At 41.5% G+C, this 60948-nt stretch overlaps 3 protein-coding genes across 9 annotated transcripts; 2 read left to right on the forward strand and 1 right to left on the reverse strand.

Annotated features, from left to right (window-relative positions):
- The first annotated feature begins 4640 nt into the window (after nt 1-4640).
- sybu (syntabulin (syntaxin-interacting)) lies at nt 4641-21030 on the forward strand. 5 transcript variants are annotated; one of them, XM_021596219.3, is made up of 8 exons: nt 4641-5227; nt 11350-11404; nt 11720-11906; nt 12897-13037; nt 16883-16982; nt 17324-17473; nt 18938-19093; nt 19231-21030. In XM_021596219.3, the coding sequence occupies exons 2-8, from the start codon at nt 11381-11383 to the stop codon at nt 20390-20392; spliced, it is 1920 nt and encodes a 639-aa protein (XP_021451894.2). In that variant the 5' UTR covers nt 4641-5227; nt 11350-11380; the 3' UTR covers nt 20393-21030. The 5 variants fall into 5 exon arrangements, with proteins under 5 accessions (XP_021451894.2, XP_021451910.2, XP_021451887.2 ...); XM_021596235.3 differs by having other exon boundaries at nt 4712-5227; nt 18941-19093; XM_021596212.3 differs by having other exon boundaries at nt 4722-5227; nt 12843-13037.
- A 3024-nt stretch (nt 21031-24054) lies between these two features.
- On the reverse strand, nt 24055-43112 carry LOC110518858 (receptor-binding cancer antigen expressed on SiSo cells). The gene is made up of 7 exons (XM_021596247.3): nt 42752-43112; nt 40648-40742; nt 40273-40351; nt 39921-40073; nt 39195-39302; nt 36446-36540; nt 24055-27892 (listed from the first exon to the last, which is right to left on the reverse strand). Exons 2-7 carry the CDS (start codon nt 40728-40730, stop codon nt 27775-27777), a joined length of 636 nt encoding a protein of 211 aa, XP_021451922.2. The 5' UTR covers nt 40731-40742; nt 42752-43112; the 3' UTR covers nt 24055-27774.
- Nucleotides 43113-43421: 309 nt separating this feature from the next.
- On the forward strand, nt 43422-54277 carry LOC110518846 (dual specificity protein kinase Ttk). Of its 3 annotated transcripts, none has more exons than XM_036973897.2 (25): nt 43422-43707; nt 44105-44197; nt 44350-44572; nt 45130-45236; nt 45530-45673; nt 45876-45987; nt 46121-46205; nt 46757-46866; nt 46958-47039; nt 47202-47310; nt 47498-47720; nt 47838-47944; nt 48041-48184; nt 48396-48562; nt 48787-48926; nt 50914-51046; nt 51232-51324; nt 51504-51661; nt 52228-52379; nt 52517-52641; nt 52751-52825; nt 52965-53141; nt 53248-53347; nt 53484-53569; nt 53658-54277. In XM_036973897.2, the coding sequence occupies exons 2-25, from the start codon at nt 44107-44109 to the stop codon at nt 53742-53744; spliced, it is 3030 nt and encodes a 1009-aa protein (XP_036829792.1). In that variant the 5' UTR covers nt 43422-43707; nt 44105-44106; the 3' UTR covers nt 53745-54277. The 3 variants fall into 3 exon arrangements, with proteins under 3 accessions (XP_036829792.1, XP_036829794.1, XP_036829793.1); XM_036973899.2 differs by having other exon boundaries at nt 43564-43707; nt 44066-44197; XM_036973898.2 differs by having other exon boundaries at nt 43568-43707; nt 44090-44197.
- Nucleotides 54278-60948: the final 6671 nt, after the last annotated feature.

Consider the following 60948-nt stretch of genomic DNA (forward strand, 5'->3'; position numbering starts at 1 on the left):
ACAGTGATTTATAATGCATGCAGGTGTTGGTGCATTCACTAATTGTGTGTCTGCCATAGTTTTTACTCTGTGTATGTTTAGGACTATAGCCAACCTCTATGCAGGCCCTATTTCTAATGACAGTTGGGTAAGATTGGATCCAGAAGATTCACCAACCAAATACTTGACCCGGTTTTGAAGAACTCCACAAAATCAATTTCGGATGCAGATTTTTTTTGTGGTATGTAAAGTTTTAGCTTTTATCCACACTACCCGTGAAAAGTTTAAGAACACCTACTCATTCAAGGGTTTTTCTTTATTTTTTTTATTATTTTCTACATTGTAGAATAATAATGAAGACATCAAAACTATGAAATAACACATATATGGAATCATGTAGTAACCAAAAAAGTGTTACACAAATTAAAATATATTTTATATTTGAGATTCTTCAAATAGCCAACCCTATGCCTTGATGACAACTTTGCACACTCTTAGCATTCTTTCAACCAGCTTCATCTGGAATGCTTTTCCAACAATCTTGAAGCAGTTCCCACGTATACTGAGCACTTGTTGGCTGTTTTTCCTTCACTCTGCGGTCCGACTCATCCCAAACCATCTCAATTTGGTTGAGGTCGGGGGATGGAGGCCAGGTCATCTGATGCAGCACTACATCACTCTCCTTCTTGGTAAAATAGCCCATACACAGGGTCATTGTCCTGTTGAAAAACAAATGATAGTCCCACTAAGCCCAAACTGGATGGGATGACGTATCGCTGCAGAATGCTGCGGTAGCCATGCTGGTTAAGTGTGCCTTGAATTCTAAATAAATCACTGACAGTGTCACCAGCAAAGCACCCCCACACCATAACACCTCCTCCAATTTGGACTCCAGACCAAAGGACAAATTTCCACCCGTCTAATGTCCTTTGCTCGTGTTTCTTGGCCCAAGCAAGTCTCTTCTTATTATTGGTGTCCTTTAGTAGTGGTATCTTTGCAGCAATTCGACCATGATGGCCTGATTCACACAGATGTGTCTGTTTCTTAAACTCTGTGAAGCAGGCTTTCTGAGGCTGGTAACTCTAATGAACTTATACTCTGCCGCAGAGATAACTCTGGGTCTTCCTTTACTTTGGTGGTCCTCATGAGAGCCAGTTTCATCATAGCGCTTGATTGTTTTTGCGACTGCACCTGAAGAAACCTTCAAAGTTCTTGAAATGTTCCGTATTGATTGACCTTCATGTCTTAAAGTAATGATGGACTGTCGTTTCTCTTTGCTTATTTGAGTTGTTCTTGCCATAATATGGACTTGTTTTTAAAAAAAAATAGGTCTATCTTCTGTAAACCACCCTACCTTTTCACAACACAACTGATTGGCTCAAAGACGAAGATTGGCATTAAGAAGGAAAGAAATTCTACAAATTAACCTTTAAGAAGGCTCACCTGTTAATTGAAATGCATCCCAGGTGACTACCTCATGAAGCTGGTTGAGAGAATGCCAAGAGTGTGCAAAGCTGTCATCAAGTCAAAGGGTGACTATTTGAAGAATCTCAAATATAAAATATTTTAAAAAAAATGTGGTTACTACATGATTCCATATGTGTTATTTCTTGTTTTGACGTCTTCACTAAAATAGTAAAAATAAAGAAAAACCCTTGAATGAGTAGGTGTTTTAAAACTTTTGTCCGGTAGTGTATATGGCATATTTGAGGTTTTAAATAAGGATTTAAAACCTTTAAATGCATTTATTACATGTATCTCAAACTTTAATGTGAATGATTATCTATTTGCATTTCTATAAATTGGTATGTGGAGAAATAAACATGATTTAATCAGTCCATAAAATAGCATGTGGTTGAAATAGCATGATTTACTATTCCATTGTGTTGCAGTACACTCCAGCAGAGGGCAGCATTTGTCTCCTGATACCTCCTGATATCTGTCGCTTTGACATGGAGCTTTCACTCTTTAAGTTTACTCTAAGACACATGGACAGGGTCAGTATTTTACTCCAAATGTTTCACATGAGAATAGGCCTTTGATGTCTCACACAATTAAGTAGCCATTGGTCACAGGGGTAGGCTACTTGAATGTTCTGGCCACAAGTGTGAAGCTACTCAGTATTCCCCACCTCTTTGATCTGTTTTTTTTTAACAGTCTCCGTCTGATGATCTCTGCAATCTCAACATTGAGTTTGGAGAGCTTTGGCAGTTACTTGTCCTCAAATAAATGTTGCTCTCAACGGGCCCTGCTGAATTACGTAATTCACTTCTTTCGTCAGTATGAGTCAGTATAGTTCTCAGAAGAGCACCTGATTAAATTGGTCGAATGGTTACTAAACATGCTGTAGAAGCAATTCTCACCATAAAGCAGATTTTTTTTAACACTTTTTTGGGGGATGATACAAATTGGATTGTGAAGTCTTGCGAAGGATGCGCTGCAGAGTCTACTCACAGACGCCAGGCGCGAAACTCATCTGCAGGTAAAGGTGATAAGCAGAGTAGTATGTGACGTCATTTCAAAGGAACGCTTACAATCCTTTGCAAAGTCAACGAGAATAACTAAAGACTTTCGTTTTCTATCAACTTGGCTTCAAGTGCTTCAAATTACCCTCAGATTTGACAATATTTTAATAGAAAGTCGGAGTACAGAAAATCTCTGTAAGATGATGGAAGGTTATCTGTGCTGTTGAAGGTTGTAAGAAATAAAACAAGGTTCATGTATTTATGCTTTACCATACATTATGGAAGAGTACAGTAAAAAAAAACACATTGAACTGACAATGAGATTGTAGAATTGTATTTGTATTAATTGTTTTAGAAAAAGCAATAATTTATTTTAACCATGCTTTGCTTCAAATCCATTGTTCAATGTTGGCAATTTTCGGCCTTTACTGTTACTTTAGACATAGAAGTATTAATTCTATTCAAATTCTAGTCAAAGACAGAATTGCTTTTCTATACTGACAATCTGGAGTATTTCTATGATTTGAAGACAGTCAGGGCTTAGCCCTAAACCAGTAGGTGGGTCTGAGGGCATTCTCCCCCAGCACAAAAAAAAGAAGCAATTTCAACAGCTATATGCATGAATTTGGTGCACTTTGAGATGAACTTTCACCTTCCCACCTGTCACAACAGACACTGCCAGTACTCAATTACAGTTGCTGCTGTGGGTCTCTCTACTATAGAACAATCTTTACTCTGGAATACATACATCTACCGTGTATTTCCCAAAACTCCACTGGCCTCCAATTCTCATCTGTCCTCCTTCTAGGCTCATCTGAAAGGTAGCAAGGTAGAGGTGCAACATGTCCTTAGTTAGTTTTAAGGAGACAGAACTTCCTGATTTGGCATCATTTTAGATTTGGTTAATTAAGAAATGCTAGCGGCCATGAATGAATTCAAACATGAGTTGGTTTTGGGGTGTAGTGTGATGTGGGTGTCTGGTGTGTTTGTTCGCAGATGGGAAGAGTAAGCCAAATTATTTTGCCAATTATCTACAGCAGTCTGTCTGACTTTGACAGACATTAAATTACACAATGTAAATGAGACAATATTTCCATGTTGCACACCTTTTAGTTTACTCATTAAATTCTTTCAATAATTGTATATGAATTTCTACAATTTATAGTGTGTTTGAGGTTTTTAAGTCATTGACATTCGGAGCTATTGGAATTTTAACATATAGTCCCATTTACATCCCTTAGGCCCGGGACGGGCAACTCCAGTCTTCAGGGGCTGGAGTGGTGCCACACTTTCCCCCCATTCCTAGCATACACAGCTGATTAAACTAAATGCATTCTGAGCTGAAGATCATGATTAGTTGATTATTGGAGTCGGGTTTGTGAACTGGGCCTGGGGCAAAAGTGTGACACCAATCAGGCCCCCGAGGACTGGAGTTGCCCATCCCTGTCCTAGGCAGTGCATTCAGACCCCCTCCCTTTATCCACATTTTGTTACGTTGCAGTCTTATTCTAAAATGGATTAAATAAAAAAAAAACTCATAAATCTACACACAATACCCCATAATGAAAAAGCAGAAACAAAACCCATCAAATACACTAGCTGAAAATGAACACTTTTCATCACGACTTACATCAATATCCTTTGCTTGCCCATTCACTAAATATACTGTTAAATAACTCTGACTGACACCCAATAGCTTAAGGATGCATAGCGCTAATTCTAGCTTCTTAGCATTAGCCAACCCTTATACCGAGATAGACAATTCAGTTAGCTACTACCAACCCTGCACAAACCTACAACTCTGCTGTTGCTGCACATTGACTTCATGGCTGTTCTGCAACATCTCTACCTCATTCACTGCTACCTCAACTTGCTCAACCTGCTTGCACTCTTTTGGAAGAGGTTCCGAATATCCAGATTCTGACTGAGTGACAGGCATTTTGCTGAGTGACGACATTGACATCTAACCGGTGCCGCTAGGGTGGTCAAGGGGTCAAGGGACGTGAGTGGTCCATTGCGATGTGAAATCTCGATCGATCACAGCAGGCACTGTGTCATTCTAGGGGCTCCTTTCAGTGCCTTCTGCCTAGCGCATTATATTGAATTGTTTATTTTTGTCACAAAAATGTGTCAGTAAAATGTTTTCTTATAAATACTGCATAGTGCAAGTGATGTGTGGTTATGGAAACTCATATCAGACTGAAATGTAAGAAGGTTGGGGGCTGGAGCAAAAAGCCCAGGTCTAATGACGCTACTGCTCAATTCCTGGACTCGCCCAGTGACTTCAGCACCATGGACAGGAAACCCATGCTGCGCCTCAATCGTACTGACATTGCCTGAGATGCAACTATATTGTTTCAAAATGTAGATATTTGTTGTTATTTCATGCATTTGTTGTTGTCACACATCCTGATCTTATTGTCTGTGTCATTTTGGGGGAACAAAATCTAATCTGAATCTCGCTACATAGGCTATGGGAGGCGGAAGAAGGCAATTTGAGGTCGGAACAATCATGCCTGCGTTATGTAACCCTACACTGCTGGAACATTGGTCATACTTGACTTCGAGCACGCGCTGTCACTGGTGGCGAGTGTTTAGCAGCTTCAACCTCGTCCAATCCTGTGTGCACAGTGTAATTTCCTCATATCAAAACACAGAGTGGGATGGGCTCCACAGTCAGACTCGTGAGGAACACTGGAGTAACGCGGGACTCGTTGTGGTGTCCGTGGTTTAGGCTACACGCGCATCCTTTGCGACTGGGGTAATCAACACCAAACATCCAAGCAAGTATAATTATATGTTTATGTAAATAGCTCGATGAAAAGATTTAGGAAAAAACAGGAATAGGAAAAACGATACGCATGTAATTCTGATTTCTAGCTGGCCTATGATGTTGTTTACTTTCCCATTTCGCACTAACCAAATGTTAAGGTGGGGCTGGTTGAAAAGATGGTCAGGTTAAGTTTGAACTCATGTTCAGCACCACGAGACAGTGGACAGCGCCACTGATTTCAACTGCGTATTACGATAATCCCATGGGCGACCATCCCCCCAATGCTTTGATATCTTTCTTCTGGGGTTACAAGAGCGACAATGCATGTTTTGGTAGCCATATTTCAGTACATTTATGGGTTAGACTATATGTTTTGCCTTCGTTGTTGGATTTTAGTAGAATGGTCTAAAATAATTTTCAAACCGTCAATATTAAGAATTTATACATGTGGCGGATAACTTTTGATATTAGGCCTACCTTTGATGTTAAAAAGGGGGAGACCTTCATCCAAGTCCATGAAGCACATCACATAATGTAATTTAAACATGGACAAACATGGTCAGCATTTGCAGAAACAGATATTATAAGGATATTAAGGAACGTTTTGCCGTCATAAATTGGTTGTCTGTATTCTCTCTGTACATAATGTGTGTATTTAGAGTGCACTGAATGGGATAACTGTTGATAACTGAATGTTATCAACCACCAAAAAGCAAATTAAAGCTTTTACACCTTGCCATTGCTTTTTTTTTATTTTATTTCACCTTTATTTAACCAGGTAGGCTAGTTGAGAACAAGTTCTCATTTGCAACTGCGACCTGGCCAAGATAAGGCATAGCAGTGTGAACAGACAACACAGAGTTACACATGGAGTAAACAATTAACAAGTCAATAACACAGTAGAAAAAAGGGGAGTCTATATATACATTGTGTGCAAAAGGCATGAGAAGGTAGGCAAATAATTACAATTATGCAGATTAACACTGTAGTGATAAATGATCAGATGGTTATGTACAGGTAGAGATATTGGTGTGCAAAAGAGCAGAAAAATAAATAAATAAAAACAGTATGGGGATGAGGTAGGTGAGAATGGGTGGGCTATTTACCAATAGACTATGTACAGCTGCAGCGATCGGTTAGCTGCTCAGATAGCAGATGTTTGAAGTTGGTGAGGGAGATAAAAGTCTCCAACTTCAGCGATTTTTGCAATTCGTTCCAGTCACAGGCAGCAGAGAACTGGAACGAAAGGCGGCCAAATGAGGTGTTGGCTTTAGGGATGATCAGTGAGATACACCTGCTGGAGCGCGTGCTACGGATGGGTGTTGCCATCGTAACCAGTGAACTGAGATAAGGCGGAGCTTTACCTAGCATGGACTTGTAGATGACCTGGAGCCAGTGGGTCTGGCGACGAATATGTAGCGAGGGCCAGCCGACTAGAGCATACAAGTCGCAGTGGTGGGTGGTATAAGGTGCTTTAGTGACAAAACGGATGGCACTGTGATAAACTGCATCCAGTTTGCTGAGTAGAGTGTTGGAAGCAATTTTGTAGATGACATCGCCGAAGTCGAGGATCGGTAGGATAGTCAGTTTTACTAGGGTAAGTTTGGCGGCGTGAGTGAAGGAGGCTTTGTTGCGGAATAGAAAGCCGACTCTTGATTTGATTTTCGATTGGAGATGTTTGATATGGGTCTGGAAGGAGAGTTTAGAGTCTAGCCAGACACCTAGGTACTTATAGATGTCCACATATTCAAGGTCGGAACCATCCAGGGTGGTGATGCTGGTCAGGCGTGCGGGTGCAGGCAGCGAACGGTTGAAAAGCATGCATTTGGTTTTACTATGGGTCTTTTATCTGTATTTTATGCACACCATAAGGTTCAGGATGATAAGGAAAATCTATGTTGGATTTGGGGGAAATCTATCAAAGCACTTTACAGAGCTGGACATTTTTAGATGTGGTTTCATTGGAGAAACTGTAATGTATTAGTTTGTGAACATCATCAAAAGACACCTAGACACCTTGAAACACATAGTTTCTATCATCCTGCTGAATGCTCACACACGTTTGCATGTTCTTACACACACGCACATATGCACACACACACACGCACACACGCACGCACGCACACACGCACGCACACACGCACACCCGCACGCACGCACACACACACACACACGCACGCACACACGCACACACACACACGCACGCACATACACACACATACACACACAAACACACACAAACCATACACAATACCTGCACATACACAACGTGTCCAATGAGCTTATGTTCTCTTTTTTAATATGGCTTTCAATAAATTATTATTATTATTATTGGACTATATAACAAAGCCAAGCAGGCAGACAATATACTGATTGAACAGAATGAGGATGCAGTATCATGAAGTAATTCCCAGCTCAGAAATAAAGTGTAGTGCAAATAACAAATAAAACAATAAGAAGTAAATGAAACCATCATACCCACTAAATTAGCTTTCATAACTAAATGAGTTATCTTGTTAAATATGAGCTTTCCATACCCTGCAGATCTGTGCAGCTATTTAAAGGCCCAGAGGTCTTATATATTTCCACACTATGAGGTTAGAAAAATACCGTGAAACTGTGAAAATTATGATAATGCCCTTTTAGTGTTAGAGCTGTTTGAATAGACCACCTAAAATGTCAGCCTGTTTTGGTGGGATGGCATTTTGGCCTGCCTGGTGACATCACCAGGTGGTAAATGTGTTAATAGACCAATAACAAAGAGTGTTCCAAACCTCTCTGCCAATGACAGCTAATTTCAGTTTTCCCCTTCCCACTCAGACCACTCCCAGACAGTCCTAGCAAAATTCTTCTTTGAGAAATTGCTCTTTGCTAAGAAGCTATTTTTGTTTCTTTTTGACCATTTTAATTTAAAACAGAAAATTACTGTTAACTCCCAGAGCTGAGGTCTATAGACTTTAGCTTGGTAAGCTAACATAGTCTTGTGCAAAACACCCAGGTTTGATGCCCAGTTGATTGCATAAGTTCCAGCCATAGGAACAAAGCCAGGAACACTGTGAACAACACAGCCAGGTCACCCATGATGCCAAATCAGTGGTAGACCTAAATCCATATCTGAGGACGTCAGGGGATTATGTGGAAACCATCCACAAGGGGCAACAGTGAGCGGTGTTAGTTTCAAGTAGGTTTATGTTTTTGATGTGGACAGGGATGGGTGTAAGGATCTGCTTCTGGTGCCAAAGGTTGCATGTTCAAATCCAGCTGTAGAAGTTGTTTTTTTAGATTTTTGTCCCTTAACTAAATCATTCAGAGTTAATGCCTAAGCATCTGCCTCTGGTGCCAGGTTGCAATTTTGAATCCAGCAATAGAAAGTTGTTTTTTTAGATTTTTCCCCCCAAACCTTAACCCTTACCATAGCCCATTCGGAGTTAATGCCTAACCTTAAGATTTTGGAGTTAATGCCTAAACCTGGCCCTAACCTTAAAAATTCAGAGTTAATGCCTTAACCTGGCACTAACCTTAAACATGTAGAGTTAATGCCCAAACCTGGCCCTAACCTTAAAAATTCAGAGTTAATGGCTGAACTTAACCTTAAACACTTCGACATTTGACATTGGGAACAAATGTAACCCTGGAGGTGCCTTGATAGATAGAGACCTGGGTGAAGGGTTGACAGCCTCAGATTCACAGAGAGGTGTTGACCAACGTGACCATCTCCACAGCGGCGTCTGGCGCTCTGGCTGTTGTCAGAATTAAACGTTTGTCCATGTTCGTCCATCTTTCTCAAGCGTCAAATTTCGATTGAGAAAGATGGACAAACATCTAATTCTAACGTGAGACCGTGAGAGCTTGTTGCAGCCATACGGCTCCCGCTGTGGAGATGCTCATGTTGTTTTGCATCTTATCTACTGAGAGCATGCTTGGGCAGGCTTAGATAAAAACATCTCTCTGTGAATCTGAGGCTGTCAACCCTCCACCCAGGTCTCTAAGGGACCACCAGGGTTACATTTACCTGCTTGGAAAATGAAATGTTTAAAAAAATATTTTGTAACAGAAAGCGAAAATATGTGCTTGTTATTTGACAAGTCCAGGTAGTCCTTCACCGTTTCAGTCCATTTCCTTTGACCTTTTCTTCTACCTGGGTCATTCCTCATGACCCAGGAGGAGGTTTACAAGCACTACCGAGATTCAATCAGCATTGAGACACTGTATGGACATGATACTATAACAACTATTGAGTATAGCAATGCACAAACTTGATAGCATTTTCCTGACATTGATTGCTGTTGAAGTGCACAAAGACAATGGCTCACGTGCACTTACTCATATGGGAGCACACCTGACCTTGTTCCAGTCTGTAACACTCCCCCCACACTGCCATAGGCCACTCCCAAAGTAAACAACATTGACATTTTTTATGTTGCAGGAGGAAAACCTTCCTATTGCACTCTCGGAAGATGCTGAACATAGAACTGTCTGCAAATTTAATTGACCCAATTTAGCCTGTCTTCCTTGCAGTAATTTTCCTCTGTTGCTAAGTCTGTTGCTAGGGCATTGTTTGGTGGGTAGCTCTGTGACTGTGCCTGCTGCCTAATCTGATTCCACTCTGAAGCTGTGTGCCAGCTATCCAGAGGCGGGTAGAAACAAAAGGAAAACATATCGAGGCATAAAATGCTGGCGTACTGCTGTTTTATTGTGATGCTCATGACACACTTCTCAGTTGCCTTAAGAGGTACAAAAAGCTGAACTAATTTCGGGGGAACATTTGGGGTGTTCTCATATCAGGGCTGGGGGACCTAGAAGACTAAAAGTGCATACAATCTGGTATAAAACCTGCCTTCAAGTATTATTTTTTGTGGTTTAACTGTTTAACTGATTTCTTTGCCCTTACTTGCTGAAAACGTACCTGTAGTGGAAGACATGATGGTCAGGCTACACAGTGTATTTCAAGAGGGGTGTTTGCTTGGTGACAGGGACAGCTGCTATATTTACCAACATCCTGGGTGCCATGCAGTCAAAATAAAGAGAGAGCAGCTGGACTGTAACGGGGGGGGGGGAAGAAGTCTGGATTCAGGAAAGCGATAACGACCTTAGGGGTCAATTACGTCATTCTTGATGTAAAAAAGGAGAAGGCTAAAGACGTACACACTTACATAACCAACTCCTTTAAGCGATGATGCTAAGCGGCACAACATTCAACAGGAGAGAGGGAATGGATAAAGAATGGAGGTATGTTATAATGTGCAGTCAGGCATTATGTGAACCTTGAATTATTCAGCCGTCAAACATCAATAAAACATACACTTTTGTGCATGTACTGGTGCCTGGAGGCCTTTGCATGTCTAAGTCAAAAATGGAGAGGGTGAATTGAACTACCTGTATAGGGAATGTGAAAATTGATATACAACCCAAACATTGTACACTATTATTCTGTAATTCTTATCTCAATATTCAGTGAGCGGTTTGCCGGTGTGTTACTCTCTGGTGTCATCTATTTGGCAGGAAAAAGGCTCTTTGGCACAGGATCCCAAAAGGAAGAAATGATGTCATATTTCTGTTTTTTTTATTTTTTATCTTGGCAGAATAACTCATGGCACTTAGTCAACCTCTTTCTTATAGATGTTTGAAGATGCTGCTGTCTGTTTTCCACCTGGTGGGACATCATTTAGAAATACATGAATAAATTAAGAGTTAGAACTGCACCCAGTTCCTATCTGCAGCGTCATTCACAACTAGATTTCATTTCAATTACATCGATACGTAATCGGATAATGCGTTTTTAGGTTGTTGCATTTTTCTGTGAAGGACAGTAAAGCTTTGGTTTTATTGGAAGTAAGAAACGGTCTCATGCCTTTGTTCCATGTTTGAGGAAATACATGCAAAATATTTTCAAGTATATTTTCCATCTGGTAGCCTATTTTTGATGTGGGTCTCACTGGTTTAATGACCAAGGTCCGGTCAGTGTCTGTGCCATCTGTGCCAGGCAGGGGTGGACGTGGGCGGGGGTGACATGATTTACATAACAGATTCCAGACAGAGTCGCCCCTTGTTCGTAAAGGGTTCAGTGCCAGTGTGCCACGTCATGATGCCTTGGACAGAAATACATCTCACCTAGTTTTACTTTTCTCACAGATCCAAAGGGGAAAAGGCAGCGTTAAGCACCATGGGACCATTCCAGGAATATGAGGTGCGTGTCATTGCAACACTTTCAAAGTCAATCATTCTTGCTATATTAGACTATCATTTTGAATCTTAACAATTCAGCTAATATTTTGGTTAAAATTTCACATCATGAGAATGATAGTTATCTAATCTAGACTGTCACAGTCACAATAGCAGACCATAATTAGTTCCTGACTGTGTTGCTGTGACAGAGCTAGTGAGACAAAAACAAAATGCGCAAAGTTGCATTTGTGCACACCGATTCTGATATGAATCTGATTTGTTCTTGTGGCAAAAATTCAAGTGGCGAGCATAGTTGTGATACTTGTATGGTGCTCAGGAAAAGAAGTCGCCAGGGAAGGAGAGCCCCCGCAGCCGCATCCCACGCTTGATCCTCCATCCTTTCCAGCCTAATGAGAAAGGGTCACCCCTGTCCGAATCACCCATTTCAGAGGAGGAGGGTAAGGACTGTGACATCAGCTCGGACAACTCCAAACGGACCATCAGCACCAACAGCTTTTGCTCAGGTATGTGGTTCCCATGTTTCAGATCAAGGTTAAGGTACATCCTAAAAGTCTAAAGTAGTTTCCTCTTCTAATCTCACTAAATGTAGCTGAAAACATCAAATTGATAGGAATTTGCTTTCACCTGTCACTATTGTCACATTTTTATGGCTGCCAGGGCAGTTCTGGCAATGGCAGATGGGCTGGTCTATCTAAATAGAATCTTTTGGGTGCAGAGTGAATGGCCGCGTGTGTTAGCAATGCCCAGGACGATTTCCGATACCAGTCCAACCCTGCAGCCAGCGTTCATCATATAAAAATGTCTGAAATCATGCTAACACACTTATGTCGGCTTTGTTATGCCATTCTGGCCAAGTAGGCCGAATCCACATCTTATCACATACTAGTCAGGGCGTTGGTTACATAATCATGCATTGGAGATTTTGTGAGTGTTGCCAAGTCAAACTGTGTAAAGAGAAGTCCTCATCATATCATATGAAAGCTTGTTGATTACTGTTGTTTCAAACAACTAGCATACTGTTGCAACAAATTTGAATTACACAAGGCTACTAACCTACCACAAACAACAAAGTTGGCAAGCATAAAAGTTTGCACAATAGTTGGCATTATTCCAAAAATGACCTAGCCGTCTGTAGTAGGCCTAGATTCTTTTCTCTATCAACATTATTTTGACAACAGTTACACCTAACCAAAATGAGGTTACAACATATTGACGTATATTGAATAACATTAAGTCATCATGGAAGTTCCTCGTCACCCCTTTCGCCTCCCTTCAGCTTCCACAACACAGTGCTGTGGCGTTGGTAACATGAACACGGTTGGTTGGATGAGTTACAGTATGAACAGATACGAGGGAGTGAACCTCGAGCTCTGTATGATTGATTGACTGCTGTGTGTTCCATGCTGCATGCGTATTCTTGGCTATACCTGTCTACATAGATGACACCGGCTGCCCCAGTAGTCAGTCTGTGTCCCCCTCCAAAACCCCATCAGGCTCAGACAACAGTCCGCATGGCTCCCCCACGCCCACCGCCGAGTGCAAGACCAAGGTGAAGAGGGTGAGGGTGATGGAAGAGTGGCACGCACCCCCGGCAAGGCACAAGAGGGAGCAGCGATCGTCCACATTGCCCAGAGGTAGGCTACTGCAGGGAATGGCTTCAGTTTTTTTTTGTAGGTGGGGTTAGGAGGATCATACATCCTAGTAGATCTTAGGCCAGGGCTGACCAACCTTCTTCCTGGAGATCTACCGTCCTGTGGGTTTTCAGTCCAACCCTAATTTAACACACCTGACTCTACTAATTAGCTGCTCAACAAGACCTTAACGAGCTGAATCAGATACGCTGAATTAGGGTTGAACTGAAAACCTACAGGACAGTAGATCTCCAAGGAAGAGGGTTGGGCAGCCCTGTCTTAGGCATTTCTCTCAGTGCTCATTCTGTGTATTTGTTTGATTTCAGTACTTGTCTAACTGTCAATTAAAATAGATCTACAAAATACATCTACATCAGATTAAAATATATATGAAATAGCCATGTGAAATGGTTTCTTGTAGACCAGGGTTGGGCTCAATTTGAATTGAAAGCAGTCAATTCAGGAAGTAAACTAAAAATCACAATCCAATAATAGAAAAAAAGGGCATTTATTTTCAATGACTTCTCTATAAACTCAAAAGTAGAAGCTATTTATTTCATTTTGTTTTTAAATGTCTGCATTTTAAATTCTAATCATTTCCTACTTGACTGCCTTTAATTCAAATTGAGCCCAACCCCGATTTCTACATGGTTTGTGTGTATACACTATCTGCATAGTATTGTTTTCATGTAATTTTAGCAGTAGAAAATAAGTGTAACTGATGTGAAATGGCTAGCTAGTTAGCGGTGTGAGCGTTAATAGTGTTTCAATCGGTGACGTTACTTGCTCTGAGACCTTGAAGAAGTTGTCCCCTTTGCTCTGCAAGGGCCATGGCTTTTGTGGAGCGATGGGTAATGATGCTTCGTGGGAGGCAGTTGTTAATGTGTGCAGAGGGTCCCTGGTTTGAGCCCAGGTAGGGGTGAGGAGAGGGATGGAAGCTAAACTGTTATATTGGTGCCGTGACCCGGATCACTGGTTGCTGTGGAAAAGGAGGAAGTCAAAAGGGGGGTGAGTGTAACCGATGTCAAATGGCTAGCTAGTTAGCGGTGTGAGCAATAATAGTGTTTCAATCGGTGACGTCACTCACTCTGAGACCTTGAAGTAGTTGTTCCCTTTGCTCTGCAAGGGCCGTGGCTTTTGTGGGGCAATGGGTAACAATGCTTCGTGGGAGGCAGTTGTTGATGTGTTCAAGCCCATGTAGGGGTGAGGAGATGGACGGAAGCTAAACTGTTACATAAGCAACAATGATTTGCTTGGGAGAATGGGAGAATCTCAATTGCAAAACATCCATAGGAGGAGACAGTCAGAGTGGCAGGACCTCTGGCTTTCTCGTCCAATGGGGTTTGAGAAGGAGGCGAGACGCTAAACCTTTTTTTTATGAGTATGCAATTGAGGTTCTCCCTATGGTTACATCCCAAATATCTCTCCTACCTCTCACAGTGTACACTTGTTCACTTCCCTTCATGGATTTGAAAGGAACTGACTGGTATAAGACTTATGATAGAAATGTCCTCTAGCCCATGTCTACACCAATCCAATGCTTTTACCTTTCTGGGGAATAATGAACAAGTGCAGGAAGAAGGAGATATTATTGGGACACTCAATGGTTGTGTTCCACTGCTCAGACATTGCATGTATTAACCAATGGTTGTGTTCCACTGCTCAGACATTGCATGTATTAACCAATGGTTGTGTTCCACTGCTCAGACATTGCATGTATTAACCAATGGTTGTGTTCCGCTGCTCAGACATTGCATGTATTAACCAATGGTTGCATGACACCACATCTTCTGTGCCTTTGGGCACCAGATTGCTGACATATGATGTGGTTAGCCGATATATAAAATACTTATCTAGGCTTTGTAAAATCTGGCATGTGTCAGCAAGGTCTGTGCTGAAGAATGCCAACAATGAGGGGATTCGATTAATCTGGCCCGGGGATCCCGTTTAAAGCCCACGTTGAAGTTGGCTCAAAACAAAAGTGATGTAATTAAGCATGTGGAGTAATGAGTAGGATTCTGTGTTTTCACATGCTAAATTTGAAAAAAGTTTGAAAATTCAAATATATACTGTATGGAAAATAGATGCATGTTTCTGGACGATTCGCCATGCTGCCTTTTATCATGACCGATAAACGAAGATTACTGTTTGATTTTAGATGGGCACTCCTTCCTTACTCCTTTTGCCCGTTCACGTCACGCAACCCGAGGCTCAGCATAATTGAATCCGACCAAACGCCTTAATCAAGGTTCAAATCCAGAGAGGCTGCTGATTGGATAAATAATGTTGGACTTGAGGTTTTCCAATTAGGCCGAGTAGCAGTCAGTCTTCACGTTGTACTTGCACTAAATTCACTCACCCAGTGTTGAAGGTTCAGTTTAGTTGTTATTTAATCACAAATTCACTGTGAGCACTTTACTATGGTTTTATCGAATGGGAAGAGATGCTACTCAGGTATGTCATTTATTTCAGGAGTTTACCCATCACTGATTAGGGAGAATGATGTTCTACCCACATATTGAGTTGCCACGCTGGCTCATTCTGAGAGTGATTATTTTGTTTGAGAATGCAATATTGCAATAGTATTTTTGCACTAATTTAGCAACATGTCTTCAGAGGTTATTTATGGAATAAAATTGGTTGTCATGATACAGCTCTACTGTAGGTACGTTAGGTTGGCCCTGTTCTTTTCATTAATAATCTGGTCTGAATCTTTACTAGGTGATATGATGCTTAAATGTACTATGTTTGGTTTTCTAGGGATTAACTGGATTTAAAATGTTTTTATGAAGGGGTTGATGCAAAACGATATGTACAAATTGTATCGGCCCTTCATGTCAGTAGATTACTGTATGAGGGAGGGAGAGGTTAGGCCAAGGGATGCCACAGCCTGTCCTGCAGCCACCAGACAGGTGAGTGGCGGATCTCATGGCCTTTCCCGATAATGGACTAAAGGAACCCGATGTTATTCCTTATAGTCCAATCAACTCACAGGTTCAGTTTCAGAGGTGAATTGGCTCTGGCAGCCAAATACTCCATTTAAATTGAGTCGGTTCTAAACTTTGCCCTCTAATTTCATATCACAAATGCAAAATCTACTTGCTGTACACTGTTTTAAATTGCAGCTGACAGTATTGTTCAATGACACAGGTGTTCGAAGACTCAGATAGTCAACTACCAGTGCTACTTAGCTGTCTTCTGTCTGTAAACAAGCGCTATAACATGGAACTATGTCCTTGTGGGAAACCTATGAAAGGTTAAATTGCTACACACCTTTATCAGCGAGAAAAAAATAAAGATTCGTTCCATATGTTTCCAAACCCGTACTGTAAGCGACGCATGTTAAAGTTCAAGTACGAGCGTTGGGGCTCATAATAAACTCGCTCGGCCAGTAGAGCCTATCGTCAATAGGCGCTAAAGGTAGTTAGTGTCTATGAATGGGTTAGCGGGTGAGGCTGCATTTATTAGGTACCCTCTCGTGCAAGGTTGAACTGATCGGGCCTGCTTATTTTATGGCAGCTGTATAATCTAATAGCCTCTGCTTGAATCATGCCATTGTTGCCAACCACAAACGCTTTGCAGCAGGATGACGCTATTCGGTTTGTTTACCGTTTTGAAGTGGCTCACGTGGTGTTTAAAAATATATATATATATATATATATATATGATGTTTTTGACATCTGAATGCAGAGAAGTTGATTCTTGAAATAGACATGGAACACAACTGCAAGATGTGTAGTCATGGAAAAGCAGAATGCAAGTGTGTGTGTATGGCATGTGTTTAGTGTGTCCTGCCTGCTGATGCCAGGTCAGTAGTAATATCCTGATGTGTTTGTCTGACTCTGCAGGTAGTGAGGCAGACTTCAGCTCCTCCAGCAGCACTGGCAGCCTAAAGCGAGGGGGGAGCCTGGCCCACAGCTCCACAGGGAAGAAGATCTCCTCACGCAGGTGCTGTATGGGGTGGCTCTGTTTCTCTACTGCCTCCATTGTAGAAGCAGACACACCATGCCTTTACCATTTATCTTCCCCCACTAGTGGGTGTTATACTTAAAAGGCCTGTTTTCCCTGACCCAGATTCAGCCTGATCCTAAACTAAAATGCACTTTCAACAAAAAAAACGTAATTGGGTCTGGGAAACTGTTCCAATAATAGCTATGCTATTTTTTTTTATTGCTGTATATTTCCCCGCCCCCACTGGTATTTTGTTTTTTTCAATGATAAATGCACAACATTACAAGACTGGTATTGTGGAAAATGTCTTCTCTAGCTTTGCCTGTCTTTCCCCACAGTCGGGGTGCCCACATCAGGAGCCTCCCTGTGTTCAAGCTGGCAGGGATCCCCTCAGCATCCCGTGATGCAGAGCTCTATGCCCCGTACAGGACAGTTCCCTCATCCACCACCAACAGCAGCAGCAACTCTAGCCCCACAGTACCCTCCAGGTAAAAAGCCATGTCAATAATTCCACCTAGCCTATCGAAGGACACGCGCAACTACCATGGTCCTATCCTTTCCGATCAACATGAAATGCCCTATGAAGAAGGGGTTAGGGGTCAATTTGTAATGACGCATATGTTGCTCTGTGAGGGGTGGGCATTCATTAGGTGGGGCAAGGGTGGATAGATTAGGCTCTGTGCTGGGACTTTTTGTCTTCTCCCCTACCCCTCCTGAGGGATTATATCGGTCAGGATTGGGCTATACTGAGATTAGAGGATTTTATAAACAGTCAGGATTATTTTGGTGTGTGGGTGTCAACCTTGGGTTTATAGGAGAGGAAGAGTTCATTAATATTTCATCCTATCTCAGTCGCTAGCCAGACATGCTTGCCTGGCTGCATCCCTGCCTTCTTTTTCACTTACTGTCTGACATTTGTGGTCGCGCTTCTGGGTTCTCATGTTGCTATGTGGCAGAATATTCACTTGAGGGTTCCTGTGCTGCCATGACAGCAGCACTGCTCAAACAAGCTCAACCTTGCCTTTCTGCTCAGACTGTAAAAATAACTAACCAGAGTCCTCTTGAATTCAGCCCACAGGCTTAACATGATTCATTCTCTATGCAACACAGAGAATACTTATGTACTTATGGATCTTATGCGGACGTGAAAATGTCCACAACTGCATATGTTTCTCAAGTCATTTTTATTGCTACAGGATTTTTGTCCTTGTTCCCCTCCGCTCTCTTCTGCCTGGCTGGGTTTTGTGTGACGTCCTAGTTCTCTCACTACCTTCTGCTAGCCTGTTCTATTTCTGGCAGGGATGCAGAGAGCTCGCATCAAAGAACAAGTCCCAGGTTGTTGCTAGGATATAGCGCTAGCTTTTAAGCCTGTTTGTAAGAGGGGCTGCTCTGCATATTAGCCAAATCCATTCTCTGAAACAAATGTTTCATCAACCCTTTTTTTAAAAACCTGAGCCCTGATCACAGGGATATTCCAGAACTGCTAATGTACAATTGAAGGTTAATGTGCTTGAAATGATAAATGTAGGCATTTCAGGGATTTCTCAGTCAAAAACACTTACCTTGTAGACTAGAGTAGAGCAAATGTCATTTGGGCTTTCCCCTCCCAATTCATTGTTTTCCTATCTATCCCTGCAAGCTTTTGACCAACCTGGCATTTTAGCTTTTTTTGCAGCATGAAGTCTGCTGGCTGGTTAGCTTGTGTCCCAGTCGGACTTTGAACTTTGCATCGTGCAAGTTGCACCATTTTTTTTTTTTTGTTGCATGGCCTAGTTCCTTCCCCACAGAACTGAGGGAGCGTACTTTAGATGGGGCACAGTACAGGATGGTGTGTATAATAGATGTGGTGTCCTCTTCATCAGTATCCATATTGAGAAAGATGGCGTCTGACCAGTAGAACATACAGTATGTGACTCGGGGCAAAGGTGCAATTTCCTGTCTTGTCTCCCCAGAAGGATGACCCCCAGAAGATACCACTCCTGTGGGGACAACCATGGCATCAGACCCCCCAATCCAGAGCAGTACCTCACCCCCCTGCAACAGAAGGAGGTGGCCATTCGCCACCTGAGGAGCAAGCTGAGGGAGGTGGAGAACACCGTCCACGACAGGTTACCTTCTCAGTGAACATCACGTTTAGCTTATTTTCTAAATTCATCCCATAGAGTGCATTCCACCTACAGTGTAGCCAAACATTGCAATCCCACACAGCTGTAGCTACTAGCTGACCCTCTCTTTTCTCCCTCAGGGAGTCTGAGATTGAGAATCTCAAGTCCCAGCTGGGACGGATGAGGGAGGACTGGATCGAGGAGGAGTGCCACCGCGTCGAGGCACAGCTGGCCCTAAAGGAGGCACGAAAGGAGATCAAGCAGCTCCGGCAGGTTGTAGAGACCATGAAGAGCAGCCTGATGGAGAAGGACAAGGGCATCCAGAAGTACTTTGTTGACATCAACATCCAGAACCGCAAGCTGGAGTCCCTGCTGCACAGCATGGAGATGGCCCAGAGCGGCTCCACGCTGCAAGACGAGCCAACCATGGACTTCATCTGTGGCGACTCCGACTCCCCTGTTAACGACCAGCAGGGGGAGGTGGGTGACCAGGCGGTGGAGGAGATGGTGGACAGTGGGCTGCTGGTCAACGACAACCTGGAGCACGTGCTCATGTCCACGGCGGTGGACTCCAGCCACGACTCTAGCGGTAAGCTGCGCTGCCACCCAGAGGCTGGTCCGGGGGTGTCCACTCTACTCCACAGTCTGGAGGAGAAGGTCACACCACTGCCTTCACCACCCTCCAACACGTTCTGCTGCAGCACACTCCCCTTCCCTGCTCCAGAGGACAAGGCCGTTCAGACCGAGGTGGTGTCCTTCCCTCCTGACCTGCACACCCTCCTGCTGCACTTGCTGAAGCTCCATGGTGGTGCAGTTGGAGATGCTCTCCTCCCAGCTTCTACCAGCCTTCTAGAAATCCCAGCACTGCAGGGCCCAGCCTCGACCCCTCTCCCATCCAGCCCTAACCAGTCCACCTTAAGCCTGCCTAGCCCCAGCCAGCCCACACCAGTTTTGCCAGTGAGCCCTGACATGTCCAGTGATTCAGGCCTGTGTTGCTCAGACCCTGAGGTGATGGTCTCCATGCGCTTCATGGAGGAGCTGGATTTTGAGGTGAGCAGTGAGGAGCCCTGCAGGGCCCCCGAGATGGACGTGGTCAACAAACGCTATTGGAGCAGCAGCTTCCTTGTCGATCTTGTTGCTGTGGCCGTACCAGTGTTGCCCACGGTGGCCTGGCTGTATTCCCGGCATGGCGTGGATGGGGCGGCACCAGTCTACAACATCGCAGCACTGATCCGTGGCTGTTGCATGATGGGCTTGCACTCTCTCCGTCATGTCACTCATCATCATGGGGCAGATGTGTAACGAACGGCCTCTGACCCCTGCATGCACAGCCCGACCCCTCAACTTGAAGCACTTATACATCAGTTAATCAAAGAGTATTTGTGAAAATCTTTAGTTTTTCTACACTTGAGAATATTAAAGCTACTGTTATTAATTTAGGTTCCCACGCGGTTACTTTGCACTGTGTACAGTTGTGAGTTATGTGAAATTTATGGTGAAGGGATTTTATTTACTTTCCATCTGTTCTGTTATCATAATTGTGTCTAAATGGATAATCTGAGTAGGTGGTTATGCATCATTGATGTCCTGGGCTGGCACTAGTTACCCCTACTTAAAGCAACTATGTTATTTTTCTGAAAGTATTAGGATTTCTGAGGGTGGGGATGAAATTGAATGTTAGTTTAAGCAAGCGTTTGTAATGGTTTATGTTCCCAAATCTTAAACCTGCAGCCAAAGCTTCATTAGTGAACGTTCACTCAATGTTTATTTTTCTACCTGGGAGTAGAGCTTTTTACGTACGTGTGTAACAAATTGTTGATGGGAGTATGAGCTCAATGCTTCGAAACATCCCATACTCGTTTGTGCCTGAGCTACTTTGTGTAATACTCTTAACATCAAATGTCCTAATATATTTATTAAAGCATGATAATCCAATCCATGTTTGATTCCTCTTGGGCATTTTCTGGTGGGAAGGGTTGAGCAGACTTTCATCCCAAGCATTTCTATAGTGACCATACATTCTACATGCCATATCTAGCAACAGCACACAACCGTTGTCTCATTCTACAACCAATTGAGATGCATCGTTCAGCTCTTGTCTTTCTCATGGGTGCCAATTTCAATTGATTATTTTCATAGTTTCTCTTTAAATGCCAACAAGAAGGATATTTCAGTGAGAAAATGAAACTAAAGAGACTTCTCGGATGTACTGTTTTTAATCTCCAGAGTAGAGGGGGAATTCTCAATTGCAAAGCCACGTGTCAGAGGCCAGCTCTGAGAACAGCAGAACACAATGTTCCCGGCCCCAAACACGAGGGTATGTGTTTCTGCATCCGCACAACAGCTCTTAACTAAGGAACAAGTTCAAATGAATTAATAAACTGATCTCTGAGCCTTTCCATATGACTGCATAATACACTGAACAAAAATAAAAACGCATTATGTAAAGTGTTTGAGCCTAAATTAAAGATCCCAAATATTTTCCATATGCTCAAAAAGCTTCTCATTTCGTGCACAAATTAGTTTGCATTTCTCCTTTGACACATTCACCTGACAGGTGTGGCATATCAAGAAGCTGATTAAATGGCATGATCATTACACAGGTGCACCTTGTGCTGGGGACAAGGCCACTCTAAAATGTGTAATTTTGTCACATCTGTGGCATAAGGTTTTGAGGGAGCATGCAATTGTCATGCGGACTGCAGGAATGTCAACCAGAGCTGTTGCCAGAGAATTAAATGTTAATTTCTCTACCATAAGCCGCCTCCAACGTAGTTGTGGAGAATTTGTCAGTACATCCAACTGGCCTCAACCTCAGACCATGTGTAACCACGCATGCCCAGGACCTCCACATCCAGGTTCTTCACCTGCGGGATTGTCTTTTCTTCACCAGGGTCTTGACCTGATTGCTGTTCGACGTCGTAACTGACTTCAGTGGGCAAATTCTCACCTTCAATGGCCACTGGCACACTGGAGAAGTGTGCTCTTCACGGATGAATCCCGGTTTCAACTGTACTGGGCAGATAGCAGCGTGTATGGCGTCATGTAGGCGAGCAGTTTGCTGATGTCGGCGTTGTGCATCATGGTGGCGGTGGGGTTATCGTACGGGGTTATGGTACACAATTGCATTTTATAGAATGCACAGAGACACCGTGATGAGAACCTGAAGCCCATTGTCGTGCCAATCATCTGTCGCCGTAACCTCATTTTTCAGCATGATAAATCACAGCCCCATGTCACAAAGATCTGAACACAATTCCTGGAAGCTGAAAAATGTCCCAGTTCTTCCATGGGCTGCATACCCACCAGACATGTCACCCACTGAGTATGTTTGGAATGCTCTGGATCTACGTGTACAACAGTGTGTTCCAGTTCCCACCAATATCCAGCAATTAAGCACATTGAAGAGGAGTGGAACAAGACTCCACAGGTCACAATCAACAGCCTGATCATCTCTATTCGAAGGAGATGTGTCACACTGCATGAGGCAAATGGTGGTCACACCAGATACTGGCTGGTTTTCTGATCCAGGACCCTAACTCTTTTTTAAGGTATCTGTCACCAATAGATGCATATCTGTATTCCCAGTCATGTGATATCCATAGATTAGGGCCTAATTCATTTATTCAATTGACTGACCATCTTCGAAGAAAGGTCATGCCACAGATCAGCAGTGACTGTTTACACACACACAATGTTTTCACTTGTCACGTTACATCTATGTTTGTGTGAGGGTTAAAGTAAATCTAATCAACTGGCAGACTGATGAAATGAGACTAGAGTTGGAATGAGAAGCCCCATGCGATGCTAAATAACCCGTTTCCCCTCTGCCATATGGGGATGTTGCATTACATAACCATGACCCTCTGTTCATTAGAGTGCAAGGAGACTGATGAATCATTCCATCTGTTGTAATCTCTCTCTGCAACCAGGCCTGGTAGAAAAGAGAAGGTTGAATCAATATGAGGAGGGGGGATGGAGTCATGCTGCGTTCGTAACCAGTGGGAAGTGGGAATTTATCACAGACGAATGGCCCTCCAACAGGTAATTACTAGTGGGGAACTCATCTATCCTCCTGAGCTCTCTCATTTGTCTCACCTGCTGACTTCTGACATCAACTACTAAGGAAATTACATTGATAACAGCATTTTCAGCAGTTAAATGCTATAAAACTTTATAAAAGGCAATCTTTTAATATGGTTTTTGAACATCATTTGTTTACATCCTTGATAGCTGAACTTTTAGATAATGGTTTGCTCAGCTGGTTGGCCATTAGCCATCTGGCGTTTCCCAACGGGTTCATAGCATGTGAATGCATCCAACTGTTATTTATGACTTCACAACTGGTCAATTCCCACCTCCCACTTGGTTACGAATGCAGCATTAGCTGAGTTCAGGGCTGCCTCAATTTGTCTTTCTTTGATTCCATGCATCCTATCTCCATGCATCCTTCTCAATTGTATTGGAGATGATGAACCAAGGTCCCTCCCATCTGACCTTCTCCAATGCATTCTGAGGAGGCGATGCGGTAAGATGTGAGGAATCAAGGAGAGATGGATTGATATACCAACAGAATAAAATATGGATACTTTACTTAGAATGGCTATTATTGACACAGATGAGACAATTTCAGTTTTACAATGGAAAAATAATTCTGCAGGAACAGAGCAGATTATCCTTCAGCGATCTCTCTACCTCAACTCTTGCCGAAAAACTGATGAGTGAGACATTTTGTTCCAAGAAGTAGGTCATGATCAGTCTCAGTGGTTTGGTCAAGCAGGGGTGTTTTTTGGCGACAGATAGTGACTTTGTGACGATGTTGTTACATGTTATAGCCAGAAATGAAGAGTCAGGACAACTAGGTTTTGGGTTTGAAAAGCATTTGAAAGGAATTTGCATTGCACAAGATTAAAATGCCCTATTAAATCTACTTAAGAGAACAAGCATATCTAATGACACTGGGCTCCATGCATGTAAAAGGTTTATTCAGAATGGTAGTTTTTCCTAATGCAATAAATCGTGGGTGGTGCAAAGAAATATGACTTGAGTGAATCTCGGGAGGACATTTTAGTCCAATACTAAAAATGATGTTCAATCACAAACAAGTCTGAAAAAAAAACAAAAAGTGATTTAATGCAGATTTAATCTTAAAATCCACTTGCTTAACTGGTTTTGTACCTTTGTTTCTGTCATGACTCTAATATTGGTTAACATTCAGACACAACTGAAAAGGGACCCAGAGATTTATTACAGAAAATTAAGGAATGTGCAAAAAAAAGACATTTGACAAAGATAAACATAAAGCACGTATCCCCATCATGCTGACTTTGATAACAATTGGAAGAAGTATTTGCAAAGAAAGCAAAAAGGACAATTGTCAGCGGTATTATTTTCATAATTCTCTCTGGCTAACAACCTCTTTCTTCACGATCCAATGTTCCATGCAATGGGTAATATAATACTATCGATATCAAGAGTCTGAAAAACAGAAATTAATCCCTCATTTACCACAAAGCCCCACCTAAAATAACCATGAAAACACCAGTTTCAAAGGCATCGTTCATTTAGACATTCTATATAACTATTTTTGCCAGAGTCCCCATATTATATACAGGATACCCCAGTGACAGAACAAGGAAAACACAAATGTGTAAAAGGGACTATCAGTTACTCTAATCCAACAGGTCTGTTTAATTGCAAATGTATGTCAGCTCTTACAGCTCCATCTCTGCATATATGTTTCCATGGCAACTAGACCCTTCTGCTTGACATTCCAGTCTCATACACCGGTTGCTGGGAACTCGCACAAAAGCGCACACTTCCATCACAAAAAGCTCCAATTGATTCGACATCAATTGACCATACCAAAATCATATTGATACGTAACAGGTTTAGTCCAGTCAATCAAAAATGCTTTGACTTATGAAATCTATTGACCGATTCTGTTATTAACGGTACACAAATTACAGGAGGGAAGCACGGAGCTTTGCATCTTTTTATTTGCTATGATCACCGATCAAGGATGTCAGTTGGCCATCCAAGTCTGACCACCAAGTTGTCTCAGATAACACAGAGACAGGAGTTTGTATGTGTTATGCTACATTGAAAGTGTAAAATAAAATAAAAACACACATTCAACATAATAACAAAAGGCAAAAGTCATTAAAGAGTCACTTCTATTTTGGTGTATTAAAAAGCAGGGATAAGAACAAGCAGGAACATTTTTTGATTATTCAAGATGTCAGAGATGTTGAGCCTGGCAGATCAGTAACCACAGGATTACCATAGGAACCCACAGTCAACTCTTGAGTATGGCTCAATTAAATTCCCAAATCCCTTTGACAGTGTCCACACACTCAGTTTGAAACTTATTTTTAAGCCTTCAATTAAAAAGTGCAATTCCAGTATATTGAAGGCTGTACAGTAAAAGTACATCAGGAATATCAAGCAACGTCAATGAGAGAATGTGTTTTCGAACAAAGACGACGAGAAACATAATTAAAAAGCACAATAACCAAAGCAACAAAGGGATGTATGTAACTGATATAAAGTGAGAATTACTTTTAATTACACACCTTCATCCTTCTTGTTATAAGACAATGCCAGAGAAATAGGTCTCTTGAGAGTTCACTTGTACTATAGGTACCAGAATATTTACACATATTCCTGGGAAATACAAATGGACAGTTTGTTTTCTGTAACTCAAATCTAATTACTGAACCCAGAGTCATACCTAGCCAAAGTGACATTTGATAGCAAGTCTTTGATATAGGGCAATGCCTAAGGGCATTGCAGAGTATTTATTTAACCCTTCAGACTCAAAGTATTGTCACACAAACTGCAATTGCAGTTGAAGTCGGAAGTTTACATACACTTAGGTTGGAGTCATTAAAACTCGTTTTTCAACCACTCCACAAATTTCTTGTTAACAAACTATAGTTTTCGCAAGTCGGTTCGGAGTAATTTGTCCAAAAATTGCTTACAGACAGATTATTTAACTTATAATTCACTGCATCACAATTCCAGTGGGTCAGAAGTGTACATACACTAAGTTGACTGTGCCTTTAAATAGGTTGGAAAATTCCAGAAAATTCTGTAATGGCTTTAGAAGCTTCTGATAGGCTAATTGACATCATTTGAGTCAATTGGAGGTGTACCTGTGGATGTATTTCAAGGCCTACCTTCAAACTCAGTGCCTCTTTGCTTGACATCATGGGAAAATCAAAAGAAATCAGCCAAGAACACAAGTCTGGTTCATCCTTGGGAGCAATTTCCAAACGCCTGAATGTACCATGTTCATACGTACAAACAATAGTACGCAAGTATAAACACCATGGGACCACGCAGCTGTCATACCGCTCAGGAAGGAGACGTGTTCTGTCTCCTAGAGATGAACGTTCTTTGGTGGGAAAAGTGCAAATCAATCCCAGAACAACAGCAAAGGACCTTGTGAAGCTGCTGGAGGAAACCGGTACATAACTATCTATATCACACAGGAAAAAAAAAAGTCCTATACTGACATAACCTGAAACGCGGATGAGCAAGGAAGAAGCCACTGCTCCAGAACCGCCATAAAAAAGCCAGACTACGGTTTGCAACTGCACATGGGTACAAAGATCATACTTTTTGGAGAAATGTCCTCTGGTCTGATGAAACAAAAAATAGAACTGTTTGGCCATAATGACCATCATTATGTTGGGAGGAAAAAGGGGGAGGCTTGCAAGCCGAAGAACACCATCCCAACTGTGAAGCACGGGTGTGGCAGCATCACATTGTGGGGGTGCTTTGCTGCAGGAGGGACTGGTACACTTCACAAAATAGATGGCACTATGAGGAAGGAAAATGATGTAGATATATTGAAGCAACATCTCAAGACATCAGTCAGGAAGTTAAAAGCTTGGTTGCAAATGGGTCTTCCAAATGGACAATGACCCCAAGCATACTTCAAAAGTTGAGGCAAAATGTCTTAAGGACAACAAAGCTCTGACCTCAATCCTATAGAACATTTGTGGGCAGAACTGAAAAAGCATGTGCGAGCAAGGAGGCCTACAAACCTGACTCAGTTACACCAGCTCACAATTTTAAGGCAATGCTACCAAATACTAATTGAGTGTATGTAAACTCCTGACCCACTGGGAATGTGATGAAAATAAAAGCTGAAATAAATCATTCGCTCTACTATTATTCTGACATTTCACATTCTTAAAATTAAGTTGTGATCCTAACTGACCTAAGGCAGGGAATTTTTACTAGGATTAAATGTCAGGAATTGTGAAAGCCTGAGTTTAAATGTATTTGACTAAGGTGTATGTAAACTTCCGACTTCAACTGTAAATCAGGGTAGTGTTCATTCGGCGCAAAAAAAAAAAAAAAACTGATACAGGGGGTGACTTCCTGAACTTGTTAGATAAAAAAACGCTCATTTCCGTTGCGTGCCCTAATGAACACATCCCAGGCATGCCGTGCCTTTCCGAAAGCTAAATGCAACCGTCTTTGAACAAACATCACACTGGCCAAGCCATATCTCGAATGATGGCTGGTGGACAGAGATTTTTTTTAAATGACCGCTGTGTGGAGTAGAGATGATCTTCGTGTGGAGATGACTAGAGGATAGCGTGATGACGTTTGTCTAAGTGTTCCTTTTCTTGCCCTCCGGCTCACGGGGTGAGTGCTCTAAAAAAATGTTACGAGAGCTTGACCGCAATCTTCTGGTCCTTCTTCATCATCCTTTGAACCTCCTTCTCCATCTTCTTCCTCTGCTGCTCCATGGAACGCTTTTCTCTCTCAGCCATCTTCTGTTGTCTGGTAGACAGGGAAACACAAAAAGGTGCGAGTTTAAAAGGATTGCAACAAACCTCATTACTAAGCTTTTTGAGAGAGCAAAAGTGATAGTTCAGGAGGTAGAGAGAGAGAGAGAAAAAAAATAAAAAAATACTGCCAACCAAGTTTCCCTGAAGTCCCTGAATTTTCTGTGTGCAAATAATGCCTTTCTTTCATGTTGACTTTGTGCTGAACATTCTTAATATACTGCCACCTGCTGGATAACAACTAAACTTGCAGAGCTCTTGACAATATGACAGTAATATGACACTGAACATGACAGGATTTTCACATTGAACTAGGGCTGTCCCCGACAATTCGTCTCGTCCACATTTTTAAACGTGTTTTTCCCCCCATAAAATGACACATCCCTATGTGTTTTAATCAAATCAACTATATGTACTGAGCTTGGCTGATGCTTTAAGCGCACCGTTTGATGAAATAGTTAAAAGACACACAAATGACTACAGGGAGTAATGACTGCATTTGATTTGATTGTGTAGGGCCGGGCTCAGACTTGCTGCACTGGTTAAAAAAAATTACAGCGAGTGACTGTGTGACTGTCTCTCTCTCACCTCCCTGCTGCAGTGACCACAGAACATCAATCTATTGTTTATTTTTTTGCTGAAGCTACAACATAATTACAGCCATTTCTGACTGAAAGGTTCTGGTACCGAAATCCTTCATTTGTTTAGGAAAAACATTCCCTATTCCCTCAACCCTTGCTCTATTTACGTGACAAATGTATGCATCGCATGCATGTGACCACTAGGGACTGACCTATACCATGATCACATCAATAACTTGGATATAACAAACTCCAAACACGTGACAGCAAAATGGATGCTAAGGACGTGACAAATAAATTCGAAACGGGGGAATGTTTTAATGGATGCTCAGGAGGAAGTCAGATGTGTGGAATAAATTGTAACTTTTTGTGGAAAATATTGGGAGGTCAAGTAAAGTTTTTATTACAGCAAAGACTCAAAAACAGTCGCATTCATTCATGAATGCAATTTCCGAAATGAAACGGTTTATTTATTGTTTACGCCAATTACTCAAGGAATGCTTTATTTTAAAACTAAAATGCTGGATTGCATCTCAAATCATGAATGACTCGTATGCTGTGTGATGACATGAATGAATGATTAATGGATACAGTAGCCTACAGAAGTATTTAAATACAGGCCTAAGTAAGTTACCGTATTAAGCCTAAACAGGATGTACTCTTAGGCCTACAGCTCAATGGTTATACAAGGATGTTATATAAACTTACTAATGGTAATGACATTACTTATTATTATTAGAAGGATGATAATAATAATAATAATAATAATAGTAACAATAAGGAGATCAAGAAAAAAAAAAAGAGGGTTATTACAAATATTATTTCTTCTGACAATTTGGAACAGTATAAACAAAATAATACCAGAGGCTGTTCTAACGGGGGAAAAAAGTGTAAAGCTTTTATGACAGCATAGCAAAGATTAAAAACAGACGAATGTGAAATTGTTTATCCGACATGTGGTTGTGTGAGGCTTGGTGCTGACGTTGGTGCTGACGGAATGAATAGGCTATTAAACAAACACACAAAAAGGCATCAAAAGCAGGATCTGCCTTATTTCTGTTGATATATATGGATTATTTACAGTGGCAAGAAGTTACAAGGATGTGAACCCTGTGGAATCACCTGGATTTATGCTTAAATTAGTCATCAAATTTGATCATCCAAGTCAGAACAATAGACAAAAATAGTGTGCTTAAGCTAATAACACAAATTGTATTTTTGTCTATATTGAATACATCATTTAAACATTCACAGTGTAGGTTGGAAAAAGTATGTGAACCTCTAGGCTAATGACTTCTCCAAAAGCTAATTGAGGTCAGGAGTCAGCTAACCTGGAGCCCAATCAATGAGACGAGATTGGAGATGTTGGTTAGGAGCTGCCTTTCCCTATAAATTTTTTTAAATTAAAAATCACTACATTTGAGTTCGCTATTCACAAGAAGCATTGCATGATGCAAACCATGCCTCAAACAAAAGAGATCTCAGAAGACCTAAGATTAAGAATTGTTGACTTGCATTAAGCTGGAAAGGGTTACCAAAGTACCTCGAAAAGCCTTGATGTTCATCAGTCCACTGTAAGACAAACGGTCTATAAATGGAGAACGTTCAGCACTGTTGCTACTCTCCCTAGAAGTGGCCGTCCTGCAAAGATGACTGCAAGAGCACAGCACAGAATGCTCAGAGGTTAAGAAGAATCCTAGTGTCAGCTAAAGACTTACAGAATTCTCTGGAACATGCTAACATCTCTATCGACAACACTAAACAAGAATGGTGTTCATGGAAAGACAACACGGAAGAAGATACTGCTGTCAAAAAAAAAAAAAAACATAGCTGAACATCTGAAGTTTGCAAAAGTGCACCTGGATGTTCCACAGTGCTACTGGCAAAATATTCTGTGGACAGATGAAACTACAGTTGAGTTGTTTGGAAGGAACACAACATGTGGAGGAAAAAAAGGCACAGCACACCAACATCAAAACCTCATCCCAACTGTAAAGTATGGTGGAGCGAGCATCATGGTTTGGGGCTGCATTGCTGCCTCAGGGCCTGGACAACCAGCTATCATCGACGGGAAAATGAATTCAAGTTTTTCAAGACATTTTGCAGGAGAATGTTAGGCGCTTTGTCTGCCAATTGAAGCGCAACAGAAGTTGGGTGATGCAACAGGACACCGACCCAAAACACATAAGTAAATCATCAACAGAATAGCTTCAACAGAAGAAAATACACCTTCTGGAGTGGACCAGTCAGAGTCCTGACTTCAACCCAATTGAGATGCTGTGACATGACCTAAAGAGAGCAGTTCACACCAGACATCCCAAGAATATTGCTGAACTGATACAGTTTAGTAAAGAGGAATGGTCCAAAATTCCTCCTGACTACAGAAAACGTTTGGTTGAGGTTATTGCTGCCAAAGGAGGGTCAAACAGTTATTAAATCCAAGGGTTCACATATTTTTCCACCCTGCACTGTGAATGTTTACACGGTGTGTTCAATAAAGACATGAAAACGTGTAATTGTTTGTGTGTTAGTTTAAGCAGAATGTGTCCATTGTTGTGACCTAGATGAAGATCAGATCAAATTTTATGACCAATTGATGTAGAAATCTAGGTATTTCCAAAGGGTTCACATACTTATTCTTACCACATATACATTTAACAGTTAGGCTATTGATTATAGACCTAATTAAGTTGGGGTTTCCTCTCGCCTCACTTTTCTTAGAAAATTAAGGAAAGGGCTTTTCTTGTCTCCTAACACCGCTGCGGTCTCCAACCATTGTTCTCAACAGTGGTGTAAATTGCAAAATTGGGGGGTATGGGGTATTTATATTTTTCACAACTTTTACTTTACTACATCCGAATTGAAAATAATGTACTTTTTACTCCATACAATTTCCCTGACACCCAAAATAACTTCCGTTTTGAATGCAGGACAGGAAATGGTCTAATTCATGCACTTAACAAGAACATCCCTGGTCAGCCTACTGCCTCTGATCTAGCGGGCTCACTAAACACACACTTGGTTTGTAAATGATGTCTGAGTCTTGGAGTGTGCCCTAGCTATCCTAAAAAATAAGAATTGAATACGAAAAAAGAAATACAACAAAAACAGTACCGTTAACCTCTTGAATCTAGGGGGCACTATTTTCATTTTTGGAAAAATAACGTTCCCAAAGTAAACAGGCTATTTTGTCAGGACAAGATGCTAGAATATGCATATAATTGACAGCTTAGGATAAAAAACACTTTAAAGTTTCCAAAATTGTAAAAAATATTGTCTGTGAGTATAACAGAACTGATATTGCAGGCGAAAGCCTGAGAAAAATCCAATCAGGAAGGGACTCTTATTTAGAAACCTCTGCGTTCCTATAAGTCCCTATTGAGCAGTGAAAGGGATATCAACCAGATTCCTTTTTCTATGGCTTCCCTAATGTGTCTAGTGTCACAATACATAGTTTCAGGCTTTTATTTTGAAAAATGAGCCTGAACGTCAACATTGTGTCAGTGGTCAGCTGAAGTCTCTCAGTGTTTTGTGCATAAAGGACAAATGCGGCCATTGTTTCTCCCGGTTGATATATTATCGAATAGATATTTGAAAAACACCTTGAGGATTGATTATAAACAACGTTTGCCATGTTTCTGTCGATATTATGGAGCCAATTTTGAATATTTTTCAGCGTTGTCGTTTCCGGTAGATTTCTCAGCCAAACGTGAAGAACAAACGGAGCTATATCGCCTACAAAAATATTTTTGGAAAAAAGGAACATTTGCTATCTAACTGGGAGTCTCATGAGTGAAAACATCCGAAGCTCAAAGGTAAACGACTTAATTTGATTGCTTTTCTGATTTGTGCCCAGGTTGCCTGCTGCTAGCTAGGCATAATGCTATGCTAGGCTATCAATAAACTTACACAAATGCTTGTCTTGCTTTGGCTGTAAAGCATATTTTCAAAATCTGAGATGACAGGGTGATTAACAAAAGGCTAAGCTGTGTTTCAATATTTTCTAGTAATATTTATGTCTGTTGCATTATGCTAATTAGTGTCAGTTGATGACAACGCTCCTGGACCCGGGATGGGTAGTATCAAGAGGTTTAAGTTATCTTTTACAATTGGGTACTTTTGCCACCACTGGTTCTCAACACCAATATGCTGTTTAACGTTGATATTACTCACATAGCAACATGGTTTAGGAAAAGGTGCCAATTCAACAGCGCACTGATGTGTTTCCGCAGAGAGCGACCGCTATTGCGGGAGAAAGCACATTTGTTATAAAATAATAATTGTTATTAGTGTCGGACCACTGTTCTTACATAATATAACCATATACATTTCCAGTAGAACAAATTTTAGAGTGATGGACTGTGCCCCACAGCCTCCACTCAGACAGACGCAAATCTGACAGGTGTCTTGTACACCATGATTAATTTTGTTTTGCTACTGGTCGTCTAAAGAAATCTCAGTCGGCCAACAGCCTATTGCCCAAACAATCAACCAGTCGACTAACTCAGTGCCTCTGCTTGACATCATGGGAAAATCAAAAGAAATCAGCCAAGACCTCAGAAAACCAATTGTAGACCTCCACAAGTCTGGTTCATCCTTGGGAGCAATTTTCAAAATGACTGAAAGTACCACGTTCATCTGTACAAACAATAGTATGCAAGTACTGGGACCATGGGACCATGGGACCATGCAGCCGTCATACCGCTCAGGAAGGAGACGTGTTCTGTCTCCTAGAGATGAATGTACTTTTGTGCGAAAAGTGCAAATCAACCCTGGAACAGCAAAGGACCGTGTGAAGCTGCTGGAGGAAACAGGTAAAAGCGTATTTATATCCACAGTAAAAATTAGTCCTATAGACATAACCTGAAAGGCCGCTCAGCAAGGAAGAAGCCACTGCTCCAAAATCTCCATAAAAAAGCCAGACTATGGTTTGCAATTGCACATGGGGACAAAGATCATACTTTTTGGAGAAATGTCCTCTGGTCTATAGAACTGTTTGGCCATAATGACCGTTATGTTGTGAGGAAAAAGGGGGAGGCTTGCAAGCCGAAGAACACCCATCCCAACCGTGAAGCACAGGGTGGAAGCAACATGTTGTGGGGGTGCTTTGCTGCAGGAGGGACTGGTGCACTTCACAAAATAGATGGCATCATGAGAAGGAAAATGATGTGGACATATTGAAGCAACATCTCAAGACATCAGTCAGGAAGTTAAAGTTTGGTCGCAAATGGGTCTTCCAATGACCCCAAGCATACTTCCAAGTTGTGGCAAAATGGCTTAAGGAAAACACAGTCAAGGTATTGGAGTGGCCATCACAAACCCCTGACCTCAATCCTATAGAAAGGTTGTGGGCAAAACTGAAAAAGGATGTGCGAGAATGGAGGCCTTCAAACCTGACTCAGTTACACCAGCTCTGTCAGGATGGGCCAAAATTCACCCAACTTATTGTGGGAAGCTTGTGGAAGGCTACACGAAACGTTTGACCCAAGTTAAACAATTTTAAAAGCAATGCTACCAAATACTAATTGAGTGCATGTAAACTTCTGACCCACTGGGAATGTGATGAAAGCAATAAAAGCCGAAATTAGCATTCTCTCTACTATTATTCTGACATTTCACATTCTTAAAATAAAGTGGGGATCCTAACTGACCTAAGACAGGCCATTTTTACTAGGATCAAATGTCAGGAATTGTGAAAAACTGAGTGTAAATGCATTTGGCTAAGGTGTATGTAAACTTCCGACTTCAACTGTATCCTTGAGAGTCTATCTATTCCCAATACACAAATATATCAGGAGCCATATCTACATGGTATAGGTCTCAAAAATATTTTCAAAAACAGAATTGCATTTAAAATATTCTCTAGACCCCTCAAACTCAAATCTGAACCTCGAAGTAGAGGGCTGCCTGTGGGTCCCGACAGAGATCATTGAGGTGAGGTCAGCCTTTTTCATGCTGTGGGTGGGAGTAGGCAGACAGATGACTTCTGGATTAAATTATATGTTGTTGCACAGATTATTTGGAAACGGTCATCGTTCTTCTTTGTATGCGTTGGCCTTCTTATTGTATTAAAAGCACATCTTTGTCACATTATTCACACACACACACTCAGAATTCGCTGCTTCAACTTTAGCAATTATCTCTCATCTAGTTGGGCGTGAGATCAAGCACGACTCGTACACAAAAGTATGTGGATTTTGCTATTTCCACCACACTCGTTGCTGACAGGTGTATAAAAATCAAGCACACAGCCACGTATTATCCATAGACAAACATCGGCAGTAGAATGGCCTTACTGAAGAGCTCAGTTACTTTCAAAGTGGCACCGCCATATGATGCCACCGCCATATGATGGGCGCAACAAGGGCTCAGCCGCAAAGTGGTAGGCCACAGAAGCTCACAGAACAGGAGTGCTGAAGCGCATAAAAATTGTCTGTCCTCAGTTGCAACACTCAATACCGAGTTCCAAACTGCCAAGGGAAACAACGGCAGCAAAAGAACTGTTCGTCGGGAGCATCATGAAATGGGTTTCCATGGCCAAGCAGCACCACACAAGCCTAAGATCACTATGCTCAATACCAAGCATCGGCTTGAGTGGTGTAAAGCTCGCCACCATTGGACTCCACAGCAGTGGAAACGCATTCTCTGGAGGGATGAATCACGCTTCACCATCTTGCAGTCCGACAGACCCATCTGGGTTTGGCGGATGCCAGGGGAAAGCTACCTGCCACAATTCATAGTGCCAATTGTATAGTTTAGTGGAGGAGGAATAATGGTCTGGGGCTGTTTTCCATGGGTCGGGCTAGACCCTTTAGTTCCAGTGAAGGGAAATCTTAATGCTACAGCATACAGTGACATTTCTAAACAATTCTGATCTTCCAACTTTGTGGCAATATTTTGGGGAAGGCCCTTTCCTGTTTCAGCATGAAAATACCCCCATGCAGAAAGCGAGGTCCATACAGAAACGGTTTGTTGAGATCGGTTTGGAATAACTTGACTGGCCTGCACAGAGCTCTGACCTCAACCCCATTGAACACCTTTGGGATGAATTGTAACGCCGACTGCGATCCAGGCCTAATTGCCCAACATCAATGCCCGACCACACTAATGCTCGTGGCTGAATGGAAGCCTCAACAACGTTCCAACATCTAGTGGAAAACCTTCCAAGAACAGTGGAGGCTGTTATAGCAGCAAATGGGAGACCAACCTCATATTAATGCCCATGAGTTTGGAAAGACGTTCGATGAGCAGGTGTCCACATACTTTTGGTAATGTAGTGTATATGTGTGGTCTCATTGAAATAGAATAGGCTGCCAATGCATGGGTGGAGAATCACTGGCAGTTATCTTTCCAAGGAAATGTACTACCTGAATATGATTAGGCTATCGTTCACTACATTGCGTATAAATACATATTTATAACCCATATTTGTCTCAGTCTTAAAATCTTCCCACTCCTAAAAAGGTAGGCTAAAAATAGCTCAAGAGAAAGTGCAAGTCTCTCTACGTCTAGCATATTGGCTGATATAGCCCACTAATACCGATAGCTTAATATAAACGGGCTACTTGAAAATCTCAGGTAATTTAACCTAGGCTATTTCTTAGGTTATTGTTTGCGCATTTTCGATATTGCCTAATGAGCACAACATTGCTGGGACCATGGCTGGCAAGTGAGCTGCGTACATACGCCTAAAATAACATCACAAGACAGTGGTAAGGCTCAGAACCAGTTATACGGATAGCGGTTGGGAGCAGGAGGAAGAAATCAGTCCCGCGCAGACAACATCGAAGCCAGTTCCACACCCCCCCCCCCCCCCAATTCTTCCCCTCCAATCAGGGTCTGATTTAGACCTGGGACATCAGTTAGGTGAAATTCATTGTCAGGTAAAACAGAAAACCAGCAGGCTCTGGACCTGTAGTGTAAGATTTGAATACCCTTGCTCTTCACATTATTAAAAGTGCTATCACCTGAGCACCAAATCGGCCTCCCAGGCAGCATCTGACGACTCATCCTCCCAGGCGTTGGCGTCCTCATGCCAGGTATCCATGTCTCCAAGCTCAGACTGTGGGACAGAGGAGGACAGGAATGCAGTCAGGACACGGTCGCTGACACAGTATAGGAAGGCGGTGGGAGCTAATCTCCATTAGCAACTATTCTTCACAACACTATAAAACCTTTATTCAACATGAATACAGAGAACTGTGGCCCTGGAGGACTTGTGCACTCCTGGGAATGAACAATGTCAGAGCACTGGTCCAACTAAAACAGACGTTTGAGATGGTGAACTAAAAAGAGACTCAGACTTCCTCATATTGCTATAGAGAGATGGTCTGTAATCCTTGAAACAAGAAATTGGACAGGCGTTGGCTAGCTGCTAAGTTTTTTGGTGTGAGGTTTTGAAATCTGGACAGTGGATAGAGCAGTACCACCTCTCTCAAAGCCCCTCACCACCAAATATCATAATTGGATAATTCTCCACCCCCCTGAGTCAATACTTGGTGGAAGCACCTTTGGCAGCCATTACAGCTGTGTGTGAATAACTTGGAATAAGATTCTACCAATTTTGCACAACTCTTAGGGCAATATAAATCCATTGTTTGTCGTCAAAATTGCTCAAGCTCGTTACATTTGGTTGGAAATCTTTGACGGACAGCAATATCCAAAAAAACTGGTATCAGATTTTCAAGCAAATTTCAGTCAGGACTAAAAAGTATTTCTAGTGGGTCTATCCAACGGTCAGGTTCAGAAAACTGAATGCAACAACATTGCATTCATTCCAAATTACTGGCCTGTATGACAAAGTGGAAATAAATACACCTGTGTAAAATTTATTAAAAAATAAAATAAAAAAAATAAGAAATAATCCACTCCAAATGATCCATTCTGTTTGCAACAAGGCTGATAAGTAATATTAAAAACTACAGGATTGGGTCAAATCCAATACAACACAGAGTGAAACCCTCTATATTTTCAAGTAATGTGGTGGCAAAATTTTATGGGTATGCTTGTCATCAGCAGGGACTGCATAGTTTGTCAGGATAAAAAAAGTTTGCGGAAAACCCGACTCGGTCTTCTGTAACCCTAAACCTGAGATACATTTTTTTTCAGCGAGACAATTACACACATTTTAATGCCAAAGACACGCCAGAATGGCTTTCCAAGAGATGCTGAGTGTTCCTGTGTGGTCTAGTCTCAGTCCAGACTTTAATCTGCGTAAAATAATCTAAATCCAAGTTTAAATATTGCTGTCTGTCAATGATCCCCAACCAAATGTTGAGTTTGAGCAATTTTAACAAAAACAACAGATATAAACTCAGCAAAAAAAGAAACGTCCTCTCGTGGTCAACTGCATTTATTTTCAGCAAACGTAACATGCGCAAATATTTGTATGAGCATAACTAAATTTAACAACTTCCACAGACATGTGACTAACAGAAACGGAATAATGTGTCCACGAACAAGTGGGGGGGGTCAAAATCTTGAGATTGCCTGCAATGACAACAACCTCAGTCCGATGATGCTGTGAAACACCGCCCACCAAACCATGACGGACCCTCCACCCCAAATCGATCCCGCTCCAGAGTACAGGCCTCGGTGTAACGCTCATTCCTTCGACGATAAACGAGAATCCGACCATCACCCCTGGTAAGACAAAACCGCGACTCATCAGTGAAGAGCACTTTTACCAGTCCTGTCTGGTCCATCAACGGTGGGTTTGTGCCCATAGGCGACATTCTTGCAGGTGATGTCTGGTGAGGACCAGCCTTAACAACAGGCCTACAAGCCCTCAGTCCAGCCTCTCTCAGCTTATTGCGGAAAGTCTGAGCACTGATGGAGAAATTGTGCGTTCCTGGTGTAACTCTGGCAGTTGTTGTTGCCATCCTGCACCTGTCCCGCAAGTGTGATGTTCGGATGTACCGATCTTGTGCAGGCGTGGTCTGCCACTGCGAGGACGATCAGCTGTCCGTCCTGTAGCGCTGTCTTAGGCGTCTCACAGTAGGGATATTGCAATGTATTGCCCTGGCCACATCTGCAGTCCTCATGCCTCCTTGTAGCATGCCTAAGGGCACGTTCACACATATGAGCAGAGACCCAGGGGATTTTTCTTTTGGTGTTTTTCAGAGTCAGTAGAAGGCCTCTTTAGTGTCCTAAGTTTTCATAACTGTGATCTTAATTGCCTACCGTCTGTAAGCTGTTAGTGTCTTAACAACTGTTTCACAGGTGCATGTTCATTAATTGTTTATGGTTCATTGAACAAGCATGGTAAACAGTGTTTAAATCCTTTACAATGAAGATCTGTGAAGTTATTTGGATTTTTACAAATTATCTTTGAAAGACAGGGTCCTGAAAAAGGGACGTTTATTTTTTTGCTGAGTTTGTTGCCCTAAGAGTTGTGTAAAGTTGTTAGAATCTCATTCCAAATTATTAACAGCTGCAAAGGTTGCCAAAGGTGCTTCCACCAAGTATTAACACAGGCGGGAGGAGACTTATCCCAACTACGATATTTCAGTTGTGTTTTATTAATTTAGAACATTTTCTATAACTTTCTTTCACTCTGAAAATGTGGACTAGGTTGTGTAGCGCTGTCGAAAAAAAACAACTAATTTCATCTAATTTTAGATTACATTTTATGGCAACAAAATGTGAGAAAAAAGGCTCAAGAGGGTGTAAACTTTCTATAGGCACTGTACTCTGGGCGATGCTACACAAACTCACAGATGGCTGAATGAAGGAGGTGTCCTGAGTGGCTGCCAGTCTGCTGGAGAAGCCCGCACTGCCATCGGGTACCAAGTAGTTGAGTGGCTCCCTCTTCTTCAGTACAATCTAGGGTGGGGACAGAGAGAAAAGAGACAAGTTAAAACTACTAAGACTCAACAATATGATATGGCGCGACTACAAGCAGCAGCGTGGCCAGCGATATTCTCGACAGAGTGTGAGGCAAGAGGCTGCACGCTTCATCACCAAAACAAATACTGTTAAGCATCAGTGCATATGCACGGGAGTTTGCTGCGCCCTCTCATGCCATGTGATAGCGCGGTGAAAACAAATGTTGAACAGTGCAGCCTCGCCTTTTAGGCAATTTCTGTTTGTATTGGGAGTTACCCTGCTCCTCCCTTCTGGTAAAAATATATTGCCGAGTCTACCTTTAATTAGTGTTGAGAAATGCACTTTAAGTTGGAATCCATAATTCATGAAAATGCCTCATCCATTTGGGATATTTCAACAAAGAAGTTAAGTCAAACAACAATCACCTTTTCCCCCTTGGACATCATTGCATGCACATATAATACTAGAGTATGTGCAGTACTGCGATTTCTTTTTATCATGCTGTCTGATACTCCCCTCATGAGTTTCATCAACTAAACAAAACAAACACAACAACAAAAGACACTAGGGCGAACAGTGGCACAAATGTCAGCTTTAAATGAAGACCCAGCCTACTTTCTGTGTTTTCCTGATGGTGGGAGCCATGTCTTTGAAGTAGTCTGGTTCCACTTCCTCGCCAGGCTGTGGTGGCACATTGCCATTACCGCCCTCGATCTTGATACTTGTGGGACCATCTTCATCCCACGAGCTCCATTCTTCAATCTCTGCCTGCACAGGGTTTGGTCAAATAATATAACGAAAATAAAGAGAAAGGATTTAAGTGTGCCACAAAGTAAAAATTGACTGTTGGTTGCACAGTTAATGCTTGATGATGTAATTAATGACAATAGGGGGAAAGCAGGTTTGTTAGCACTTACAGCACATTATTGCTAACATTATGCATCTTATAAACTTGTATATCACTGACCGGTTTGGGTACTGATGAAAAATCAACCGTCGTTGGAAGAGATATCTGATCCCCACTTAGCTTACGCAACCTCCCAGATCTATGTCAAAACAGGAAATGTGCTTACCGTCAAAACTGTGGGCCACCACAAAAACATACATTTTTAGAGCAAAGGCATTCCATGGGAAGCAATTTTCACATGCAAATAGCATTTGATTTCTATGCTAATGTATTTGGTAGTGCTCAAGGAATGGCATTCTATATCATTAATTTCAACATTAAGTAAAGTGACTGGAAAGCTTAGACTACGGCTGTCAGATTTGACCGAATCTGACACGGCAAAGGGTTCTAGATCAGTTTTGCTTCTTCCAATTCAACATAATGGTTGTTCCTTACCTGCATATTAACCTTTTGAAGAATGAAAGGAAGGTTGCAAGCCATGTGCAAATCTTGAAAAGGCGAAACTGAGAGATGGCCATGGTGAAGCTGAGCTAAAAGGAGGACATACATCATAATTTGATTTATAAATGAGAATTTTCAAGCAAGACTGTCATCAACATCCATCTAATAAATGAGTAAGTTTGCTAGCTGTAATAGCTTTTGTCATTAGCATAGCTATAAAGTTTGCTAGCTATTTTCTTCCTGGTTACTACTTCCTCCTGGCAATTTAAAAAGTATCACAGTATGAGTCATAATACCCATAAAACCTAGCAGTCAAACAGAGAAATGGTTCCAATTGTTTTTACACCATTGATGTTTACCATAAGGGATTTTAGATATTTTTGAAAAATAAGGGCTGCGTTTCGTGTAGGCTTATCCTGGCGTGACATTTTGATAACTGTGTAAATCTCTCTAGGACAGTGACTAACAAAATACCTGCCTGTAATTACCCCCCAAAAAATGAAATGCTAATTAGCTTCTAATGTGGCCATCATAAAGAACTACAAATGCCAGGATCTGGACGAGACTGCCGAATCGAGGCAAAGGTAAGCATCTCTGGATTAACTATGTTAGCTAAATGTAGTAATGAATAAATTGGCTACATTTCTTTAAATGGGCAATTATGTGAACCGTCTTGTGCAAGTTTTAAATTGACAATGCCTGTTAGCAAAGGTGTCAGCTAGAGATGATGTGCAGGAGCTTGCAGGGATTTGTAGTTTAGCATGTCGTCTACTTTGATGCTATTTAGCATTTTCAAATCTGAGAGTAAATAGTTGTGTTGTTATTTTTATTGATTTGGCCAAAGCTTTTGATACGGTAGACCATTCCATTCTTGTGGGCCGGTTAAGAAATATTGGTGTATCTGAGGGGTCTTTGGCCTGGTTTGCTAACTACTCTCAGAGTGCAGTGCATAAAGTCAGAACATTTGCTGTCTCAGCCACTGCCCATCACCAAGGTCATCTCTGTATATCTGTCACAAGACACACTGGTTGATGCTCATTTATAAAACCCTCTTAGGGCTCACTCCACCCTATCTGAGAAATATACTGCAGCCCTCATCCTCCACATACAACACCCGTTCTACCAGTCACATTCTGTTAAAGGCCCCCAAAGCACACATCCTTGGGTCTTTTGTCTTTTCAGTTCGCTGCAGCTGGCGACTGGAACAAGTTGCAAAAACACACTCAAACTGGACAGTTTTATCTCAATCTCTTCATTCAAAGAGTCAATCATGGACACTCTTACTGACAGTTGTGGCTGCTTTGCAAGTGATGTATTGTTGTCTCAACCTTCTTGCCCTTTGTGCTGTTGTCTGTGCCATGTTGTGCTGCTGCCATGTTGCTACCATGCTGTTGTCAGCAAGGGCTCTCTTTATGTAGTTTTGTCTCTTGTCCTGATGTGTTTTGTCTTAATTATATCCCAGCCCCCGTCCACACAGGCCATTTGGTAGGCCGTCATTGTAAATAATAATTTGTTTTTAACTGACTTGCCTAGTTAAATAATGGTTAAAAAATAAATGTATTGATAAGTCACCTTGTCCGAGAGATTTCCATGGTTATCAAAACGTCACGCCAGGGTAAGCCTACACGAAACAACCCTTAATGAACTGTTTCGAAAATCTCTATGGGTAAAATTTCTGTTTGAAGAACTATTGGAACCATTTCCCTGTTTGAACGCTAGGTTTTAAGGATATTATGAGACCACCGTGGGGCTCAATTTCTGCATCATCTAATGCACCCATTCAAAACAACTGAGAACTCATACAAATACGAGCTCAAATCATGCAGGTCGGAAAGTCGGAACTCAAGAAAGAGGTCCGAGTTGCCGAGTTGGAAATCCGAGTTGGATTACCGTTCATATCGATTTTCCATTGAAGATCGTTTATTTCTGGATTCCGAGTTGTTTTGGACGCAATTAAGTCGGAGATATCAGAGTTCCCAGTTGTTCTGAACGCGGCATTCTAATCAAGTCTAGGTAACGTTAGATATATTTTTTGGGGGTCTGAAACGGATATAGACAGTTAGCTCATTGTCTTCATTGCTAAAATACAGACACTCACCGTACAGCTCAATATACTTGCTTAGCTGACAGCTGGCGAATCAGATGTGGCCGTCCCCAGAATTCATGTGTTTAGCTAGCTAGCGCTAACTTAGCAAAATAGCATACCGATATGCAACGTATTTTTCCTTGTAAATTTCACTCTCGAAACAACACACTTGCAATAATGACACCAGTCATATCACAAGCGTATGTGTCTAACAGCTGCTACCTAGCATCCGTTCTCATTATTTATTCCATCAATATTTGTCGCTTCTTCATAGCCTCATGGCTGCCATCTTGAAACTGGGGAGAGGATGTGGAACCAAAGCCGGGGCAAGAGGCACACTAAGTATCTCTGGGCTATGGTAGGCGTTGGTCTTCTGCCCCCCAGTGGTAGAACATATCATAGGACTTTGGCTTTATTTGAGCTGTTCTGTGAAATGTTATAGGCATAAAAAAAACGCATTTGGTTAATAAAAGTATAAATGTCATCCAGGCAAACTATGGATGTATGAGTAAATAATTAGGACCATTAACCAGTGGTGTAAAGTACTTAAGTAAAAATACTTGAAATTACTACTTAAGTCGTTTTTTGGGCTATCTGTACTTTACTATTTATATTTTTGCCAACTTTTACTTTCCTAAATAAAATCATGTACTTTTTACTCCAACACATATTACTGCGTGTTGGAGTGTGCCCCTGGCTATCCGTCAATAGAACATGTAAGGAATTTGAAATGGTTTATATTTTTACTTTTGATAATTACAAAATGACAAATAATTTTAATCGAAGTGGGCGGAGTATTTTGAATATTTGGGGCGTAGTCATCCATACAAACTGGCCAATGAGCTGACGAAGTACTTGGACGTGGTAGATTTGAAAGTGTGTTATAAACAGACAGACTGACGTTGTTGGGTTTTTTTTTTTAGCTGGGAAGTATAATTATTTCACGTGAAACTACATTTGATAAACAGGTGAGATGCGTTTTAATCTAATGTACGACTTTAAACAAAAAAGCTTTATAGCTTTGTTTCCTTGCAAATCGTTGTGCTATGGCATACGCCATAATCCGGTAGCTAACTAGCTAGAACTAGTAGCTAACGCGTTATTAGCTAAGCTAGCTTTTCTTTGGCTAGACGAGATGCAAATGGTTAGCTAGCTAAGGACGTTAACTTAGCAACACATATCCCAGCGAGCTGGTTATTTACATCAGGGTCCGTTGTATGCTTGTTGATTCACACAACAGGAGTATATATCGCACAATAGCGTAGATGTCATATGTGTGAATAGCTAGCTAGGCTTACAGTCAGTAACTGCCTCAATATCCATTAGCTAACGTATCGACGGTGACGTTAGCTACATTCTTTGCAGCGATGTTGGAGGAGGAACATACAGACAGACAGCACCAACTTGCCATGTTGTGTCAGAAGCTCGACCGAATTAAAACAAGATGTCTAATCGAAGGTAATAAAACCATTTCATTCGTTCCATGGCGATGACAACATGCCTCATATATTGTACATCAGATATGATATGTATCCGATATATGCCCATACAAGACCACTGATTTTGCAAACGGTCACTCACTGTCTTTTTTCCCTCCCATTTTCATGCAGATGACACTGATAATATCAACCAGGCCATTGGCTCCAATTCGCCTGAAACGTGTCTCGCATATCTGATGGTCTTGGAGAAGAAAGGAGACCCTCACTTGGATGCTAGTCATCTCACAAAGCTTACAGACTTCTATACCCGTGTATTCTCAACTATGCCACTGGGAAAACACTGCCAAAATGAGAGCTATGCCAGAATGCTGGTCAGATTTGCAGAGCTGAATGTGTGAGTGAACCATGATCATGCTGTACCATGAGGCTTGAGCTTTGTTTTGCAACATGTTCCTCTGTTGACTGTACTTAGCTACATCAGTTAAATACAAATTGTGCTGTGTATTAATAATATTAAAGTGGCAATCTAGGATTTGGGAAAACTACAAAGTGGCCACATTGCCACTTTTTGGTTAACAGCTGAGGAATAAGGCTAGCAAAAAGGTCACCATTCTCAAATTCACGGATGCAAGGACTGACCATCCATGAGCTCAAAATAATAGTTCTATCCATATGTTGAAGCTATTCAGTGTTTGTTTACAATTACATGGTTTACAAATATGGAAGTGAAATAAGTTTAGATGTTGGGGTCTCTGACGGATTCCGACAGTTGAACTAAGCTCTGGAGGCATTTATACCGGTAAATTATTTTATTCAAAAAATCAATGGCTTATTTCAGAATTTAAGTCTGAAAATGTATGTACCAATCCCAGATTGCCCCTTTAACAGACAACCTTTTGGTATTTATTTATTTCCTTCACATTGTTGAATGAGTCCTTTAATTTCTTTCAGAATTCAAGACCCCAGTGGGGCAGAGGGCAACTTCAATGTTGCGACTACACACTGCCAGGATTTCGCTTTTGTCCACATTGCACACGCTCAGTTTGAACTGTCTCAAGGTAGAGAGATGTACAACTATCTTTGCTTCGAATGGCATAGATGATTTATGCACACAGGCAACACAATTTGGGTTATTTACTCAACTTTGGCTAAATGGTTTTACCAGCTTTTTCATATTCACCCAATACAGAGCAGCTATTGAATCTCTAACATGTTACTCATATCATGCCAATGATGAATGCATCAGTCCAATCTGTGAAACTCCCATTCAGGAACTCCATACTGCTGCAGGAAAGTATTATTGGTATCTAGTCAGTAAAATTATTATTTCTTTACTATCCCATCTCAAAAGGCAACACGAAGAAAAGTACTTGGATACTTCAGAGGGCAATTGAACTGAATGCCAAACCCAATGACCTGCTGGAGGCTGCTATGCAGAACTTGACACTGGGCAAAGCAGAACTTCTTTCCTCTGAGGATAAGGAAAATGTACCAGGTTAGTTATGTCCAATTTCCAATCCCATTTGAGATCAGTATTAACCGGAAGCCCATTTTCTCTCTTTTTTTTTTCCAGTCAAAAACAAAAAATAGTATAATACATGAACATGTTTCTTCACCCTAGATTTGAATGAAATCACTATGCTACTTTACTGTATATTGATTGTCTTAATGTGGTGTTAAAACAATTTTTCTTTCAGTCTCAACTTATAATATAAGTGGTTCTGCAAAAAATGGCAAAGAATTTCGCAGAGTCTCCAGAAACTCTGACGGTACAGGCGACTTGCAGCTCTCCAGTATATTTTCTTCAGGGTAAAAAACAAGTTTTTTTTTTTTTTTTACAGTGCCATGTTCTCACACCAAGCTTCTCTCTGTTTGGATTTACATTCTTCTATTCTGTCTCGTGAAATTTTTGTTGTTGACACTGTTCTTCTCATTCCCTTAGAACAATGGAACCACGGAATGGACCCCTAGAGGACCAGGCTCCAGCTTGGAGGTCTGGGTCTCAACGAAAGGGAGCCGTTGGCATAGTAAAGTTTGATTTTTAGTCTTTTAAAGATTCTACAATAGATTTTATTAGTAGTAGTTTTAAATAGTGTTGGGGGGGGGTTGATACAGTTGCATATCGCAATATTACTTTGGACGATATTGTATCGATACTTTGACTCCAAGTATCAATTGTGTTTTTTGCTAGGTAGCGTTAGCTAGCGCCAGTTGGTTGTATCTGCGCCAAAACCCGGGTATTTTTCATCCTGTAGCTTGTTCTCCATCTTTTTAAATTGTTAGCCCACATGTTCGCACTTTTATGTTCATGCCTGATCAAACCTTGTTTTCATTATGCCTCTCTTGTCTCTGCAGCAGACATATATAGTGAGCAATACGTTAGGAACATCAAATCGCAATAAAATCGCAGTATCGAATCGCGATACATATAGAATCGTGAGATTCGCAATACATGTCCTATCGGTACCTAAGTATCGTAAGAATATAATATCGTGAGTACTAGTTTTAAAGTAGTTTTCCCCCCATCACTTCTCTGGCTTTAAATCATCTCTTGTTCGTTATTATCCTGCCCTTCTAGCCAGGGAGAGTGCCTGTAGTCCATCGCTCTATCTATGAAATGGATGATGATGACAGTGATGGAAGACAGGTGAAGAGGAGGGAGGCTCTCATCCCAAGTAGCTTGTCCAGGTAAGCATTTTTATATTTGACCTATTTCAAGGAAACACGTTCAGAACACAGGATTACAAAGCCTAAACTGATGAATGGAACTTTCTTTTAGGCAAACATCTGGTTCAAGTGCCATGTTTACCTTGTCCTCAGCCCAAAAGCGTGTTGAAGATGGGGACTTCCTCAATCTGAAGGTCTGTGAATGAAAATCCCCACTGTTTCAGTTGTAATTATAGATTGCGGGGGGGGGGGGTTGTTGAAATAACATGGAGAGCAGAGCATATGATATCTCACATAATCCTATTTTAAAGACGAGTTGATTGGACAATCATATCATTGTTGATGTGCTCTCTCAGACACCGATCATTAGCCCTGAGCCACGCCCATGGGAGGACATGGGAATGGTAGACTCCACCACGACACTGCTGCACAGGCAAGACAGGAGAGATGCCACTAGGGTGGAAGGTGAAAACCTTTTACATTGAAGTGAAGCCATTTTGACCTAGTAGTTGACGGTACAAAAAACTTGTTTAGTGAAAAGCATTAGTTGGTGCACACCCACATATTCAAAGAGGTGCTCACTAACCGAATGGTAAACTTGTGAGAGAAAAAAAGTTCCTCACTCATATGTTCTCTGCTGTTTCAATGGTAGATACCACTGACAATATAAACCAGATAATCGGTTCCAACTCCCCTGAGGCTTGCCGGCTCTATCTGACTAAGCTGGAGAAGAGGGGCAATCCTCAGACGGACACCAACCTTCTCCTAAAGTTGAAGGACTGCTATTCCAGAGTCTTCTCCAGACTGCCATTGGGAATGTACAGCAAAAACGAAAGCTATGCCAAGATGCTGGTCCGATTTGCCGAACTCAAAGGGTGAGTGTACTAAAGGATATTTTTGTAAATAAAAAAACATGCATGTATTCAGATGTGTTTCTAGTGTTCTAGAATTGGTTTGTTGGTTTGATGGCTGTCTAAAAATGTCCTCTGTAGTATTGATGACCCAGATGATGCTCGGGACAACTTCATCGTTGTGAGATCCAACTGCAAAGGCTTTGCCTTTGTGCACATAGCACATGCTCAGTTTGAGGTGGCTCAAGGTAGATTGCCCATTTGTATTTGTATCTTACATAAACAATTGTGCGTAATATAGAGTTCTGATACTAAAGAGGTTTTTGTTCATATTCTTCCAATAGGTCAGGTCATGAAAGGCTCCTCAATACTACAGAAAGCCCTTCAGGTGAACGCAAAGCCCACTGAACTAATTGAGACGGCAATGCAGAAGCTAAAAGCCGGGAATTACCAGTTTCTCCCCGCAGAAGACCGAGAGAGTGTCCCAGGTAGGTTTAATTTAAATTTAGTCAATTATGCTATATGTCTTGGTGTTCGTTAGGGCATGCAATGGAAAATGTAGTCCCTCTTTTTTCTCCTGTTTGGTACCTAATGAACATGACCCTGTTCATCCTGACTACAAAGTGATAACGGCTTAAAGCTTGCAAACCTGATGTAAGTTTTAGTTAATAGATTCCTTATACGTGTTTCCTTTTACAGAGCCACAGTCCCACGGGTCATTGAGTCTGTCAAACTATGGTAGAGATAGGGAGCCGGAGATTCCCGCCCGTTTAACTCTGAGCCAGACACAGCCCAAACCCTCTAGCATGGAGCTGTCTTCAGGGTGGAAAATGCCAGCCCGTGTCAGCCGAGTCGTGTCTCCAGAGGTTTGGCTTGCTATTTTATTTTTTGGTGTTACTACTGTGTCATCAACATGAAAAGTGCTAGCATCAAACTCCAATTTAGTTTGTTCATTCTTATGGCTGAGTTAACTACATTTCTGTCTCTCTTTTTGCCTCTGTTTTGACACTTAACACTTTTTTTTGTTTTCTTTTGGATTCTTCTATTTTAACCTTTGGGTGTATCTGTGTGTGTGTTTGGTCGTCATCAGGAGAAGCACACCCCTCCTGATCTCAGGCCCATTCCACGTCTGGTGGACTCTCTGCCCACCCCATCCCTCCCTCTCCCGTCCAGACTCAACCCACCCGTCGCCTGCCAGACGCCCAACTACAAAGACCCCAGGGCCAACTGGTGAGGGGGCTGGAGTGGAGATATATCTGACATAAAAGCTCTTGTGCAATGATCCTAATCACCATAATCTAATGATTCTATTTCAGCTCTTGAGATATACAGTGCCTTGCGAAAGTATTCGGCCCCCTTGAACTTTGCGACCTTTTGCCACATTTCAGGCTTCAAACATAAAGATATAAAACTGTATTTTTTTGTGAAGAATCAACAACAAGTGGGACACAATTATGAAGTGGAACGACATTTATTGGATATTTCAAACTTTTTTAACAAGTCAAAAACTGAAAAGTTGGGCGTGCAAAATTATTCAGCCCCTTTACTTTCAGTGCAGCAAACTCTCTCCAGAAGTTCAGTGAGGATCTCTGAATGATCCAATGTTGACCTAAATGACTAATGATGATAAATACAATCCACCTGTGTGTAATCATGTCTCCGTATAAATGCACCTGCACTGTGATAGTCTCAGAGGTCCGTTAAAAGCGCAGAGAGCATCATGAAGAACAAGAAACACACCAGGCAGGTCCGAGATACTGTTGTGAAGAAGTTTAAAGCCGGATTTGGATACAAAAAGATTTCCCAAGCTTTAAACGTCCCAAGGAGCACTGTGCAAGCGATAATAATGAAATGGAAGGAGTATCAGACCACTGCAAATCTACCAAGACCTGGCCGTCCCTCTAAACTTTCAGCTCATACAAGGAGAAGACTGATCAGAGATGCAGCCAAGAGGCCCATGATCACTCTGGATGAACTGCAGAGATCTACAGCTGAGGTGGGAGACTCTGTCCATAGGACAACAATCAGTCGTATATTGCACAAATCTGGCCTTTATGGAAGAGTGGCAAGAAGAAAGCCATTTCTTAAAGATATCCATAAAAAGTGTTGTTTAAAGTTAGCCACAAGCCACCTGGGAGACACACCAAACATGTGGAAGAAGGTGCTCTGGTCAGATGAAACCAAAATTGAAATTTTGGCAACAATGCAAAACGTTATGTTTGGCGTAAAAGCAACACAGCTGAACACACCATCCCCACTGTCAAACATGGTGGTGGCAGCGTCATGGTTTGGGCCTGCTTTTCTTCAGCAGGGACAGGGAAGATGGTTAAAATTGATGGGAAGATGGATGGAGCCAAATACAGGACCATTCTGGAAGAAAACCTGATGGTGTCTGCAAAAGACCTGAGACTGGGACGGAGATTTGTCTTCCAACAAGACAATGATCCAAAACATAAAGCAAAATCTACAATGGAATGGTTCAAAAATAAACATATCCAGGTGTTAGAATGGCCAAGTCAAAGTCCAGACCTGAATCCAATCGAGAATCTGTGGAAAGAACTGAAAACTGCTGTTCACAAATGCTCTCCATCCAACCTCACTGAGCTCGAGCTGTTTTGCAAGGAGGAATGGGAAAAAATTTCAGTCTCTCGATGTGCAAAACTGATAGAGACATACCCCAAGCGACTTACAGCTGTAATCGCAGCAAAAGGTGGCTCTACAAAGTATTAACTTAAGGGGGCTGAATAATTTTGCACGCCCAATTTTTCAGTTTTTGATTTGTTAAAGTTTGAAATATCCAATAAATGTCGTTCCACTTCATGATTGTGTCCCACTTGTTGTTGATTCTTCACAAAAAAATTAGGAAATGGTATTGTCAGTGTTGGGGAAGCTAACCTGAAAATATTACTTCCCACTGCAAGAAGTTGCGCTACAGTAAAGCTACCCTCAATAAAAATAAAAAAAAATTGTTTAACTAAAGTTACTTTGAAAAGGTTACTTTGAGAACTACCTCTTGAAAAATGAGCATATTTTAATCTGAACTGGCATAGTGCAAAGTTAAGACTCATCCATCCTGTGACGTGGCTTAAGTAACAGTCACGGCAGACAGTGTGGTGAGATCTGAGTGTGTTTCGTCTTGGAATCAAGAGGAAAGATGGGAAGCAGTGGTGCAGAAAATAGGACTTTCTTTGACATTTGAATTCCCTTTTCTCCTCAGTTACGTTACCCCCGTGGTCAAGAGGAACCCCCCGTTTGCGGCCCCTCTCTCAGCAGCCCATAAAGCCGTCCCTGCCCAGCAGCAGCCGTGCACCCCCCTCAGCCAGGTGTCCTATGCCCAACAGACCCACCAGGTAAACCACAAACGCCATCCATGGGATTTCCCTGATCACTTGAGACGCAGTCAGGTCAGGAGGAACTAACTCATGGCCCTAGCTAGTTATGTTCTCTATTTGTGAGTTTTCAGTTTTAAGTTAAAGGCCTATGTCAAATGAAATGTGAACTTGATGGTTGAATGACTCTGCACTTGTCCCTTCAGGGTTCCACCACTGCTCTCTCAAACGAGTCCATCGTGATAAAAGGCAAACAGTTCCTCGTCCTGAAAATGATTGGCCGAGGTGGATCCAGTAAGGTAGGGTCCAGTTGTCTTGTTCATTAAGGCACAATGTAACAAAAGCTCTCAAAAACATTGTGCAACGGAAAACAAAAGACAGTTACTTGTTGGACAATTTAAGATACCAGGGAAGTACTACAGGTGGTTGGATGGCCGATTAGCCAGCTGGTTTGATGGTAGGTCCTCTGTCATTTCAGGTGTACCAGGTTCTGGACCAACGGAATCAGCTGTTTGCTGTGAAGTATGTGAACCTGGAGGAGGCTGATCCCCAGACAGTGGAGAGCTACAAGAATGAGATCGAGCATCTCAATCACCTGCAGCAGTACAGTGATCAGATCATCAAGCTGTATGATTAGTGAGTGTTCAATGTTTGCTACCCTGACTTATTCCGCTAGGGTCTAGCAGTAAATTATTTAGATTTTTATAAAAATGCATACACTATACATCCAAAACAAAAACGGGTGGTACTGATACATACATAAAAATAAAAGACATAGTCATATGGCCTACATATAAAAAAAGGAATGATAACAACATAAATCTAATTTTTAAGTTTTAAAATGTTTTGTCTCATCGATGTTGTATCAACTCCCAAACGGGAGAGGCGAAGGTCGAGTCTTGCGTCCTTCAAAACATGACCCGCCAACCTGCACTGTTAACACCTGCTCGTTTAACCTGGAAGCCATCTGCACAAATGTGTCGGAGGAAACACCGTTCAACTGACAAGTGAAGTCAGCTTGCAGGGATTAAACCCCGGGCTGTAGTGACGCCTCAACACTGCGATGCAGTGCCTTAGACCGCTGTGCCACTCGGGAGGCCCCAACACAATGTATTTCGATTGTGGTTCTCTGTTCCATCCCACTATACATGTCTTGGGATTCCCAGTGAGCAGTGCATTTTATCAGTTATCTTGTGTTCCAGTGAAATAACCAACAGCTACATCTACATGCTAATGGAATGTGGTAACCTGGACCTCAACACCTGGCTACGGAACCGTAAAACTGTCAACCCGCTGGAGAGGAAGTTCTACTGGAAGAATATGTTGGAGGCAGTCCAGACCATCCACAAACATGGTTATTATCTCTCCATCTGTCTTGAACTCTGTATCTCTCTTCATCAGTAACGATTGTTTTCTAAGTTCCTCATACCCAAACATTGCACTCTATAAGAATATTTTTTTAGTTTTTTCAGTAACTTTTTTTGTGTGTAGGTATTGTCCATAGTGACTTGAAGCCTGCCAATTTTGTGATTGTGAATGCCTCGCTGAAATTGATTGACTTTGGCATTGCAAACCGCATCCAGCCTGATGTGACAAGCATTATGAAAGATTCTCAGGTAAGAGCACAACCCCCATCTCCAACTGTAGTTCATAATGTATGTATGCATAACCAGAAGCTTTCCAGAATAAGGATATTGATCTTCAAGAAAAATATCTGAAACACAGGTGGGGACCTTGAACTACATGCCCCCTGAAGCCATCAAAGACAGTTCATCCCAGCCAGGGAAGGCACGCTTTAAGGTGAGCTGATGTCCCGTCCTTCCAAAACAATGTATTTTTAATTACATGCATATTCCATATGGACTCATTTGTATCAATGTTGGAAGATTATGCATGTGAAATGATGTATAATAAATATTTTTGTCTCTTTGATTCATAGATTAGTACTAAAGGTGATGTGTGGTCCCTTGGTTGCATCATGTACTTCATGACCTATGGGAAGACTCCATTCCAGACCATCACCAACCAGATCACCAAGCTACACGCCATCATTGACCCGACCCATGAGATAGAGTTCCCTGACATTGCAGAGAAGGATCTGCTAGATGTGTTGAAGGTGAGTGATTCCGCTATGTATTTGGCTTTTTGGTTGAGTTTTGATTTACTGTGAATTACATGGATCTGATGGGGATATGTTTTTTGTTTTGTTTTTCTACTACCAGAGGTGCTTGGTACGAAACCCAAGAGAGCGGATTTCCATCGCGGAGCTGCTGGAGCATTCATACCTAAAGCTTCAGTCTCAGCAACAGTCACCTGTGCCAGGTACATAAATGCCCACACATTATGCATATTTTTAACTTATACCTGCCATAATACCAAGTGTTTTTTATTATATATTTTTTATAAGAAAAATAATTGCAACAAATGTAATTTTGTCTTCCTCTATATCTCCTTTCAGCACCTCCTGACAATAACGATCTGAAGAGGATCCTCAATGAGCTCGCTGCCTTACAGTCTCCCAACAGCATTGCCAGGGCAACTAATGTGAGCATAACAATGTGTGAATTTCCAATAATATTAATCTTATTGTCATTTGCTTTTAACTGACTGGCGTCTTCTCTGCAATCGACAGAACTTGGCGAAAATGTGCAACAGTGGTCGAAAACTGGATGCTGCAGGGTGTGTAAAGTCATCCAGCCTGCTCAACTGGAAGATGTGATCTGGCCATGTAGATGCTCCACTGATTGCCTAAAAAAAACCCATAGGTGTCAGCAGATGGGACTCCATTTATAGCCTAAGTCGTGCTTTACCCATGCTTCAGCACAACCCGAAAAATACATCCTGCTTGGCAGTACACTGGCCTTGTTTGAATACTTTGAAAATGTATCCTTCCTTCCCCTTGAAGTAATCACTGATCTGACATGTCTGGATTGGTGAAAGCTATGAAGTGGAACCTTTACTTTTATTTTATCCAAGTGTGTCAGATCAGTGCTGACACAGAGGATGAGAGGAAAGAAGGAAGCTTTTTAAGCCGGGTCCATATCTGCCCTACAGCACTCTACCATCTCCATGTTTTATGTCCTCATGACTTCCCCTTGCTTGCATCTTGACAGATACGAATCTAAACTTTTTTCTGTCTTTTTTTTAGACTGACATTTTTTGTTTCTCTTTACTTTACACATTTTACTGTACTCTCAAACATGTAACTGCAAAAAATGCTCAACAAATAAACTAGCTAACTGATGTTTGTTTATTTCAGCTGTCAGTTTCATCTGTGGATAGACAGATATAGTGATTATAATATATAGAATTCATTCAAGACTTTCAGTTATTTGTATCCTACCAGTGCCAGTAAAATATATTTTATATATATATATATATATATATTTTTTTTACTGGCACTGGTAGGATACAAATAACTGAAAGTCTTGAATGAATTATAGTGAAGCTGCTGAATAACCTGCTCTGACAATGTAAAATGGGATGACTTCAATGTATGGTAATAATGCTGTCTCAAATTCATATCAAAACCAACCAAAGGGTTTCAGCACCACATCAGGGAGAACTATGAAAATGGACCAATACTGCGTGCACCATTTTCTATTACCTCCAGCATGACTGTTACATGCTCTTCATGACACCAGACATCTTGCTTTTTCACCTTTTTGCACCCAGGAATGGTTTCCACTAGACAGCACAGCCACAAAGTCTACATTGTCTTTTGTAATACTTTGTGAAAACAAAAATGAGCTATTTGGTCTTTAAGGTTAGCAGTGTGGTTAAACAGGTAATTTGTCTTTTTACCTAAGCACAGTACTTGACTTGGGCGGGAGGTCACCTGAACTGAGTAAAGGCACCTCAGATTTAATTCTGATAGAGTTGCTGCACCTCATATATCTCGAAGGTATTGAATTCCTGCAACTAAATATAAATGAGTACTGGCACCTAGTTCAGGTCAAATCAAGCACTGGCCTAAAGATGCATTTACAGTCTGGTAAAATTCATAGCTAGGAGGAGTAGGAAAGGGATATGGTACATATTGACAATAATACATTTTATTGGGCAGATGCCTTTCAGGACACTCATATTACATTTTAAGGACATCTTACATCAAATCTGGTACTATATATTACATCTATTTGATGTAGGCCTATAATGAATTAGAATGTTGCTTTATTATTTGCAGGGAAAATATAACATTTTAAAAACGATCAGCTTATTTTTTATAATATCCGAGTTCTGTCACTTCACATGGTATCATGTGCGGTGAACAGTAGCTATTGCTGTGTAGGTTACTCCACATTAGCTAGCTAGACTCACAAAACTAGCAAAAACAAGTGGGCAAACAAAGCTCACTTCAATTTTTTTCAGTTTCAGGACATTGAGACAATGTCCTGAATGCTGTTTTTATTCAGCACTTTTAGAAATCATGAAACACTCTTCTCCACTTCAATTCACACTCTCCCTCCCTGTCCAGTGAAAAAAAACAGCCTATTACCAGTGTTTTCATAACGTCTAGTTTGAGACTCAAGTTTTGAAATATAAGCAACTCTACGTTATATTAAGGGGAAGGCCTACATTAAGAAAATATGACCTCTTATTGTAAATGAAAATAGGCAAATACATGAAACAATATTTCCAGTCAGTGTAAATAGCTCATAATTTGTAGAAATGTAATTAAATTGGAAATATAAATATGCCCTGTGCTTTTGCACTAGAGTTAGGCCCTATAGGCTATTGATCATTTAATTGATATCACACAATACATGGTAGGTGCACTTGATCTCTTGCGCCTAGCAGAGAATTGCACTCTGCTTGCATTTTGACTCATAAAGTGATCTCGACAAATAAAAGGTTGGTGACCACTGTTCTAGTCTATATAGGCTATGGCCTATTATTATTATTATTATTATTATAAACTGGGTGATTTGAGCCCTGAATGCTGATTGGCTGACAGCCGTGGTATTTCAGACAGTATACCACGAGTATGACAAAGCATTTATTTTTACTACTCTAATTATGTTGGTAGCCAGATTATAATAGCAATAAGGCATCTCAGGGCTTCGTGGTATGTGGCCAATATACCACGGCTAAGAGCTGTATCCAGGCACTCCGTGTTGCGTCCTGCCAAGAACAGCCCTTAGCCGTGGTATATAGGGCATATACCACAACCTCGTACCTTATTGTGTGTATTAGCATACTGTTAGGCAATTCTCTAAATTTCCTTTTAGGGTGTTTTAATATGCAGCATGTAACCTAATACAAAGCTGATCTACTTTGATTGGTTGCCGTGCCAGTGATTAACACTAGAAAAGCCTGGCCTCGTTGGACTCACCTTTCGGGCCAATGATGTGTCTTTTGAAAGTAAACATGCTAGCAGTCTAAATAACAGTGCATTCAGAATGTATTCAGACCCCTTGAATTTTTCCACATTTAGTTTCGTTACAGCCTTTTCTAAAATGTGTTAAATATTTTTTCCCCTCGTCAATTTACACACAATACTCCATAATGACAAAGCAAAAACAGGTTTTTAGAAATTTTTGCAAACATATAAAATAAAAAACAGAAACATTACATTTACATAAGTATTCCGACCCTTTACTTAGTACTTTGTTGAAGAACCTTTGGCAGCAATTATAGCCTCGAGTCCTCTTGGGTATGACGCTACAAGCTTGGCACACCTGTATTTAGGGAGTTTCTCCCATTCCTCTCTGCAGATCCTTTCAAGCTCTGTCAGGTTGGATGGAGAGTGTCGCTATTTTCAGGCCTCTCCAGAGATGTTTAATCGGGTTCAAGTCCGGGCTCTGGCTGGGAAACTCAAGGGTATTCAGAGACTTGTCCCGAAGCCACTCCTGTGTTGTCTTGGCTGTATGCTTAGGGTCGTTGTCCTGTTGGAAGGTGAACCTTCACCCCAGTCTGAGGTTCTGAGCGCTCTGGAGCAGGATTTCATCAAGGATCTCTCTCTACTTTTCTTCGTTCATCTGTCCCTTGATCTTGACTCGTCTCCCAGTCCCTGCCACTGAAAAACATCCACCCCAGCATGATCCTGCCCCCACCATGCTTCACCGTAGGGATGCTGCCAGGTTTTCACCAGACGTGACGCTTGGTATTCAGGCCAAAGAGTTCAATCTTGGTTTCATCAGACCAGATAATCTATTTTTTCATGGTCTGAGAGTCCTTTAGGTGCCTTTTGGCAAACTCCAAGTGGGCTGTCATGTGTATTTTACTGAGGAGTGGCTTCGGTCTGGCCCCTGTACCATAAAGGCCTGATTGGTGGAGTGCTGCAGAGATGGTTGTCCTTCTGGAAGGTTCTCCCATCTCCATAGAAGAATTCTGGAGCTCTGTCAGAGTGAACATCAGGTTCTTGGTCACCTCCCTGACCAAGGCACTTCTCCCCCGATTGCTCAGTTTGGCCATAGGGCCAGCTCTAGGAAGAGTCTTGATGGTTCCAAACTTCTTCAATTTAAGAATGATGGAGGCCACTGTGTTCTTGGGAACCTTCAATGCTGCAGAATCTTTTTGGTACCCTTCCCCAGATCTGTGCCTTGACACAATCTTGTCTCAGAGCTCCACGGACAATTCCTTCGACCTCATAGATTGGTTTTTGCTCTGACATGTACTGTCAAATGTGGGACCTTATATAGACAGGTGTGTGCCTTTCCAAATCCTGTCCAATCAATTGAATTTACTACAGGTGGACTCCAATCAAGTTGTAGAAACATTTCAAGGATGATCAATGGAAACATGATTAATACATTTGCAAAATTTTCTAAAAACCTGTTTTTGCTTTGTCATTATGGGGTATTGTGTGTAGATTGATGATGACATTTTTTTTATTAATCCATTTTAGAAAAGTTTGTAACATAACAAAATGTGGATGATGTCAAGGGGTCCAAATACTTTCCGAATGCACTGTACATGTCATATATGCTATCGGAGGAACAGTAATTTGGTTGTGGTTATGAAGAACTTAGGTAACATTAGAATATGAAAGAAAATGTATTTCAAAGAACACAATCGCATTTTCATTAGTTTATGTAACTGTAGGCTATATGTACAAAAGAAAAAAAACACTAAAACACCACAATTTAAGTCTGAAAATCCAGGACTAAATACATTTTTTAAGGGCAGGTCTTAAGGAATTTATGAATTTAAGAATATTTATTGCAACGCAATTGCATATTTTGAGTTTAAATATATTACTGTGCTTAGTGTTGCGAGTGCACACGGGGAACACATGTAATCGCAATAATTCTTCACCCCAAAAAGTTATATTTAAAAAAGTGATATATTTATTTTGTTTCGATACCAAATCTTTATTCATTTTTTCATTTTCCTGTTAAGGGAAGGGGGGGGGGGGGGGGGGGTACATGCACAATACACAAATTATTATCATTAAAAAAGTAACCATACAGAGACAAAAAGTAACAATACATTTAGTATGTAAAGAGAGGGGGGGAAAGGTGAGCCTCCACCCCAACCTGCTACCTAGCATGTTTCCCTTCAATAACCCCCTCACCCAGAAACCATGTTTTCAACCCCTTCCCAACCCTTCTAGCAACTAGGGTTGCTTTTCAGTCCCGCCTCCCCTCCCCAGAAAAACCCTCTCCATACCACCTCTTCCCGGAGGGGCTAGAAGCAAAGACAGTAAAAGAAGACGACAATGCCAAGAGTGTGCAAAGCTGTCATCAAGGAAAAGGGTGGCTACTTTGAAGAAGCTAATATATATATCTATATATATTGATTTGTTTAAAACTTTTTTGGTTACCACATGATTCCATATATTTTGATGTCTCCACTGTTATTCTACAATTTAGTAAAAATAAAGAAAAACCCTGAATGAGTAGGTGTGTACAATATTTTGACTGGTACTGTATATATGTTTCTTTACTTTGGGGGGGGGGGGGGTGTATGTTCGGGCTCTATAGATTGCTTATGTGGTTTAGCTGAGATTATTCTTTACAGAGCCAAGAGTATTTGTCCAGGCCTCAATTGTTTCTTGACAAGCATCATTAATTCTCGCTGTCGATAATTCTAATATTAGAACTTCTAATAGTAACTGTATCCCATGGTGAATTGGGAGAGAGTGAGACAATTGCCACCTAAGTGCCAACATCTTTTTTTGCGGCAGTGCTGCCTGCCAGAATTAACCATCTCTGATTTATTGAGAGATTCAAGGAGCTATCATCGTTAAGTAGCATATTAGATGCTAAAAAGTAAAAAAAAAAAAAAAAAAAAAGTACAATTCTCTACACTGTACTATCTAAACCGCAGCAAAATATATTTTCCATTACCAAAAATACTGTATTTTCAGCTGTTTGAAGCTGGTGTACAAAAACCGAAAGTAAAAGACCCAAAAACTAAACTTAAGCAGGGGAAGCATGGAAAAAGTGCACATAGAATAGCTCTACCACTTCTTAGACTTGCTTTCAATATATCTATATCTTGCATTTCTATGTGAATTGGGTTGGGTTGCCCAAAAAGTTACAGATTACAGATTTAAAGGTTTATTCATATTCACTTAGATCTGTGGACCATTTTTTTTTTTTAATGGATAGCTTAGAATATGAGCTTTCCAAAAGTTATTTATATATTATAGAGATGTGTCCTTTCGGGGGACCAGATCATTTATTCATGAATCCAATCATTGGATCGTCCGGTAATTGGGTTTCCCAAGGACGACATAGGCCAGCATAGCTGACCTAAGTTGTAAGTATAGAAATAAAGAGTTTCCTGGTAATGAGCACGTGTCTTTCAAATCTTGGAATGTTTTCAAACCATTACTGTCCATGATAACGGTAAGGATTTGGACCATTGGGGGATGCAAAAGGCCGTCCTCCAGATCGCAAGGCATTATTGTGAAATATTGGAGTTTTCATTTCCAGTTACATTGTTTTTTCAAATTTGTACCAAATAGAGAGTGTGAGCAATAACAGGTCCAAAGCGTAGTTTACATTATTTAAGGCGGCTACTCCCTAACAGGCGTACGCGCAAAGCCGTTGGGGGTACGCCAAGTAAAAATGTGATTCACATTTTCAAACAGTCCATTTGGATTTTCCAACGGGGCTATAAATCTGGGTGATGCTTTTTTTTCACCTGAGTAGCCCTCGTTTCACTGCCCAAAATACAATTAAACCATCAAGTGTTCAGCGAATACAATGTCAAATACAGGTAGCCTAGTCAAATAATTAACATCCAATCACATTAATCGTTACTCTATCGCGGAAATTCCACTAACGGTCCGTATGTAGCCAAACGTAGCTGCTGCTCATTCCGTTTGCTCGAAAATGGATAAATGGTTTAAAAAAAAGTAAGGCCCGCGTCCATAGAAACAGATAACAGCAGGAGAGGATATTTTTTTAAATACTGGACAGCTTTCTGACACCAAATGGACTTTGGTAGTCAATATGTGTTGGTATTTGTGCTGATGGTGCAAAACCCATGACAGGGAGACATAGATAGTGGAGTGGTAATGCGCATGCAAGCAGGCCCCTGAACTCCATGAAGGAACGCATCGAACACTCTTCACTGCCATTGTGAGAAAATCCACTGTATAGTCTGCCACACTACAGGAGTCCTGATGTAGTTGGAGCAGCTTACGAACTTCCTCTCTCCTGGACAACAGAGAATCAAACACTTTATGTACCTTCTGCCACGAATTCCTACAGACTGAGGCAAACAGTGGATTGCTGCTCCCACACTGCCTTAGCCCATGCAGGAGTCCTCCCAGACATCAGTGTTATCAAGTACGCTATCCTCGAGCGATCAGAGGGAAATGAAGAGGGCTGTAGCTCAAGATGAGAGAACACGGAGAGAAACGCCCAGCAGGATCCTGGATCTCCAGCGTAGCGCTCTGGAGGAGGTAAGTTGGGTTCTCGGGAAGCCTGGGTAGATTGGGGAGAGGCGCCACTGGTAGCGGGGTA

This window comes from Oncorhynchus mykiss, chromosome 3 (genome assembly GCF_057628025.1).
Source record: "Oncorhynchus mykiss isolate SJ-2025 chromosome 3, ASM5762802v1, whole genome shotgun sequence".
Taxonomy (NCBI): domain Eukaryota; kingdom Metazoa; phylum Chordata; class Actinopteri; order Salmoniformes; family Salmonidae; genus Oncorhynchus; species Oncorhynchus mykiss.

Coding starts and splice junctions, on each gene's coding strand:
- sybu (XM_021596212.3), top strand. CDS start 11,381: ATGGGACCATTCCAGGAATATGAG. Junction 11,405..11,719: donor GACCATTCCAGGAATATGAG/GTGCGTGTCATT, acceptor TATGGTGCTCAG/GAAAAGAAGTCGCCAGGGAA. Junction 13,038..16,882: donor ATCGTCCACATTGCCCAGAG/GTAGGCTACTGC, acceptor CTGACTCTGCAG/GTAGTGAGGCAGACTTCAGC.
- LOC110518858 (XM_021596247.3), bottom strand. CDS start 40,730: ATGGCCATCTCTCAGTTTCGCCTTTTCAAGATTTGCACATGGCTTGCA. Junction 40,074..40,272: donor TTTCATCAGTACCCAAACCG/GTCAGTGATATA, acceptor AACCCTGTGCAG/GCAGAGATTGAAGAATGGAG. Junction 36,541..39,194: donor CCTCCTTCATTCAGCCATCT/GTGAGTTTGTGT, acceptor TCTGTCCCACAG/TCTGAGCTTGGAGACATGGA.
- LOC110518846 (XM_036973897.2), top strand. CDS start 44,107: ATGTTGGAGGAGGAACATACAGACAGACAGCACCAACTTGCCATGTTG. Junction 48,185..48,395: donor AGACCGAGAGAGTGTCCCAG/GTAGGTTTAATT, acceptor TTCCTTTTACAG/AGCCACAGTCCCACGGGTCA. Junction 48,927..50,913: donor AAAGACCCCAGGGCCAACTG/GTGAGGGGGCTG, acceptor TTTTCTCCTCAG/TTACGTTACCCCCGTGGTCA.